The sequence below is a fragment of the Lucilia sericata genome, unplaced genomic scaffold, assembly GCF_015586225.1.
Source record: "Lucilia sericata isolate MDLA Ls3-8-SP2 unplaced genomic scaffold, ASM1558622v1 Contig001604F_arrow, whole genome shotgun sequence".
NCBI classification, from domain to species: Eukaryota; Metazoa; Arthropoda; class Insecta; order Diptera; family Calliphoridae; genus Lucilia; species Lucilia sericata.
The window spans coordinates 36,562-108,650 of NW_023995521.1; the positions used below are offsets into that span (position 1 = coordinate 36,562).

Here is a 72,089-nt window from a genome sequence, read left to right on the forward strand (position 1 = left end):
CACATGGTGAATTCTTCAACAAACCACTCAAAGTTATTAAAACTTATTTGTTAGTTATTAAACTAAACATAAATATTTTGCGGAAATATATACTTATAGCAAAAAATTTTCCCTAAAAACAAGCAGGGAGGGAGCATGAGTGCGTCATAATAAACTTTCAAACATAAAATTATGTTTTTAATGAGTGTTAATGATTGTATGAAAAGAAAGGCTATAAACTTGTCTATATGTACACTGTTCTATAGTCAAGACTATAGACTGTTCTATAGTCAAGAATAAAGACTGTTCTATTGTCAAGACTATAGACTGTTCTATAGTCAAGACTATAGACTGTTCTATAGTCAAGACTATAGACTGTTCTATAGTCAAGACTATAGACTGTTCTATAGTCACGACTATAGACTGTTCTATAGTCACGACTGTAGACTGTTCTATAGTAACGACTATAGACTGTTCTATAGTCACGACTACAAACTGTTCTATAGTCAAGACTATAGACTGTTCTATATTCAAGATTATACATAGTTTTTTAGTCAAGTCTATAGACTGTTCTATAGTCAAGTCTATAGACTGTTCTATAGTCAAGACTATAGACTATTCTATAGTCAAGACCAAAGACTCTTCTATAGTCAAGACTATAGACTGTTCTATAGTCAATACTATAGACTGTTCTATAGTCAATACTATAGACTGTTCTATAGTCAAGACTATAGACTGTTCTACAGTCAAGAATAAAGACAGTTCTATTATCAAGACTACAGACTGTTCTATAGTCAAGACTATAGACTGTTCTATAGCCAAGACTATAGACTGTTCTATAGTCAAGACTATAGACTGTTCTATAGTCGAGACTATAGACTGTTCTATAGTCAAGGCTATAGACAGTTCTATAGTCAAGAATAAAGACTGTTCTATTGTCAAGACTATAGACTGTTCTATAGTCAAGACTATAGACTGTTCTATAGTCAAGACTATATGCTGTTCTATAGTCACGACTATAGACTGTTCTATAGTCACGACTATAGACTGTTCTATAGTCAATACTATAGACTTTTTTATAGTCAAGACTAAAGCTAGTTCTATATTCAAGATTATAGATAGTTTTTTGGTCAAGTCTATAGACTGTTCTATAGTCAAGACTATAGACTGTTCTATAGTCAAGACCATAGACTGTTCTATAGTCAAGACTATAGACTGTTTTATAGTCAAGTCTATAGACTGTTCTACAGTCAATACTATAGACTGTTCTATAGTCAAGACTATAGAATGTTCTATGGTCAAGGCTATAGAATATTCTATGGTCAAGAGTAAAGACTGTTCTATAGTCAAGACTATAAACTGTTCTATAGTCAAGACTATAGACTGTTCTATAGTCAAGACTATAGACTGTTCTATAGTCAAGGCTATAGACAGTTCTATAGTCAAGAATAAAGACTGTTATATTGTCAAGACTATAGACTGTTCTATAGTCAAGACTGTAGACTGTTCTATAGTCAAGACTATAGACTGTTCTGTAGTCAAGACTATAGTCTGTTCTATATTCAAGATTATAGATAGTTTTTTAGTCAAGTCTATAGACTGTTCTATAGCCAAGACTATAGACTGTTCTATAGTCATGACTATAGACTGTTCTATAGTCAAGACTATAGACTGTTCTGTAGTCAAGACTATAGTCTGTTCTATACTCAATATTATAGATAGTTTTTTAGTCAAGTCTATATACTGTTCTATAGTCAAGACTGTAGACTGTTCTATAGTCAAGACTATAGACTGTTCTGTAGTCAAGACTATAGTCTGTTCTATATTCAAGATTATAGATAGTTTTTTAGTCAAGTCAATAGACTGTTCTATAGTCAAGACTATAAACTGTTCTATATTCAAGATTATAGATAGTTTTTTAGTCACAACTATAGACTGTTCTATAGTCACGACTATAGACTGTTCTATAGTCACGACTATAGACTGTCCTGTAGTCAAGACTATAGTCTGTTCTATATTCAAGATTATAGACTGTCTATATATAGTCTATGGTCTATAGACTGTTCTATAGCCAAGACTATAGACTGTTCTATAGTCAAGACTATAGACTGTTCTGTAGTCAAGACTATAGTCTGTTCTATATTCAAGATTATAGATAGTTTTTTAGTCAAGTCTATAGACTGTTCTATAGTCAAGTCTATAGACTGTTCTATAGTCAAGACTATAGACTGTTCTATAGTCACGACTATAGACTGTCCTGTAGTCAAGACTATAGTCTGTTCTATATTCAAGATTATAGACTGTCTATATATAGTCTATGGTCTATAGACTGTTCTATAGCCAAGACTATAGACTGTTCTATAGTCAAGACTATATGCTGTTCTATAGTCACGACTATAGACTGTTCTATAGTCACGACTATAGACTGTTCTATAGTCAATACTATAGACTTTTTTATAGTCAAGACTAAAGCTAGTTCTATATTCAAGATTATAGATAGTTTTTTGGTCAAGTCTATAGACTGTTCTATAGTCAAGACTATAGACTGTTCTATAGTCAAGACCATAGACTGTTCTATAGTCAAGACTATAGACTGTTCTATAGTCACGACTATAGACTGTTCTATAGTCAAGACTATAGACTGTTCTGTAGTCAAGACTATAGTCTGTTCTATACTCAATATTATAGATAGTTTTTTAGTCAAGTCTATATACTGTTCTATAGTCAAGACTGTAGACTGTTCTATAGTCAAGACTATAGACTGTTCTGTAGTCAAGACTATAGTCTGTTCTATATTCAAGATTATAGATAGTTTTTTAGTCAAGTCAATAGACTGTTCTATAGTCAAGACTATAAACTGTTCTATATTCAAGATTATAGATAGTTTTTTAGTCACAACTATAGACTGTTCTATAGTCACGACTATAGACTGTTCTATAGTCGCGACTATAGACTGTCCTGTAGTCAAGACTATAGTCTGTTCTATATTCAAGATTATAGACTGTCTATATATAGTCTATGGTCTATAGACTGTTCTATAGCCAAGACTATAGACTGTTCTATAGTCAAGACTATAGACTGTTCTATAGTCAAGACTATAGACTGTTCTATAGTCAAGACTATAGACTGTTCTATAGTCAAGACTATAGACTGTTCTATAGTCAAGACTATAGACTTTCTATAGTCTAGTCTATAGACTGTTCTATAGTCAAGACTATAGACTGTTCTATAGTCAAGACTATAGACAGTTCTATAGTCAACACTACAGACAGTTCTATAGTCAAGACTATAGACTGTAGACTGTTCTATAGTCAAGACTATAGACTGTTCTATAGTCAAGACTATAGACTGTTTTATAGTCAAGATTAAAGACTGTTATACTGTCAAGACTATAGACTGTTCTATAGTCAAGACTATAAACTGTTCTATAGTCAATACTATAGACTGTTCTATAGTAAAGACTATTGACTGTTCTATAGTCAAGAATAAAGACTGTTCTATTGTCAAGACTATAGACTTTTCTATAGTCAGGACTATAGACTGTTCTATAGTCAAGACTATAGACTGTTCTATAGTCAAGACTATAGACTGTTCTATAGTCAAGAATAAAGACTGTTCTATAGTCAAGAATAAAGACTGTTCTATTGTCAAGACTATAGACTGTTCTATAGTCAAGACTATAGACTGTTCTATAGTCAAGACTATATGCTGTTCTATAGTCAAGACTATAGACTGTTCTATAGTCAAGACTATAGACTGTTCTATAGTCAAGACTATAGACTATTCTATAGTCAAGACTATAGACTATTCTATAGTCAAGACTATAGACTATTCTGTAGTCAAGACTATAGACTGGTCTATAGTCACGACTATGGACTGTTCTATAGTCACGACTATAGACTGTTCTATAGTCAAGACTATAGCCTGTTCTATATTCAAGATTATAGATAGTTTTTTAGTCAAGTCTATAGACAGTTCTATAGTCAAGACTATAAATTGTTCTATAGTCAAGACTATAGACAGTTCTATAGTCAAGACTATAAATTGTTCTATGGTCAAGACTATAGACTGTTCTATAGTCAAAACTATAGACTGTTCTATAGTCAAGACCACTGTTATATAGTCAAGACTATCTATATTCAAGACTATAAACTAATCTATAGTCAAGACTATAGACTAATCTATAGTCAAGACACATACACGGGACCATGGTCAAAAAATAGACTATTTTCGTATAGTATTTATTCTGATGTAGCGTATTTTTCGTTCTATAAATACATATTTTTTGTTGTGGTCGTAGTCACACATTATTTCCATAGTTATTAAAAAGTTTCTAGAATTGTTTCAAAGTTTTTATTACTAATAATTTGTAACTTTTTATTAAAAAGATTCTCTATAAAGTGATCGAATTTTTTTTTTTTTTGTTTTTAGGAGTTGTGTTTGCTATTAAAGTAGTCGCTTTAAGTATAAAAAGCAACAGTTTACAAATACATATTTACCAATAAATTCTTCTTAAGTACTTATTTTGTAATGAAGAGCAAATAATTGTTTTAATAGGTATTATTAAGAAAATACATGTTTCATATTAAAAAATATTAAATTAAAAAAATTTGCAATTGGAAATTTTTTACATACATTGAAACCAAAAATTTATTTTCGAAAAAAATCATAAACCACCCCATTGTTCATAAATAAATATCATATCCTGTAAAGTATTGTAGCAAAAACGCCATTACAATTAACACAATTATATAAGTTTTTTTATAAAAAGCAAACACAAAAACTTCTAAACATATAATTCATTAATTACTCTTTCCTCTTTGGCAGCAACAATTATTGGAGAATCAGCAGCTACCAAATCCTACTCAAAACATTTAACCAAATTATTTTGGTTATTTAATCTATCGTTTCTTTATCTTTACAACGAAAAAGATATCAATCAATCAAATAAACAGTTAAATTTAGCTATTCTTTTTATTTATGTTGTAATAGTTGTTTTCTATTTTCAACCATTTAATAGCATTTCCTTCGGGGGATAAAGCTATCTGTCTGTCAAGTGTGTATGTTGTAGGCCCATGAACTGTAACGCCCCAAAAACTAAAGTATTTGATAAGTTGTAAAAATATATTTGAAAACTGTTTGTGATTTAATTTTTAATACACAAAACAAAGAAAACGATGTTGTTAATGCAAATTGTTATTGATGGATTAGCTTCCTACAAAAGAAGTTTAAATATATGTAAATCAGTCATGGGAACTAAAATTTAACTAGTTCAGGAACTGAAAAAGAACTGACCTAAAATGGAAATGGAACCGTACTAGAACTGAACTTGAACTGAACTAGAACTGAACTAGAACTGACTAGAACTGAACTAGAACTGAACTAGAACTGAACTAGAACTGAACTAGAACTGAACTAGAACTGAACTAGAACTGAACTAGAACTGAACTAGAACTGAACTAGAACTGAACTAGAACTGAACTAGAACTGAACTAGAACTGAACTAGAACTGAACTAGAACTGAAACTAGAACTGAACTAGAACTGAACTAGAACTGAACTAGAACTGAACTAGAACTGAACTAGAACTGAACTAGAACTGAACTAGAACTGAACTAGAACTGAACTAGAACTGAACTAGAACTGAACTAGAACTGAACTAGAACTGAACTAGAACTGAACTAGAACTGAACTAGAACTGAACTAGAACTGAACTAGAACTGAACTAGAACTGAACTAGAACTGAACTAGAACTGAACTAGAACTGAACTGAACTAGAACTGAACTAGAACTGAACTAGAACTGAACTAGAACTGAACTAGAACTGAACTAGAACTGAACTAGAACTGAACTAGAACTGAACTAGAACTGAACTAGAACTGAACTAGAACTGAACTAGAACTGAACTAGAACTGAACTAGAACTGAACTAGAACTGAACTAGAACTGAACTAGAACTGAACTAGAACTGAACTAGAACTGAACTAGAACTGAACTAGAACTGAACTAGAACTGAACTAGAACTGAACTAGAACTGAACTAGAACTGAACTAGAACTGAACTAGAACTGAACTATAGACTAGAACTGAACTAGAACTGAACTAGAACTGAACTAGAACTGAACTAGAACTGAACTAGAACTGAACTAGAACTGAAGAACTAGAACTGAACTAGAACTGAACTAGAACTGAACTAGAACTGAACTAGAACTGAACTAGAACTGAACTAGAACTGAACTAGAACTGAACTAGAACTGAACTAGAAATGAACTAGAACTGAACTAGAACTGAACTAGAACTGAACTAGAACTGAACTAGAACTGAACTAGAACTGAACTAGAACTGAACTAGAACTGAACTAGAACTGAACTAGAACTGAACTAGAACTGAAGAACTAGAACTGAACTAGAACTGAACTAGAACTGAACTAGAACTGAACTAGAACTGAACTAGAACTGAACTAGAACTGAACTAGAACTGAACTAGAACTGAACTAGAACTGAACTAGAACTGAACTAGAACTGAACTAGAACTGAACTAGAACTGAACTAGAACTGAACTAGAACTGAACTAGAACTGAACTAGAACTGAACTAGAACTGTACTAGAACTGAACTAGAACTGAACTAGAACTGAACTAGAACTGAACTAGAACTGAACTAGAACTGAACTAGAACTGAACTAGAACTGAACTAGAACAGAACTAGAACTGAACTAGAACTGAACTAGAACTGAACTAGAACTAAACTAGAACTGATCTAGAACTGAACTAGAACTGAACTAGAACTGATCTAGAACTGAACTAGAACTGAACTGAACTGAACTGAACTAGAACTGAACTAGAATTGAACTAGAACTGTACTAGAACTGAACTAGAACTGAACTAGAACTGAACTAGAACTGAACTAGAACTGAACTAGAACTGAACTAGAATTGAACTAGAACTGAACTAGAACTGAACTAGAACGAAACTAGAACTGAACTAGAACTGAACTAGAACTGAACTGAACTGAACTGAACTAGAACTGAACTAGAACTGAACTAGAACTGAACTAGAACTGAACTAGAACTGAACTAGAACTGAACTAGAACTGAACTAGAACTGAACTAGAACTGAACTAGAACTGAACTAGAACTGAACTAGAACTGAACTAGAACTGAACTAGAACTGAACTAGAATTGAACTAAAACTGAACTAGAACTGAACTAGAACTGAACTAGAACTGAACTAGAACTGAACTAGAACTGAACTAGAACTGAACTAGAACTGAACTAGAACTGAACTAGAACTGAACTAGAACTGAACTAGAACTGAACTAGAACTGAACTAGAACTGAACTAGAACTGAACTAGAACTGAACTAGAACTGAACTAGAACTGAACTAGAACTGAACTAGAACTGACCTAGAACTGAACTAGAACTGAACTAGAACTGAACTAGAACTGAACTAGAACTGAACTAGAACTGAACTAGAACTGAACTAGAACTGAACTAGAACTGAACTAGAACTGAACTAGAACTGAACTAGAACTGAACTAGAACTGAACTAGAACTGAACTAGAACTGAACTAGAACTGAACTAGAACTGAACTAGAACTGAACTAGAACTGAACTAGAACTGAACTAGAACTGAACTAGAACTGAACTAGAACTGAACTAGAACTGAACTAGAACTGAACTAGAACTGAACTAGAACTGAACGAAACTGAACTAGAACTGAACTAGAACTGAACTAGAACTGAACTAGAACTGAACTAGAACTGAACTAGAACTGAACTAGAACTGAACTAGAACTGAACTAGAACTGAACTAGAACTGAACTAGAACTGAACTAGAACTGAACTAGAACTGAACTAGAACTGAACTAGAACTGAACTAGAACTGAACTAGAACTGAACTAGAACTGAACTAGAACTGAACTAGAACTGAACTAGAACTGAACTAGAACTGAACTAGAACTGAACTAGAACTGAATTAGAACTGAACTAGAACTAAACTAGAAGTAGAACTGAACTAGAATTGAACTAGCACGAAAGTTTTTAGAACGAAACAAAAGGAAAACCAATTTTTCCCATCTATGGTGGTGAAGAATATAAAAATAATAAATCTTTGTAAAAAAGTAATAAGTTGTCTGTATTGCAAATTGTTTACCAATATTACGTATTCATCATTACCTCACATCTACATTCAACACAACTTCTCATGCCGGCAACATCTTAAAACTGCGTAATTTTTTTTTAATATTTTATAATTCTTTACTGATATTTTATGACGGTTTAATGTTGACACAAAAATATTAAAATGAAAACATAAAATTGTTTAATGTTTTTTGCAATAAAACACTACAAAGTTTCCGTTTCCCTTAAATTACACAACATGATTATTGTTACTTATTTAATTGAGAAAAAAATATAAAAACAAAAAAAGTTTAATTAAGATTTTTTAATGATTCAACATTTACAACTACAAGAAAAAAAAACAAATCTGTATACAAAATTAAAACTTTTCAAATATAAAAAAAAAACTTTTTAAATTTTTCCATTTATTTGAAATTTGAAAAAAATCTCTATTAGACACTTAATCTAACATGTGTTACATAAGTTAAGCTACGTTCAGACCTGTAAAATATTTGGTCCAAATATTTGTTATAAATATTTATAAAGTTGCGTCAAACAAACGCAATATTTATTTCATGTTCAGACTTGAACAAATATTTGATGGTATTGTTTTATCAAACAGTGCAAAAATAATTTGGTTCAAACACACACATGTTTTGCAGCCACAGTATATCGTATATTTTCATGCAAGAAAAAAACAATTTGGCAATTTGTTTTAATTTTAACTATTTTTATTAGGTTTAAAATTAAATTTTTATAATAAAAGTGTATAATATTAATATATAACACTATTGAAAAAACTTTGTTTGTCGAATCTGAACATAAAATATTTCATGTTAACAAATAGCAATGCGGATGATTTTCATAAAACAAATTGATTTGCTGGCAAATAAATATTTTCTCATTGTTTCATCAATGTGAACACCAAAAGTCAAATAATTTACGTCATTTTGGTAAAATAATTATTTGATCTTGCAAACCAAATGTAAGATCAAACAGCGTCAATGACAGCTGTTCTTTGTTTATTTTCTGAAATGAGTGTTATCACCTCATACAAATGTAAATAGTCGCTTATATGACTGGTTTTATTTTATTTTTTATAAAATATAAATCTGAGACAAAGTTGTGACATTTAATTGAAATTCAAGCAATTGCGTAAATTAATGATAATTATTATTTTTGTTGTTTGTTTTGTTATTTATTGGTTGGTAACAACATACTATATATAGTTATGTTACATAATATATGCATCTATAGTCTAGTTTGCAGGTCTAGTCCAACGGTTCCCAAATTACAATTAAATAAGAGATACTGTTATCTCGGAGTATGAAGTTAGGCCACATTTCATAATTCAAGGACAAGCTTATCACAGATTTAAGTTTGTCAAATTGTAAACAAAAGTGTTCTTGTTTGGAAGGACTAAAATAATATATTTCCGAAACAGAGGTGACTCTTTATTCGTTTTCAATACGTTAATCCAGGTAATTTTATATATAAATATTCCATTCCGACGTGATACACAGATTTTAACTTGATTTTGTTGACCAATATTATTAAATTAACATCAGAAAATGCGTAAATAGTCAAAACCATGCAGTAAAATTCACAGTACTTTCGCAAAGAGTTCAAGTCATATATTATGCGGATAACGCATTCCGCAACAATATCGAAGAAGTTCAACTTTCTTATATTATTTTCCCGAAAAATTAGCTAACATACTTAGTTCACCCGTCTGCAATCGCAAAAAATTTTTGCAACATGACTCTTTAAGCACATGTCGACGATATTTGATGAAGAAACCTTTTCGTTACTTTAAAGAAAAATGAACGTGAAAGATCTCACGATCATAAAATTAAACATCATGTTAACATTTCAACAATGAAGTCATTCTATCTTTAAAAACAGGCAATTGAAACTTCTCTGAAATATTAATTATTCTCAATGTACGGGAATATTTTATTACTCAATTTATTTAAACAATTATTTATTATATTAATGGATATAAAAATATATTAATAATAAACAATTCTCTATAATTTTAAATTTTATAGATATGTAATTTAATTAAAATTATTTATAATTTGGTTATTTCCGGGCTTATAGCGATTTTTTTGAAATCGCTATAAACCGTTCCAAACAACCAAGGTTTTTCGCTACATTGACTATACTAAATAGCAACAACATGACAGTAAAGATCCATTATCTATCTCTTTTCCACTTGCACAAGGTAATTGAAGTGTAACTTCAATACCTTGTGCAAGTCTATCTATGTCTTTTCCACTTGCACAAGGTATTGAAATGTAATTTCAATACCTTGTGCAAGTCCATCTATCTCTTTTCCACTTGCACAAGGTATTGAAATGTAATTTGTATTTTTTTGTTGTAAATTTTGATGAAAAACAATATTAAATGAAATTTTAGAATATATAGAAGTATTATTCAATGATATAGCTTTTTAGTAAATATAAACACATACATATATTTTTGGCTTTTGGTTTGGTTGCGCATTAGCTGTTCTTGTTGTTATGTTCCTCTTTGCCTGCAAACAAAATCTTGTTTTTTTACTGTTTTATCCGTCAATTGTTTTACGAAATTATTTGTTGTAATGTGAACACCGGGCAAACAAACTTTTACTATTTGTATTGAATTGTGTTTGGCTTTGTTTCTTCAAACAAAACGTCAAAATAGAAATACTCATTTTAAGCACATTATGAAATAAAAATGTATTTAATTTTTTGTTTTTAGGCAGAAAATTTCTATGAAATCGTAAAAATATTATTAAATAGTTTTTTTAACGTTTAACAAAAATGTTTCATGTTTGGTGTTCACATTGTGTTCACATAAGAAAATATTTGTAGGTTGACATATAAAAATGTTTCAAGAAAACAGCTGATATTTTGTTTGCTCTTCAAAAATATTTTGTGTTCACATTACAGCCAACAAATATTTGATAAAAAACGTCAAATATTGATAGGTGTGAACGTACCTTTAGTAAAGACAAGCTTTAGTAAATAAATGTCCCTTAAAAATTGATGTCTTTTGGAAATTGTAATCCGGTAAAAACAAAAAAAGTAAAACCACAACAATTTTAAGAAGTTTACAGGTGCTCACACTTGCAATGACTTGGGGGAAATAACTTTAAGGATGGAGAAATTGATACACATACAGAGAAAGGAATTAGGAAAAAACAAGCAAAACTTTTATTTTCGATTTGAGTTTTTTTTAATGTAATTTACATGGTTTGAAATTGTCGGTTGGTATCCTTGAAATATAGTATTACTAACAAAACAAACAAACATAGCTATATGTCTACATACATATGTATGCATGTATTTATTGTAGTAATGGTAAGGGTGCCATTACTAATGCTTTTAGTTTGTTATTTCTTTTTGGAATTTGATTTAAATACATACTTTTTTGCAAATTTTCTCTTTATCCTTTATTTACATGATTGTGTATATTGGCTTTTTTCCGCCTATCACTTAAAAGTAATCTGTTTTTCTGCAGATTTTTCAATTTGACAGAAAACATACCGAAAGTAGTGAGGGAACTACTTCTATGTATAATGTCCCAAATTTAATTTGCTTTCCATCAAGTTTTTGTTTGCAGTTATTTAAATAAGTCGAATACAATTCATGTGGAAAAAGGTGGAGTAAGTAAGAATGTAATATTACCTACCAATACCTTTTTTTTCTAAACCGTATAACATAACAATGTACTAGAACTGAACTAGACCTGAACTAGATCTGAACTAGAACTGAACTAGAACTGAAACTAGAACTGAACTAGAACTGAACTAGAACTGAACTAGAAATGAACTAGAACTGAACTAGAACTGAACTAGAACTGAACTAGAACTGAACTAGAACTGAACTAGAACTGAACTAGAACTGAACTAGAACTGAACTAGAACTGAACTAGAACTGAACTAGAACTGAACTAGAACTGAACTAGAACTGAACTGAACTAGAACTGAACTAGAACTGAACTCGAACTGAACTAGAACTGAACTAGAACTGAACTAGAACTGAACTAGAACTGAACTAGAACTGAACTAGAACTGAACTAGAACTGAACTAACTGAGAACTGAACTAGAACTGAACTAGAACTGAACTAGAACTGAACTAGAACTGAACTAGAACTGAACTAGAACTGAACTAGAACTGAACTAGAACTGAACTAGAACTGAACTAGATCTGAACTAGAACTGAACTAGAACTGAACTAGAACTGAACTAGAACTGAACTAGAACTGAACTAGAACTGAACTAGAACTGAACTAGAACTGAACTAGAACTGAACTAGAACTGAACTAGAACTGAACTAGAACTGAACGAGAACTGAACTAGAACTGAACTAGAACTGAACTAGAACTGAACTAGAACTGAACTAGAACTGAACTAGAACTGAACTAGAACTGAACTAGAACTGAACTAGAACTGAACTAGAACTGAACTAGAACTGAACTAGAACTGAACTAGAACTGAACTAGAACTGAACTAGAACTGAACTAGAACTGAACTAGAACTGAACTAGAACTGAACTAGAACTGAACTAGAACTGAACTAGAACTGAACTAGAACTGAACTAGAACTGAACTAGAACTGAACTAGAACTGAACTAGAACTGAACTAGAACTGAACTAGAACTGAACTAGAACTGAACTAGAACTGAACTAGAACTGAACTAGAACTGAACTAGAACTGAACTAGAACTGAACTGAGAACTGAACTAGAACTGAACTAGAACTGAACTAGAACTGAACTAGAACTGAACTAGAACTGAACTAGAACTGAACTAGAACTGAACTAGAACTGAACTAGAACTGAACTAATACTGAACTAGAACTGAACTAGAACTGAACTAGAACTGAACTAATACTGAACTAGAACTGAACTAGAACTGAACTAGAACTGAACTAATACTGAACTAGAACTGAACTAGAAGTGAACTAGAACTGAACTAGAACTGAACTAGAACTGAACTAGAACTGAACTAGAACTGAACTAAACTGAACTAGAACTGAACTAAACTGAACTAGAACTGAACTAGAACTGAACTAGAACTGAACTAGAACTGAACTAGAACTGAACTAGAACTGAACTAGAACTGAACTAGAACTGAACTAGAACTGAACTAGAACTGAACTAGAACTGAACTAGAACTGAACTAGAACTGAACTAGAACTGAACTAGAACTGAACTAGAACTGAACTAGAACTGAACTAGAACTGAACTAGAACTGAACTAACTAGAACTGAACTAGAACTGAACTAGAACTGAACTAGAACTGAACTAGAACTGAACTAGAACTGAACTAGAACTGAACTAGAACTGAACTAGAACTGAACTAGAACTGACTAGAACTGAACTAGAACTGAACTAGAACTGAACTAGAACTGAACTAGAACTGAACTAGAACTGAACTAGAACTGAACTAGAACTGAACTAGAACTGAACTAGAACTGAACTAGAACTGAACTAGAACTGAACTAGAACTGAACTAGAACTGAACTAGAACTGAACTAGAACTGAACTAGAACTGAACTAGAACTGAACTAGAACTGAACTAGAACTGAACTAGAACTGAACTAGAACTGAACTAGAACTGAACTAGAACTGAACTAGAACTGAACTAGAACTGAACTAGAACTGAACTAGAATTGAACTAGAACTGAACTAGACCTGAACTAGAACTGAACTAAAGCTGAACTAGAACTGATCTAGAACTAAACTAGAACTGAATTAGAATTGAGCTAGAACTAACCTAGAACTGAACTTGAACTGAACAAGATCTGAACTCCAACTATACTATAATTGAATTAGAACTGAACACCCTAATGTTTATATTAAAATTTCTAAACATTTTTGTGAACATTTCAAATAGTTTAACTTAACTAATGAACTGCAGCCTCTTGGCCAACTTCCAAATAACATACATACTATTTCATGTTATATTAAAAATTTTCCAAAACATTGTAATATTTCCATCAAGTTTCACCACAATAAAATTCTTTTAAAATTTACATTCTAAAACAACACTCAACATGTATGAACAACAAAATGTCACTTCCAACTATGTGAGGAATGAAACATTGCTGATCCAATCATCATCATACAAACAAATATTTGTTTTTTTTAATATTTTTTTCGCTTTTCAGTCATGTGCCCCTTTAAAAGGAGTTGATGGAATATTTGATGTACAAAATTGAAAATAAATATGCCGTGTTAAATCATGCGTTAAATTTAACTTGACTTTTCGCCTGATTATTTGTTGCTTTATGTATTGTGTGATAGAGGGAGAGAGAAGGTTTGTATCATCGTACCAGTGATTTAATACAGTCATCTGGGTAGCCGGTGGCTAGGGATAACCCTAAGTGGCAGGTTGAATATGGAAATTCGGGATCGTTCCGACAAACTGCTGGGTTGTTAGTTTTTGAAATAAAATATACAGACTTTGTATGTAAGAAATATTTTGGAAATTAACAAAAACGCTCGACAAACTGTTGCGAACTTCTTATAATAACCAACCCACGAAAATTTTATTCATATCGACTTTTCTGTTTGGAATTATATTTTTCTTTGTAATTTTTAAAATAATTTTATATCATAATATTTATATAGAATACAATCAATAATACTCCTACACAATATAATAAACAAAATAAACAACCAATAGGTGTGATTTGAACAGGCGAAAGTTGTATTTAACAATGAAAGGTCATAGGGAATTTTTTGCGATATTTTAAAATAGAAAACAATGCAAGTTGACAAGTACATATTTTCTTTTTGTATGTGTCAATCATAATACTGAGAGTACCTCTAAATGAATGATGAATTGAATTTGAAAGCATAGTAATACTATTTATTCAACTCAATAGCTACAGTTCCCCAAATTCTGAACGACCAACTTTAGTGTCAATATGAAAATATTGTGCAAAAAGGGGGCAACACGTAATAGTAGGCGTGTCATAGAAAGTTAATACAAAAATTCGTATATCTGGGAAACTATAGAGTGCTCATATGTTGTACGACCAACTTAAGCATCAATGAGAATAATTTTGACCAAAATTTTTGCACTAATAATAGTAGGCGTGGCACCGCCCATATAAGGAAAATATTAAATTATCATATCTTAGAATACATAACAGCTAGAGTCCTACTTTGATATCAATATGAATATTTAAATCAAATATGGGCGGACTAGAAACAGGTGCTACAATGGTTTACCCCTTTCCATCCCTCTTTACCTTTAAGTTATGAATATTCCAAAAACACCTCCACACTGGATCTAATTAACCAAAACTACATCTAATTAATTAAAATTAAATTGTTAAACAATACTGCTCCTGTTTTACTACATAAATTCTACAAAGAACATATTTTTAATTGTTTCCTTGGTATTTTTATTTACAGCGCTCTCGCATATAAAACAGGTGTTTAATGGTTGCATTCTCAAACATCCAATAAAAAAAGGGACAAGAATTCGTAAATGTGGGTGGTTTCTTGTGTCGTGATGAAAAGTGGAATTTTTCCATAAAACCTCAGCAAATTGTAACGATATATTGTGCAATATAGACCACACCACAAACACACTCATACATACAGATAGACGGACAGTCAGCCAGCCAAACTCATAAGAGTGAATAAATTGTCAAGAAACAGGCAAATAGAAATGTAGATTTGGAAATGATTTTATTTTTTATAATGTTGATAAGACAACAAACCACGTAGTAGATTTGCATTTGTATGCACGAACGAAGGTGAGTTGAAACCGTTTGTTAATGTTGCACAGTGGGGTGATTGATATAGCGAAGTTACAAAATAAAAGTGAAAAAGAACTTAATATAAAGAAAATACTATAGACTAGACTGCGATAGACTATAGAACTATAGATAGACTAGAATAGCTATAGACTAGCTATAGACTATAGACGACTATAGACTAGACTATAGACTAGACTAGACTATAGACTAGACTATAGACAGACTAGACTATAGACTAGACTATAGACTAGACTATAGACTAGACTATAGACTAGACTATAGACTAGACTATAGACTAGACTAGAGACTAGACTATAGACTAGACTATAGACTAGACTATAACTAGACTATAGACTAGACTATAGACTAGACTAAGACTAGACTATAGACTAGACTATAGACTAGACTATAGACTAGACTAGACTATAGACTAGACTATGGACTAGACTATAGACTAGACTATAGACTAGACTATAGACTAGACTATAGACTAGACTATAGACTAGACATAGACTAGACTATAGACTAGACTATAGACTAGACTATAGACTAGACTATAGACTAGACTATAGACTAGACTATAGACTAGACTATAGACTAGACTATAGACTAGACTATAGACTAGACTATAGACTAGACTATAGACTAGACTATAGACTAGACTATACACTAGACTATAGACTAGACTATAGACTAGACTATAGACTAGACTATAGACTAGACTATAGACTAGACTATAGACTAGACTATAGACTAGACTATAGACTAGACTAGACTATAGACTAGACTATAGACTAGACTATAGACTAGACTATAGACTAGACTATAGACTAGACTATAGACTAGACTATAGACTAGATTATAGACTATACTATAGACTAGAATATAGACTAGACTATAGACTAGACTATAGACTAGACTATAGACTAGACTATAGACTAGACTATAGACTAGACTATAGACTAGACTATAGACTAGACTATAAAATAGACTATAGACTAGCCTATAGACTAGACTATAAAATAGACTATAGACTAGATTATAGACTAGACTATAGACTAGACTATAGACTAGACTATAGACTGGACTATAGACTAGACTATAGACTAGACTATAGACTAGACTATAGACTAGACTATAGACTAGACTATAGACTAGACTATAGACTAGACTATAGACTAGACTATAGACTAGACTATAGACTAGACTATAGACTAGACTATAGACTAGACTATAGACTAGACTATAGACTAGACTATAGACTAGACTATAGACTAGACTATAGACTAGACTATAGACTAGACTATAGACTAGACTATAGACTAGACTATAGACTAGACTATAGATTAGACTATAGTCTAGTCTATAGTCTAGTCTACAGTCTATATATAGACTATAGACTAGACTATAGACTAGACTATAGACTAGACTATAGACTAGACTATAGACTAGACTATAGACTAGACTATAGACTAGACTATAGACTAGACTATAGACTAGACTATAGACTAGACTATAGACTAGACTATAGACTAGACTATAGACTAGACTATAGACTAGACTATAGACTAGACTATAGACTAGACTATAGACTAGACTATAGACTAGACTATAGACTAGACTATAGACTAGACTATAGACTAGACTATAGACTAGACTATAGACTAGACTATAGACTAGACTATAGACTAGACTATAGACTAGACTATAGACTAGACTATAGACTAGACTATAGACTAGACTATAGACTAGACTATAGACTAGACTATAGACTAGACTATAGAGACTATAGACTAGACTATAGACTAGACTATAGACTAGACTATAGACTAGACTATAGACTAGACTATAGACTAGACTATAGACTAGACTATAGACTAGACTATAGACTAGACTATAGACTAGACTATAGACTAGACTATAGACTAGACTATAGACTAGACTATAGACTAGACTATAGACTAGACTATAGACTAGACTATAGACTAGACTATAGACTAGACTATAGACTAGACTATAGACTAGACTATAGACTAGACTATAGACTTATAGACTAGACTATAGACTAGACTATAGACTAGACTATAGACTAGACTATAGACTAGACTATAGACTAGACTATAGACTAGACTATAGACTAGACTATAGACTAGACTATAGACTAGACTATAGACTAGACTATAGACTAGACTATAGACTAGACTATAGACTAGACTATAGACTAGACTATAGACTAGACTAGACTAGACTATAGACTAGACTATAGACTAGACTATAGACTAGACTATAGACTAGACTAAGACTAGACTATAGACTAGACTATAGACTAGACTATAGACTAGACTATAGACTAGACTATAGACTAGACTATAGACTAGACTATAGACTATAGACTAGACTATAGACTATAGACTAGACTATAGACTAGACTATAGACTAGACTATAGACTAGACTATAGACTAGACTATAGACTAGACTATAGACTAGACTATAGACTAGACTATAGACTAGACTATAGACTAGACTATAGACTAGACTATAGACTAGACTATAGACTAGACTATAGACTAGACTATAGACTAGACTATAGACTAGACTATAGACTAGACTATAGACTAGACTATAGACTAGACTATAGACTAGACTATAGACTAGACTATAGACTAGACTATAGACTAGACTATAGACTAGACTATAGATTAGACTATAGACTAGACTATAGACTAGACTATAGACTAGACTATAGACTAGACTATAGACTAGACTATAGACTAGACTATAGACTAGACTATAGACTAAAAACTGTTATACACAAAATTTTCTATAGAAAAAACAGTTATACACAAATTTTTCTATAGAAAGAACAATTATACACGAATTTTTCTATAGAAAAAACAGTTATACACGAATTTTCTATAGAAAAAACAGTTATACACGAATTTTTCTATAGAAAAAACAGTTACACACAAATTTTTCTATAGAAAAAACAGTTATACGCAAATTTTTCTATAGAAAAAACAGTTATACACAAATTTGTCTATAGAAAAAACAATTATACTTAAATTTGTCTATATTAAAAACAGTTATACACAAATTTTTCTATAGAAAAAACTATTATAGACAAGTTTTTTCTATAGAATCTTTTCTATATTTCATTTCATTTTATAGAAAAATATATATAATTTTTCCATAAAAAAAAACTGTTATAAACTAATCTTTTTTGAAAAATATTCCAAGAAATATTTTTTTATTATTTTTCTGTTGCCCTGCTCCACTGTATCTCACAAGTGCTTTCTGATGGTATAGTTTCTATGCAAAAACCTTTCTCTTTATACAAATTTGCTTCTTTCTTTTCAACATTTTGTTTGTAGTGGTAGAATTGTGTTTATGTGTGATTTGCATTTCAATTTTAAATAAAATTTACAGTTATTGCTCATATAACCTTGAATAAATTCACAATTGGATTTTGCGTTCAATTTAGTTTAAACTTTATTTTGTTTTTTTTTTTTTGTTGTTATTGTTGCTTAGTTTTCCCTCTTAATTAACAGGTTATTTATGCGGAAATTTGTCGATTGTTTTATAATTTTCTTTCTTCTTATTTTATCCTGCATATGGAGGGTTAAAACATTAATTTTTTTTCGAATAATGTTTTTCTGTTGAAAATGCAAGAAAGAAAGAAAATTAATTGTTATTCATTTAAAATTCAAATTTTTAGGTATTTATAAATACATTTCATACAACTCATTAAAACAAGGCTGTTTTATAATGCAATAAAAATAAAATAATGAATATTTGAAAGTTAATTTTTTATGTGGGTTTAAGATATTTAACATGCCATTAAATTTATTGTTTGTGTGTAATTTTACAACTTTTAAAATCATTTAAAAATAACATTTTGTTAAATAAAATTCAGCAAATAAACCTTGATAACAAATGTGTAAAAACAAAAACAGGTTTTTAATTCCTAATGACCTAGTTTTGTTATAATTGTGTTTGTATATGAGAACTTCCGGTAAATGTTAGTTTATGATTTGAATATTTACTTTTTGTTATTTTTGAAAATATGAATACTAAGCGAAGTGTATAGAGATAAAGTTTGTCTTTATTTTGTATAGAAATTTGTTAATTATATGTTTTTATGTAGTTTCCTAGAATTTTTAAATTGTGGTTAGAGAAAATACATATTTGAATTTCCAAACAAATATACACAAATAAATCCGAACTTTTCTATAGAAAAACTGTTATAAAGAAATTTCTATATAGAAAAAATATGTATGTACATATTTGTTTAAAGAGAAACTGTTATGAACAAATTTTCTATAGAAAAAATATTATACATAAATGTTTCTATACTAGACCACAATAAAAAAGAGTTTTTTATAAAAACTGTTATACACAATTTTTCTATAGAAAAACTATAACTGTAATATATGTATGTATATTATTTCTATGGCAAAACGTTTATGTAAAAATTGTTATATACAATATTTTCTCTGGAAAATTCTGTTATACGTCGCCAATTTTTTCTTAAAAACATCAGTTATACACAAAATTTTCTATAGAAAAAACTGTTATACACTAACATTTTTATTGAATGAAAATACTATTACGCCACAAATTTTCTTTGGAAGAAACCTATTTGCACAATTGTTCTAATCTTTCTATAGAAACAATTTTTACACCGATTTACCTTTTAGAAGATATTAAATTTTTTGTAGAAAAATCTGTTATACACAAAATGTTCTGAAGAAAAAACTTATATAAAGAAAATTTTCTATAGAAAATACTGTTACATATAACGTTTTCCATCGACATATCGGTTATACAGACATTTTTATATAGAAAGAGTTAGTTAGTTAGTAGTTAGTTAGTTAGTTAGTTAGTTAAGTTAGTTAGTTAGTAGTTAGTTAGTTAGTTAGTAGTTAGTTAGTTGTTAGTTAGTTAGTTAGTAGTTAGTTAGTTAGTTAGTTAGGTAGTTCGTAGTTAGGTAGTTAGTATGTTAGTTAGTAGTTTAGTTAGTTAGTTAGTAGTAGTAGTTAGTTAGTTAGTTAGTTAGTTAGTTAGTAGTTAGTTAGTTAGTTAGTTAGTTAGTTAGTTAGTTAGTTAGTAGTTAGTAGTTAGTTAGTTAGTTAGTTAGTTAGTTAGCTTAGTTAGTTAGTTAGTTAGTTAGTTAGTTAGTAGTTAGTTAGTTAGTTTAGTTAGTTAGTTAGTTAGTTAGTTAGTTAGTTAGTAGTTAGTAGTTAGTAGTTAGTTAGTTAGTTAGTTTAGTTAGTTAGTTAGTTAGTTAGTTAGTTAGTTAGTTAGTTAGTTAGTTAGTTAGTAGTTAGTTAGTTAGTTAGTAGTTAGTTAGTTAGTTAGTTAGTTAGTTAGTTAGTTAGTTAGTTAGTTAGTTAGTTAGTTAGTTAGTTAGTTAGTTAGTTAGTTAGTTAGTTAGTTAGTTAGTTAGTTAGTTAGTTAGTAGTTAGTTAGTTAGTTAGTTAGTAGTTAGTTAGTTAGTTAGTTAGGTTAGTTAGTTAGTTAGTTAGTTAGTTAGTTAGTAGTTAGTTAGTTAGTTAGTTAGTTAGTTAGTTAGTTAGTTAGTTAGTTAGTTAGTTAGTAGTTAGTTAGTTAGTTAGTTAGTTAGTTAGTTAGTTAGTTAGTTAGTAGTTAGTTAGTTAGTTAGTTAGTTAGTTAGTTAGTTAGTTAGTTAGTTAGTTAGTTAGTTAGTTAGTTAGTTAGTTAGTTAGTTAGTTAGTTAGTTAGTTAGTTAGTTAGTTAGTTAGTTAGTTAGTAGTTTAGTTAGTTAGTTAGTTAGTAGTTAGTTAGTTAGTTAGTTAGTTAGTAGTTAGTAGTTAGTTAGTTAGTTAGTTAGTTAGTAGTTAGTTAGTTAGTTAGTTAGTTAGTTAGTAGTAGTTAGTAGTTAGTTAGTTAGTTAGTTAGTTAGTAGTTAGTTAGTTTAGTTAGTTAGTTAGTTAGTTAGTTAGTTAGTAGTTAGTTAGTTAGTTAGTAGTTAGTTAGTTAGTTATTAGTTAGTTAGTCTTAGTTAGTTAGTTAGTTAGTAGTAGTTAGTTAGTTAGTTAGTTAGTTAGTTAGTTAGTTAGTTAGTTAGTTAGTTAGTAGTAGTTAGTTAGTTAGTTAGTTAGTTAGTAGTTAGTTAGTTAGTTAGTTAGTAGTTAGTTAGTTAGTTAGTAGTTAGTTAGTTAGTTAGTTAGTTAGTTAGTTAGTTAGTTAGTTAGTTAGTTAGTTAGTTAGTTAGTTAGTAGTTAGTTAGTGTAGTTAGTAGTTAGTTAGTTAGTTAGTTAGTTAGTTAGTTAGTTAGTTAGTTAGTTAGTTAGTTAGTTAGTTAGTTAGTTAGTTAGTTAGTTAGTAGTTAGTTAGTTAGTTAGTTAGTTAGTTAGTTAGTTAGTTAGTAGTTAGTTAGTTAGTTAGTAGTTAGTTAGTTAGTTAGTTAGTTAGTTAGTTAGTTAGTTAGTTAGTTAGTTAGTTAGTTAGTTAGTTAGTAGTTAGTTAGTAGTTAGTTAGTAGTTAGTTAGTTAGTTAGTAGTTAGTTAGTTAGTTAGTTAGTTAGTTAGTTCGTTAGTTAGTTAGTTAGTAGTAGTTAGTAGTTAGTTAGTTAGTTAGTTAGTTAGTTAGTTAGATAGTTAGTTAGTTAGTTAGTTAGTAGTTAGTTAGTTAGTCGTTAAATTAGTAGTTAGTTAGTTAGTTAGTTAGTTAGTTAGTTAGTTAGTTAGTTAGTTAGTTAGTTAGTAGTTAGTTAGTTATTCAGTTAGTTAGTTAGTTAGTAGTTAGTTAGTTATGAAAAAACTGTTTGCAATTAACTTTTCATCGTTTAGTTCGTGTTTCAGTTTCGTTATTTTCCCCCAAAAACGTAAAAATTAAATATGTATAAATATACTAGGACAACATATTAAAAAAGGCTTAAGTTAATAAACAAATTAAAGTTAATGCTGTATAGACCACTTCACACATAAAATAAATGTCAAGTGAATGATTTCTATTAACGAGTAAAATTAATCTACTATTGAAATCACTGTATGTACTCAGTACATCTTCTCCCTGCTTACACTATATAAAAAATATTTTTATTTACATTACTTTTAAAATATTTTCAATACAAAATAAAAAAAAAATATTTATAAAAATGTGAAGTGTTTCATAAAAAAGTGGGGTTAATATTAAATTAAATGTTAATATTTATCAAACCTTATACATACAACCCAACCGCCCACTTCATTTTTTTCAAACGTATGAGTCTTTCGTTAAACTTGGTTAACAAATCAAATATTAAATGTAAATAATTTATCACATATACTAGTTGTAAATAATAAAAGAATTTAAGGATGTATTCATACAAACCCTACACTCTTAGGGGTGATCACTTCCAAACGACAATTAGTTTCCTCAAAATGTCACTAGTTCGTATTGAAATTACTTACAAGACCTATTGGGCATTTGTACAGGGTTCACACTTCATCAAATTTTCATACAATATTTATAAAAAATGTATAAATGTACAAAGTAATATTTTATCATTGTTATGTAAATATTATAGTAAATATCAGTACATGTTCATACAAAAGCAAATAGAGTAACCATTTATTATTATTGTATTTTGTTATAAAATTTCTAATATTTTTTTATTTTATTTATTATTTTAATATTCAAGGTTCTACTTGAAATTTGTACCTGTCTTCCCATAGCAAAAAAGTATTTGATAAGCTGATGTCATGTGTGAATGAATATTTAACAAAGGATTTTAAGTAAACTCCAATACATATACTATGTGTATTAGTAAAGATAATTTCATACCGAAATGTATTCTCGAAAGGAAACTTATGAAGTCTAGTCTATAGTCTAGTCTATAGTCTAGTCTATAGTCTAGTCTATAGTCTAGTCTATAGTCTAGTCTATAGTCTAGTCTATAGTCTAGTCTATAGTCTAGTCTATAGTCTAGTCTATAGTCTAGTCTATAGTCTAGTCTATAGTCTAGTCTATAGTCTAGTCTATAGTCTAGTCTATAGTCTAGTCTATAGTCTAGTCTATAGTCTAGTCTATAGTCTAGTCTATAGTCTAGTCTATAGTCTAGTCTATAGTCTAGTCTATAGTCTAGTCTATAGTCTAGTCTATAGTCTAGTCTATAGTCTAGTCTATAGTCTATCTCTAGTCTAGTCTATAGTCTAGTCTATAGTCTAGTCTATAGTCTAGTCTATAGTCTAGTCTATAGTCTAGTCTATAGTCTAGTCTATAGTCTAGTCTATAGTCTAGTCTATAGTCTAGTCTATAGTCTAGTCTATAGTCTAGTCTATAGTCTAAGTCTTAGTCTAGGTCATAGTCTAGTCTATAGTCTAGTCTATAGTCTAGTCTATAGTCTAGTCTATAGTCTAGTCTATGAGTCTAGGTCTATAGTCTAGTCTATAGTCTAGTCTATAGTCTAGTCTATAGTCTAGTCTATAGTCTAGTCTATAGTCTAGTCTATAGTCTAGTCTATAGTCTAGTCTATAGTCTCGTCTATAGTCTAGTCTATAGTCTAGTATAGTCTAGTCTAGTCTAGTCCTATAGTCTATAGTCTAGTCTATAGTCTAGTCTATAGTCATAGTCTAGTCTATAGTCTATCTATAGTCTAGTCTAGTAGTCTAGTCTAGTCTAGTCTATAGTCTAGTCTATAGTCTAGTCTATAGTCTAGTCTATAGTCTAGTCTATAGTCTAGTCTATAGTCTAGTCTATAGTCTAGTCTATAGTCTAGTCTATAGTCTAGTCTATAGTCTAGTCTATAGTCTAGTCTATAGTCTAGTCTATAGTCTAGTCTATAGTCTAGTCTATAGTCTAGTCTATAGTCTAGTCTATAGTCTAGTCTATAGTCTAGTCTATAGTCTAGTCTATAGTCTAGTCTATAGTCTAGTCTATAGTCTAGTCTATAGTCTAGTCTATAGTCTAGTCTATAGTCTAGTCTATAGTCTAGTCTATAGTCTAGTCTATAGTCTAGTCTATATTCTAGTCTATAGTCTAGTCTATAGTCTAGTCTATAGTCTAGTCTATAGTCTAGTCTATAGTCTAGTTATAGTCTAGTCTATAGTCTAGTCTATAGTCTAGTCTATAGTCTAGTCTATAGTCTAGTCTATAGTCTAGTCTATAGTCTAGTCTATAGTCTAGTCTATAGTCTATAGTCTAGTCTATAGTGTAGTCTATAGTCTAGTCTATAGTCTAATCTATTGTTTAGTCTGTAGTTTAGTCTATAGTCTAGCCTAGACTCTAGTCTGGTGTAAATTCTATAAGTCTATAGTCTAGTTTTTATTCTCGTATATAGTCTGATTTCTTGTCTAGTTTACTGTCTAGTCTATGGTCTACTCTATATTTGTTAAAAAGGCATTTACATATAGAAATCTGCTTAAATAGGACACTTTTCTAGAAATTCATCACTCTGATTTGATTGTCAGCCATCTTTGAAAAATTCAAATATTTTATGTGAAAATTCACAACCCAACTAATAATATTATTGCGTTTTTCTAACATTAATATTTAACCACATAATTTATGACTGATATAAAACTTCATTAAATGAAAATGCAACTTCAATCAATAAAATAAATTATTGCTATTACGTTGAATTACTACCGCTGATGAATTTACCAAAAGGCAAAATAAATAAATTTTAATCATTATTAAACAGCATTTTTTTGTTAAGTGTAATATTTACCAAGAGTTATAATATATAAATATTTGCGACATACATACATAGAACTTAATTAGGTTTAATTTATTACCACCTGGATATGTTTTTGTTCCTTTTTTTGTTTTCTTTTCAGTTTTTTTTTTTCGATTTACATAAACAAACGTCTGCTTATCTTATCTGTTCGTTTTTCCAATTTTTTGTTCACCTTTTTTTCATAATTCAAACGACATGACACGTAGTTCATATAAAAATTATATATTTTGTAGAGAACACATTCACACATGCTTCAAAAGATACACGAGAACAGAAAATTATTGCAGGTCTTTGTAAAAAACCCACCAGTGGGATTTGTTTTAAGTTATGGCTATAACTCTAAATAACTTAAGTAGGAAATAGTAATTTTAAAATACCTTTCAAATTAATAACTGAATTATATCCAATTAAAGAAATTTTTACTTAATTTGCAGCTTTATTAGAAGCTTTAGCAAAATTTTTCTAGACCTTAAAAAAATTTAAATTAACTTAAGTGAACATAAGTTATTTAACAAAATTAACACCATTTACTATTTGTACAGGTGATGTCAAGTGCTGGTTGGGTTAGGGGTGTGAAATTTTGTACATTATTTCAAAATTTTTACTTTGCTGGTATTCAAAACAGTTTTTGCTTTAATGTTGATAAGAAAATTTTCCAAAAACAATGTGAACAACAACAAAAAAGAGGAAGGAAACATATTTTTGTACAGAGATAGAATATTAACCAAAAAAAGAAAATGCGACAACATTGTTAGGAAAAGCAATATTATTTCGTTGATTACATAGTTCGTCAATTTTTTTGGAATATGAAAACAAACCGTCATAACTTCATGCATGAGTATGTGTTCGTTTGAGAATGTGTGGGAATTGTTTTTCTATAATGAAGGTGTGGGAATGTGTGTGTTTTTTAGTAAGTGCGTTATGTTGTTTATTTTCCCCCACCTTCCCCCTATATTTAAATAATATCTTGTTGTATCCAACGTAATGGAAATGGGGTCGTAGAAAGCGATTTTAGTTGCCAAATGAGAAGACTCCGGATCAAATTTCATGGCCATGTGAAACTTTGGAAGATTATGTTTTACAGACTAACTAACTAACTAACTAACTAACTAACTAACTAACTAACTAACTAACTAACTAACTAACTAACTAACTAACTAACTAAACTAACTAACTAACTAACTAACTAACTAACTAACTAACTAACTACTAACTAACTAACTAACTAACTAACTAACTAACTAACTAACTAACTAACTAACTAACTAACTAACTAACTAACTAACTAACTAACTAACTAACTAACTAACTAACTAACTAACTAACTAACTAACTACTAACTAACTAACTAACTAACTAACTAACTACTAACTAACTAACTAACTACTAACTAACTAACTAACTAACTAACTAACTAACTACTAACTAACTAACTAACTAACTAACTAACTAACTACTAACTAACTAACTAACTAACTAACTAACTAACTAACTAACTAACTAACTAACTAACTAACTAACTACTAACTAACTAACTAACTAACTAACTAACTAACTAACTAACTAACTAACTAACTAACTAACTAACTAACTAACTAACTAACTAACTAACTAACTAACTAACTAACTAACTAACTAACTAACTAACTAACTAACTAACTAACTAACTAACTAACTAACTAACTAACTAACTAACTAACTAACTAACTAACTAACTAACTAACTAACTAACTAACTAACTAACTAACTAACTAACTAACTACTAACTAACTAACTAACTAACTACTAACTAACTAACTAACTAACTAACTAACTAACTACTAACTAACTAACTAACTAACTAACTACTAACTAACTAACTAACTAACTAACTAACTAACTAACTAACTAACTAACTAACTAACTAACTAACTAACTAACTAACTAACTAACTAACTAACTAACTAACTAACTAACTAACTAACTACTAACTAACTAACTAACTAACTAACTAACTAACTAACTAACTAACTAACTAACTAACTAACTAACTAACTAACTAACTAACTAACTAAACTAACTAACTAACTAACTAACTAACTACTAACTAACTAACTAACTAACTAACTAACTAACTAACTAACTAACTAACTACTAACTAACTAACTAACTACTAACTAACTAACTAACTAACTAACTACTAACTAACTAACTAACTAACTAACTAACTAACTAACTAACTAACTACTAACTAACTACTAACTAACGAACTAACTAACTAACTACTAACTAACTAACTAACTAACTAACTAACTAACTAACTACTAACTAACTAACTAACTAACTAACTAACTAACTAACTAACTAACTACTACTAACTAACTAACTAACTAACTAACTAACTAACTAACTACTAACTACTAACTAACTAACTACTAACTAACTACTAACTAACTAACTAACTAACTAACTAACTAACTAACTAACTAACTAACTAACTAACTAACTAACTAACTAACTAACTAACTAACTAACTAACTAACTAACTACTAACTAACTAACTAACTACTAACTAACTAACTAACTACTAACTAACTAACTACTAACTAACTAACTACTAACTAACTAACTAACTAACTAACTAACTAACTAACAAACTAACAATTTAGACAAGCTTCACTTTATTTCGAAAGACTTATAGAAGTCTATCCTATTAAGATACTTTTATATAGAAATGAATGTTATAAGAATTCGAAAGGCACTTCAATTTAAAAAATTATTTCGAATATAACTTTTGTAATTTTGTTCTCTATTAATAAAGTTTTAGAGAAATATTATAAACATTTTTGTCCACTTTCCCACTGTGCGCTGATGTTATTGTCACACCTTGTTTATACATAAGGATATTTATTTTTGTCACACTTTATTATCCTTGACAATGGTGTGTTGATGTTATCATTAAAATATTTTTTCTATTATACTTTGTATAGCACACAAAAAAAGAAAATACCTGTTGATTTCATATAAGTTGTTAACCTGAGGTTTCCACGGAATATTTTTCATCAAGCAGCAATATAAGTTCTCTTGATATGAGTATAAGTGTTGAAATTTTTGAATTTGAAGCTAAAAAATTGAGATATTAACAAAACTTGTTTATGTAATTAAGGAAATCCCACAAAGGTACTTTTTTTAATAATTTCAAATTAAAATTCTTGAATTTGCTCTAATTTAAATATTTCGTAAATTATATTTTTTTTATTTTCTAATAATATAATATTTCCACTTTAAAACAAGTTTTAACCGCCTCTCAATTTAAAAGAAATTCATCGTTTTTATATGTAGAAAAAAAAAATATTCTTTTGAAGTTTATTGGCAATTAATCTTAGATAAACAAATCCATAACAAAACTTTACCTATTAAGAAGTTCTTAACCTTTAGCACTCAAAAGTTGTTTGTGTAATTTTTGGCAAATAAATTAATGTGGAATATAAATTAATGAAAAAAAGACATCTCGCACTCATACGCCACGTTGTACAGTGGGATTGTAAAAATAAATAGATATACATAACTCTGCAGTTTCTAAGCGGTTTGTGCGATTTCAGTTCTAGTTCAGTGCTAGTTCAGTTCTAGTTCAGTTCTAGTTCAGTTCTAGTTCAGTTCTAGTTCAGTTCTAGTTCAGTTCTAGTTCAGTTCTAGTTCAGTTCTAGTTCAGTTCTAGTTCAGTTCTAGTTCAGTTCTAGTTCAGTTCTAGTTCAGTTCTAGTTCAGTTCTAGTTCAGTTCTAGTTCAGTTCTAGTTCAGTTCTAGTTCAGTTCTAGTTCAGTTCTAGTTCAGTTCTAGTTCAGTTCTAGTTCAGTTCTAGTTCAGTTCTAGTTCAGTTCTAGTTCAGTTCTAGTTCAGTTCTAGTTCAGTTCTAGTTCAGTTCTAGTTCAGTTCTAGTTCTTGTTGCGCTTCAACTCTAGTTCTAGTTCAGAAAATTAACAAATTTCCGTTATTTTTCATGACTATCCCACTGTGCGGTCTATGGCACACAATAAATTTTCTAACACTTGTTGCCATGAAAATAAAATAAAATATTTTGTGGCGAAAAAAAAACAGAACAAACAAATTAACTTGTATTGTGATTTATTTATATTAAACACATAAATTTACATTAAATAGTTAATTTAACTTTAGATAAAAATATTTTACATTAGCAAATCATTAAATATACTACGCAAATATTTAAGTGAAAAAAACTAATAAATTAAACATATTCCAACTCCAAACAAAACTACAGTGTATTAAAATTTATTATTTTAGTAATAAATTTTAAAATAAACGGAAATGGAATAAAATAAGAGTCTTAATATTAAAATTTTAAAATCATGTACACCGAACAATATTGAATCCCAAAGATTCAAAACATTTTGAAGATATTATGTAAATAAAATATGTTTCAAAAATATTACTTCTTTAATATTAAAACTTAAAAACAATTGAATTTCCCATATATAAATTTAGTTCTCAATATTTATTCACACAAAACAAGTTTAACACCTGTGTAAACACTTAAAATGTTTGGAAAAAACCAAATTACTCAAAGTCATTTATGTATATAGGACTATAAAAATATAATACAAAAGCCCACCCTACTGAATGGGAAAATCTTCCAAAGTGTAAATAATAAAAAGTAAATTCTGACAGGTATTCTTTAACTCATGTGCACTCATACATTGATGTTGACTTTTTCAATTTACCATAATCATTGAATACAAATACTCACACTAACGAAGAAAAACATTTGCAACAGAGACTGCGAATAACTTGTTCCTAAGTGTTAGGTTAAAAACATTTATTTCCGGTTAAAATTATATATTTCAGTTTTGATTTGCTCAAAAATATAAATCATAAACGAAACATTCAAAAAATTATCACCTGTTTTTAATGATTTTTTATTACTAGTAATAACTGATCGCAAATAAGTGTACAACTTATTTTTGATATCTGTTGTAAACAAATACATGCATGAATTGATTTGGTTTTTATGACTGCACACACAAACATGCCACAATATGTATCACACTCATTACCAACTACAAGACTCTTGGCTTGAACCATCAATACATATAAATTAGGGTGGCACCAAAGTTATCTATCAAACAGAGTATTGATCAATAATCGGGACAGTTAACGTCTCTGTAGTCAATACTATATAATGATCTATTCGTAAGACCAAAGGTTAGACCAAAGACTGATGAAATCTATAACTTTATAGTCAAGATTATAGAATATTCTACAGTCAAGACTATAGATTGATCTATAATCAAGACTATAAACTGATCTCTCGTCAAGTCTATGAAATGACCCATAGTCAAAACTATAAACTGATCTATAGTCTATAGGATGATCTATACTCCAGATTAAAGACTTTAATTTATTTATGGTAAAGACTATAGACTGATCTATAGTCCAGACTATAGACTACTCCATAGTCTACACGATAGATTGATTGATAATTTTGACCATAGACTGTTCTATAGTCCATACTATACACTGATTTGTAGTTCAGACTATAAAGTGATCTACAGTCCAGACTAAAGTTTTATAGTTTAGACTACAAACTGATCCATAGTTCAGACTATAGACTAATTGATCTATAATACAGACTATAGACTTATCTGTAGAACTGGCTATAGACTGATCAATAGCACATGCTATAGACTGATCTATAGTACAGAATATGGACTGATCTATATTACAGACTATAGACTAATCTATGATACAGACTATGGACGGATATAGTCATATTATTGACTGGTCCATATCCCAAACTATTGACGGTCTATAACCCATACTATTGGTTGGTTGGCCGATACTACAGACTGATCTGTAGACTAGACTTTAGACTGATATATAGTCAATAATGATCTATCATCAGGACTGATCTACAGACTGGTCTACATCTCAGGATATAGACTGGTCTATAGTCCATACTACAGACTGATCTATACATCAACTTTCATAACCATCCTAATACATTCTGGGCACACTACAAAACTACAGTGTTCGTAAAACATTGTAGTTGTTTGTCTATTATGTTCGTTTTATAAGTATAAATCCATCCATCTTTTATTAATTTTTATCAGGAAATTTTTGACACTTTTGAATTATTCGTGAGGGTATAGTTTTTTCTCTTTTATTCTGTTGTTTTGTGTAAATAAAACTGATTAGTTACTCGTATTTAGTTGTTTTTTTTCTTTTTTTTCTTTGTACAAATATAGTTTTTTGTGACGCCTACAATACCTCCAATCTAGTCAGCTAGTGAGTGCATGTACGGAAAGAAAAGATAGATCACAAAAAACATGACAATATTTGGGAAATACCCATTGTACGATTACAGTTCCTTTTGTGGGAAAAGATTACATTAACAAGTACAATAACAAAAGGTACAGGTAGTTTTTTGAAATTAATTATTAAAATTATTATTGCTTTGTAGAATAGTCTATACTCTGAACTATGGAGTAATGTAGAGCCTAGAATATAGAAGAGTTTGGACTACAGAATAGTCTATAGTCTGTACTATAGAATGGTCTATAGCCTGGACTATAGAATATTCTATAGTCCAGTCTATAGTCTGGACTATGGAATAGTCTGTAGTCTGGACTATAGAATAGTCTATAATCTGGACTATAGAATAGTCTACAGTCTGAACTATAGAATAGTTTATAGTCTGAACTATAGAATAGTCTACAGTCTGAACTATAGAATAGTCTATAGTCTGGACTATAGAATAGTCTATAGTCTAAACTATAGAATAGTCTATAGTCTGGACTATAGAATAGTCTATAGTCTGGACTATAGAATAGTCTATAGTCTGGGCTATAGAATAGTCTATAGTCTGGACTATAGAATAGTCTATATATTCGCTATAGAATAGTCTATAGTCTGGACTATAGAATAGTCTATAGTCTGGACTATAGAATAGTCTATAGTCTGGGCTATAGAATAGTCTATAGTCTGGACTATAGAATAGTCTATAGTCTGGACTAAAGAATTTTCTATAGTCTAGACTATAGAATAGTCTATAGTCTGGACTATAGAATAGTCTATAGTCTGGACTATAGAATAGTCTATAGTCTGGACTATAGAATAGTCTATAGTCTGGACTATAGAATAGTCTATAGTCTGGACTATAGAATAGTCTATAGTCTGGACTATAGAATAGTCTATAGTCTGGACTATAGAATAGTCTATAGTCTGGACTATAGAATAGTCTATAGTCTGGACTATAGAATAGTCTATAGTCTGGACTATAGAATAGTCTATAGTCTGGACTATAGAATAGTCTATAGTCTGGACTATAGAATAGTCTATAGCCTGGACTATAGAATAGTCTATGGCCTGGACTATAGAATAGTGTATAGTCTGGTATATAGAATAGTGTATAGTCTGGACTATAGAACAGTCTATAGTCTGGACTATAGAACAGTCTATAGTCTGGACTATAGAATAGTCTATACTCTGGACTATAGAATAGTCTATACTCTGGACTATAGAATAGTCTATACTCTGGACTATAGAATAGTCTATACTCTGGACTATAGAATAGTCTATAGTCTGGACTATAGAATAGTCTATAGTCTGGACTATAGAATAGTCTATAGTCTGGACTATAGAATAGTCTATAGTCTGGACTATAGAATAGTCTATAGTCTGGACTATAGAATAGTCTATAGTCTGGACTATAGAATAGTCTATAGTCTGGACTATAGAATAGTCTATAGTCTGGACTATAGAATAGTCTATAGTCTGGACTATAGAATAGTCTATAGTCTGGACTATAGAATAGTCTATAGTCTGGACTATAGAATAGTCTATAGTCTGAACTATAGGATAGTCTATAGTCTGGACTATAGAATAGTCTGGAGTAATGTAGAGCCTAGAATATAGCAGAGTTTGGACTACAGAATAGTCTATAGTCTGTTCTATAGAATAGTCTATAGTCTGGACTAAAGAATAGTCTATAGTCTGCACTATAGAATAGTCAAATGTCCAGACTATAGAATAGTCTATAGTCTAGACTATAGAATAGTTTATAGTCTGGACTATAGGATAGTCTATAGTCTGGACTATAGAATAGTCTATGGTCTGGACTAAAGAATAGTCTATAGTCTATAGTCTGGATTATAGAATAGTCTATTGTCTAAACTATGAAATAGTCTACAGTCTGGACTATAGAATAGTCCATAGTCTGGACTATAGAATAGTCAAATGTCCAGACTATAAAATAGTGTATAGTCTGGACTATAGAATAGTTTATAGTCTGGACTATAGGATAGTCTATAGTCTGGACTATAGAATAGTTTATAGTCTGTACTATAGAATAGTCTATAGTCTGTACTATAGAATAGTCTACAGTCTGGACTGTAGAATAGTCTTGAGCATGGACTGTGTATAAGTATAATTTTGGAATCTCTGAATACTTTAGTTTTGATGTTATAATAATTGTTGTTGTTATGTAACTGACAGTCTGATAGACTGACTATTTACTCTTCACATACCTACACATCATATTTCATTGTCTATTGTATTTACGCACATACATACATAAATACTTGTATGTGGATGATGTCAATAAATATCAACATATCAAATTTTACATTATTCAACATGAATGAACTGAAGCAAATAAATAAAGAATATATTTAAAAAGACCTATCTTTGGCACCCAACACAAACTGAAACGGTATGCTAATGTGGAGGAAATGTATAACTTCTTCTTTTACTATGTTGGGTTACAAAATTCATTAAAAATTTTAAGTAGTGGCGTATACTTAATATTTAATATCTTTCAAATAGAAAGTATACGCAGTTTTTTCATTTATACATACATATGTATAGTTTTATATTAAATATGAAAAATAATTAAAATTTTTAATGCAAAAAGCATGGTTACAATGTCTAAAGACAAAAAAAAAAATTATTTGAACAAATTTTAAAAACTAAGTTGTTGTTCTTGTTGCTCATAATTTTCAAGTGTTTTTTTGATTTTTATTAAATGTGTAAATAAATACCTTATTTATTTATGTATGTGTTATAATCTCATACTCATTTTCAACATACACCAACATACTTAAACACTTTTTCTTCACCTTTCTTTTCTCTCTTATACTATTAAACTTAAAGGTATATTTATATGGCGTTTGTTTAGTTGTTTCTGTTGCATGTACTTGTAACTGTTGTTGTTATTATTATTTTACTTTCTTTTCAAACTTCGACCATTAAGTACTCATTCACTCGCTCATTGTCTCCTAAGATAATATATAAAATTTTTAAAACCAACAACAAGGATGTTTTGTTGGTAAAGCCCAAGATTTCTCTAATCGAGTGGAGTATTAAATAAATATTGTGTAAAAAGGAAAACAAGTGTAAAGAAGCCGACAAATTGACCACAATGTAAAGTTTTTATATAAATTCTTGTTAATTTAATAGTATTATTAAGTTTGCTGTTTATTATATTCTTGTAAAATTACATTTTAAATACTTTTTACAAGATTTTTATTCAACATGTCATGCTAGTGTTATAGATTTAGTTAAATTTTTGAACCAGTAGGCAAACAATACACTATAATGTGAGAAAGTTATGTTAAAAAATGGATTTTTTTTATAAAATTTGTCTGGGAAACATATTTAGTATTATTCAGGTTTAAGAGATGTAAATTACATTTTCAGTTACAATTAATTTAGAAGTAATTGTAATTGAAATCCTCTCTAATTAAAATTACTCTAAATGAAATCACTGCGTATACTTCATATGTATTAAAAGGAACTAAATATTAAGTATACGCCACTATCTTTTTTATACTCTTCATCTTCGTAAGAATTCATCGTATTTAGTCGATTCCACGATACTCCAAAGGAGAATTCGGACACTCTCTTACAAGATCAAAGGCAAAGATGATCAGGTCTACCGAGGAGTTGACAACTGAAAGTAAACCGAAGAAGAAGAGCTCTCCGTTTACTCAAAGGAAGCACAAGTCAGATTCCTGCGAGTAAGGGTGATAACGCCAAGCTAGCTATTCCCAAGACGAAAACGTCGGCAAAATCAACCTCGAAGGTAAGGGTATCTCAAAAGAAGCCCCAAAAAAACGAGGTAGGAAAAGCTAGACGGTGGAAAAGGAATAGAGCCGACATCTTACTCCAAAGTTGCCAGAAGAAGACACTGGGACGATCCCTGCTATACAGTTTACGATGCCGGTAATCCGACAGACAAAACTCCAATAGACCAGCAGAGTAAGGTAGAAGATCTGGTCAACGATTAGATAGTGGATTACGCAATCGCTTCAAAGGGCAAACAATCAATAGAGAGCATGAAGAAAGTGCAGCTACCCTTTCCAAAATTGGGAAGGCGCCGATTGAAAGGGCTGTCAAAACCGGCCGCGGCAAGGACTCTAAAACACCTAAGACGGTTCTCAAAGCATCTTTAGCAAGTACTGGTAATGTTGAGAAGATTCTTCAGTTCTTTTTAGGTGTAAACAAGTGAAAACTGTATTTTGGTACTTTTTAGGGTCTCATCATATCATACCTTATTGAAAAATTACAAATATAAGTTTGGTACTTTTGGGATATTCAGACGTTTAAGGGGTAGAAATCGTAAAAAAAATTGCAGCTCTAGTTAGAGAAAAAGGTACTAAAAGAGGGACTAAAAGGAGCATTTTAAATTAATTCAAAATCATTAAATCAATTTTGATTAAATTTTACAAATTGATAGATTTAGTTATACCAAATTGTGTGCTTTTTGGAGTTCGAATTCCAAGCCCTACTTTAGACCAAATTCGCATGAGATTCGGAAGAGACGAATATATGGCTCATAGTTGTTATACCCACCATCAAAAAAGATTGATTTTGTCATTCCGTTTGTAACACATCGAAATATTGGTCATAGACCCACAAAAGTATATATATTCTGGGTCCTTATTAAATTCTAAGACGATCTAGCCATGTCCGTCTGTCCGTCCGTCTGTCTGTCTGTTGAAAGCACGATAGAGTCCGAACGGAACTAGATAGAGGATTGAAATTTTCCAAAAATATTCTCTATAGGTAAGGTTTGTTTGGTATTGAAAATGGGCAATATCGATCTACGTTTTCGGATAGCCCCCATACAAGTGGACCCCCGGAAAAACAGCTTTATTGGGCATATCTGTTTCAAAAGTACGAGTATAGCGATGAAATTCGACATAAATAAGTTTCATATGATCCAAAATCTCCCTACCAAATTTTATGAGGATCAGTCCATAATTGACCCTACCCCCCATATAAGGCCCCCTTCAGAAAATTACTTTAACGCTCATTACTGGCTTAAAAATACTAGTATAGTGATAAAATTCGACACACATAAGTTTAAATGTGGCCAAAATCTCTATATCAAGTTTTATGTGGATCGGTCCATAGTTGACCGTTTCCCTCATATAAGGTCTCCTTCAAAAAATTAGTTTAACACTCGTTACAGGCTTAAAAATACTAGTATAACAATGAAATTTGACATAAGTAAGTCTCTTATGATCCAAAACCTCTCTACCAAACTTTGTGTGGATCGGTCCATAATTGACCCTACCCCCCATATAAGGTCCTCTTCAGAAAATGACTTTAAAGCTCATTAATGGCTTAAAAATACGAGTATTGTGATGAAATTCGACACTCATAAGTTTCAATGTAGCCGAAATCTCTCTATCAAACTTTATGTGGATCGGTCCATAACTGACCCTACTCCCCATATAAGGTGTCCTTCAAAAAATTACTTAAACGATGAAATTCGACACACATTTGTTTTATACGAGTTAAAATCTTTCTACCAAATGTATTGAGGATCGGCCCATAAGAAAATTACTTTAACGATCTTTGCTGACTTAAAAATAAGTGAACAGTTATGAAATTTTATATAAGAAACATTTATAGGAACGTAATTTTCGAATTTCATGCGGAAAGTGTCGGGAAGTGATATTCGATGTAAAAACGTTTTGTATGAACCAAATTTTATGAAAAGCGGTCAATTATTAACCCTATCTCTCATATGAGGTCCTCTTCAGTTAATTTGATGAGTAATATCTCCCTGATGTTTATAGGGGAGCATTTCTTTTAAAGCATACGATTTGATTGTGGGTATATGAGATTCGCACAGCCAAATATAACACTCTCACTTGTTTAAATCCTATAGTTCCCCCGCAAGACCTTGTTAACGAGCCGCGGGCAGTTTCTTCAAGACAAATTAATATTAATTTTTAGGTTCGAATAGAAAAAAAAGTATATTTCCTTTTCATAACAATTTCCATAGAAAATTAATTTAAGCCCAAAATGTTCCCAGCAAAAACTTTCCTTCAAAAGTAATGAGTTAAAAAGCTAAAATAAACGCCTTTCACTAGTTCTTGAAACTCAAAATAATGAATATACTTACAGGTGATTATATGTAAGTCATTATTAGAGTACTTAAAAGTAATGCAAGTCATGTAATGAGTTAAAAAGCTAAAAAAGTCACCTTTCACTACTTCTTTAAAATCCAAGTAAAGTATATAAATAACTGATTTTATGTCATTAATTATTAGAGTACTTAAAAGTAATGCAGATGGTAGTTAGGGTTCCATTCATTACCAAGTTGTTGTTGTGTTATTGGTTTTTTCCATTCCACCTTAAAATGTTGATTTCCTATTATTGTTTGTGTTATTTTCAATTCCCTATAATTTCCAGCATACAATCTCTTATTAACAATTTAAAAAATTTATTTGAAGTTAACAATTTATTGCCACCCTGAGGTATTAACAGGATTTTTCTTCCTGTTTCCATTTAAATTTAACGTTTTTTTTAAACATACCTTTGTTACTGACACTTTTAAATCCATGGTATCCAAGAGAAGAAATAACATTCCACAAAGAAGATGATGTTGTTGTTTTTTTGTTTCGGTGTTCTTAATACAACAAAAGAAAATCAATCAAAACAAATGTGAAGAGTGAAAAACCTTCAAGGAAGGAAATTGTCAACTTGGTGAGGTTCTTTAAATGAGTCTTTAGAAGTTGTAAAATTTATTTTTTAAAAAAATTTTGTTTTATTTTTATACTTTTTTCATTATTTTATTCTGTTTTAATATTTTTAAAATTTTTATATATAATTATTTTATATTAGAATTTTTAATGTAATTTAAACAAACACTCTGCTTTTTTATATATTTTTTTTTATTTTAAAACACTTGTATATAATTATGTCATTTAAATGCAAATGATAATAATAATGATTATTTTATTCTTAGACTTAGTTATATTCTATTTTTTTTATACTTCTTCTATTCATTTCACCAAATAATTTTATTCGTTTTGCAAATGCACCATAAAAATTTAAATTTTACATTATTTTACAGCTGCTTAGTTTTAGCAAATAAAAAACAAAGGATAAAATAAAGATGGCGCGTTTTAAGCACAATTTAAAACATATGCAAAGTTTTAATGAGATCTTTCATTCTTATTCAAATGCTCAAATTAATTAATTTTTCAAAAATTTTTTTTTTAAATTTTAAACACACAAACTCTGTTTACATATAACTTTTTTATAATATTTATTTTTTATCCTTTTTGTAATTTTTTTCAAATTCACTTTTGTTTATTTAACGCCTTAACATACTGATACACTCATTGCAATAACAAAGTCAACGTCAAAAAGTTACATACAACAAATCTTTATATTTTATATACAATATTCTCTATGTATTAAATATATTTCCGTTAATAGGTTCGTTGTCATTCCCGGTTTAGAACATAATGATTGTACTATTCCTCTACTGGCAACAAAATATTCAATGTTTGAAGCCTGCAGCTAATGGTTCTATCTATACTTTCACACACACACACACACATTCCCACAAATGTATCTAAATATTCCCCTTGTAGTTGCTGTTTAGTGTTTCCCAACAAAGCATCCAACTTTGTTAAACAAACGCACGAACCCCAACAACACATACGACCACAAGAACATCGTAATAACAGCGTTATCGTTGGTTCGTTTGTATAATGTTCGTTACGTTCGTATACGAGCTTTAAATAGAAGTGTTATATCTCTCTAGGGATGTTTGGTGTTTCACATCGAGAAACAAACACAACAATAAAATCTATTCATTCATCCATTCATGTATACATTTACTCAGTCATTCATGTATCACAACAAGATGTCTACTTTATAACTGGTGATATTTTAAAACAACAAACATCATATATCAGGAATAGTATAAAGGGCACAAGTGTACAATTATTGGTACCATGGGAAACAGGATTTCTATTTTATAATCTAGCCTATGGTTTAAACTATGGAATAGTCTATGATCTAGTCTAAAGTCTAGTCTATAGTCTTGTCTATAGCCTAGTCTATAGTCTAGTCTATAGCCTAGTCTATAGTCTAGTCTACAGTCTAGTCTATAGTCTAGTCTATGGTCTAGTCTATAGTATAGTCTATAGTCTAGTCTATGGTCTAGTCTATAGTATAGTCTATAGTCTAGTCTATAGTCTAGTCTATAGTCTATAGTCTAGTCTATAGTCTAGTCTATAGTCTAGTCTATAGTCTAGTCTATAGTCTAGTCTATAGTCTAGTCTATAGTCTAGTCTATAGTCTAGTCTATAGTCTAGTCTATAGTCTAGTCTATAGTCTAGTCTAGACTATAGTCTAGTCTATAGTCTAGTCTATAGTCTAGTCTATAGTCTAGTCTATAGTCTAGTCTATAGTCTAGTCTATAGTCTAGTCTATAGTCTAGTCTATAGTCAGTCTATAGTCTAGTCTATAGTCTAGTCTATAGTCTAGTCTATAGTCTAGTCTATAGTCTAGTCTATAGTCTAGTCTATAGTCTAGTCTATAGTATAGTCTATAGTCTTGTCTATAGTCTAGTCTATAGTCTAGTCTATAGTATAGTCTATAGTCTTGTCTATAGTCTAGTCTATAGTCTAGTCTAGTCTATAGTCTAGTCTATAGTCTATTCTATAGTCTAGTCTATAGTCTAGTCTATAGTCTAGTCTATAGTCTAGTCTATATGTCTAGTCTATAGTCTAGTCTATAGTCTATTCTATAGTCTAGTCTATAGTCTAGTCTATAGTCTAGTCTATAGTCTATTCTATAGTCTAGTCTATAGTCTAGTCCTATAGTCTAGTCTATAGTCCAGTCTATAGTCTAGTCTATAGTCTAGTCTATAGTCTAGTCTATAGTCTAGTCTATAGTCTAGTCTATAGTCTAGTCTATAGTCTAGTCTATAGTCTAGTCTATAGTCTAGTCTATAGTCTAGTCTATAGTCTAGTCTATAGTCTAGTCTATAGTCTAGTCTATAGTCTAGTCTATAGTCTAGTCTATAGTCTAGTCTATAGTCTAGTCTATAGTCTAGTCTATAGTCTAGTCTATAGTCTAGTCTATAGTCTAGTCTATAGTCTAGTCTATAGTCTAGTCTATAGTCTAGTCTATAGTCTAGTCTATAGTCTAGTCTATAGTCTAGTCTATAGTCTAGTCTATAGTCTAGTCTATAGTCTAGTCTATAGTCTAGTCTATAGTCTAGTCTATAGTCTAGTCTATAGTCTAGTCTATAGTCTAGTCTATACTAGTCTAGGTCTATAGTCTAGTCTATAGTCTAGTCTATAGTCTAGTCTATAGTCTAGTCTATAGTCTAGTCTATAGTCTAGTCTATAGTCTAGTCTATAGTCTAGTCTATAGTCTAGTCTATAGTCTAGTCTATAGTCTAGTCTATAGTCTAGTCTATAGTCTAGTCTATAGTCTAGTCTATAGTCTAGTCTATAGTCTAGTCTATAGTCTAGTCTATAGTCTAGTCTATAGTCTAGTCTATAGTCTAGTCTATAGTCTAGTCTATAGTCTAGTCTATAGTCTAGTCTATAGTCTAGTCTATAGTCTAGTCTATAGTCTAGTCTATAGTCTAGTCTATAGTCTAGTCTATAGTCTAGTCTATAGTCTAGTCTATAGTCTAGTCTATAGTCTAGTCTATAGTCTAGTCTATAGTCTAGTCTATAGTCTAGTCTATAGTCTAGTCTATAGTCTAGTCTATAGTCTAGTCTATAGTCTAGTCTATAGTCTAGTCTATAGTCTAGTCTATAGTCTAGTCTATAGTCTAGTCTATAGTCTAGTCTATAGTCTAGTCTATAGTCTAGTCTATAGTCTAGTCTATAGTCTAGTCTATAGTCTAGTCTATAGTCTAGTCTATAGTCTAGTCTATAGTCTAGTCTATAGTCTAGTCTATAGTCTAGTCCATAGTCTAGTCTATAGTCTAGTCCATAGTCTAATATATAGACTTATCTATAGTCTATAGTCTAGTCCATAGTCTAGTCTATGGTCTACAGTCTATAGTCTAGTCTAAAATCTAGTCTATAGTGTAGTCTATAGTCTAGTTTAGTCTATAGTCTAGTTTAGTCTATAGTATAGTCTAGTCTATGGTCTACAGTCTATAGTCTAGTCTATAGTCTAGTCTATAGTCTAGTCTATAGTCTAGTCTATAGTCTAGTCTATAGTCTAGTCTATAGTCTAGTCTATAGTCTAGTCTATAGTCTAGTCTATAGTCTAGTCTATAGTCTAGTCTATAGTCTAGTCTATAGTCTAGTCTATAGTCTAGTCTATAGTCTAGTCTATAGTCTATTCTATAGTCTAGTCTAGTCTATAGTCTAGTGTATGTCTTGAAACATGTTGTTTATACAAATACTGCCAATAGTGAAGAAACAACATTTCCTTTTCATGGGTACAATTTCAACATTTAGATTTTGCATCCCTTCAAATTCATCTCCTTTAAAAGCTTTGCTCCAGCAACACAAAATGAGAGTGAAAGTCTTGAACAAGAAAAAAAAAGCTCTTTTTCCTCTTACATAGTATTCTTCAAATGTGGGGGTTCAAGTGCACAACTGTCTATCACTGTGCCTTAGTGTGAGTGTACAAATAACTGTTCGAGGTAAAATTTATTACAGTATGTACGTAAAAGCCGGAAATCGAAAACCTGTTGCATGTTCATTACAATTCTTCATATGAAGGTTATGGCCAATGTTACTACCAACTGCATACGATTATATGTATGCATACGCGTATCTACGTTAGACGTTTAAGACACCAAACACATTCGAAACAACAACAAAAGTCGTAATGTAAACAAGAAGTACAATTTAATTAATTACATTTACATTATGGGAATTTAAATACTTTTTCTTTAAGACAATTTCGCAATTAAGAAATAATACTATAGTATGGCAATGATTTTCTTTTATCTTTGAAGAGTATTTAATATAAGTGCTTTAAAGCTAATATTGAGCTGGATGAGAGTTTAATTGGGCATTTATACATTTAAAGACTAATTTTGCCTTTAAGATAATAGAATATATTTAATTCTGCGAATTAAAATTGCTATAGACTATAGAATGGTCCACAATAGGGAATGGTCTATAGTCAATACTAAAGACTGATTTTAGTCCAGATTGAAGATTGAACTATAATCAAGACTGGACTACAGTCAATACTAAATAGTCAAGACTATAGACTTAATTATAGTTAAGAATATAGACTGAACTATAGTCAAAACTATAGACTGAGCTGTAGTCAAGAATATAGACTGAGCTATAGTCAAGACTGTAGACTATCATATAGTCAAGACTATAGACCGATCTATAGTAAAGACTATAGACTGATCTATAGACAAGAATATAAACTGATCTATAGTCAAGACTATAGACTGAATTAGACTATAGTCTGAACTATTGCCAAGAGTATAGACTGAACTGTACTCAAGACTATAGACTGAACTATAATCAAGACTATAGATTGCTCTATAGTCAAGACTATAGACTACACTCTATTGTCAAGATTATTCTCTATAGTCAAGACTATACTGTATAGTCAAGACTATAGTCTATAGTAAAAACCATATATTGATCTATATTAAACATTATAGAATGCTCTATAGTCAAGACTATAGACTGAGCTATAGTCAAGACCATAGACTGCTATATATTTAAGACTACAGACTAATCTATAGTCAAGACTATAGACTGCTTAATAGTCAATACTAGAGACTTATCTATAGTAAAGTCTATAGACTGCTCTATAGTCATATAGGCAAGACTGTAGACTGCTCTATAGTCAAGACTATAAACTGATCTATATCAAGACTGTAGACTTATCTATAATCAAGACTATAGACTGATCTATAGAAAATACTGTAGACTAATCTATAGTCTTGACTATAGACTGATCTATAGTAAAGAGTATAGGCAGATCTATAGACAAGACTATATATAGACTGCTTTATAGCCAAGACTATAGAATGCTCTATGATCAAGACTATATACTGATCTATAGTCAATACTATGTATTGATCTATAGAAAAGACTGCTAAGACTATAGTCTGATTTATAGTAAAGAGTATAGACTGCTCTATAGTCAATACTATAGAGTCTATAGTATAGACCGATCTATAGTCAAGACTATAGACTTATCTATAGTAAAGAGTATAGGCAGATCTATAGACAAGACTTTATATAGACTGCTGTATAGTCAAGACTATATACTGATCTATAGTCAAAACTATGTACTGATCTATAGAAAAGACTGCTCTATATTCAAGACTGTAGATTGATCTGTAGTCAGGACTATAGACTGATTTATAGTAAAGGCTATAGACTGCTCTATAGTCAATACTATAGAGTCTATAGTATAGACAGATCTATCAAGACTATAGGCTGATCTAGGTTGGAGACTATATAGCCTAGACTATAGAGTGAACTATATAATAGACTATAGACTAATCTATAGTCAGGACTATAGACTAATATATAATCATGGCTATAGACTGGTATACCATCAAGACTATAGACTGATCTATAGTCAAGACAGTCTTTTTTCAAGAGGATTTAAAAAAATCCTGTATTTACCAGCCTAGTAATCAACTTTAGCAAACGTCTAAATGAACTCAGTACAAAATAATTCTTTCATACCAAACATTTTAAACAAAATGTTAAAAAACCTTACCTCTTCAACCTCTAACTAATTAAACAAAAATTATTTAAGACATGCACATAATTATTTTCTTACTTTAATCAAAAAGCTGTAGCTTGTTAAAACAAATCAGTAACAAGAAACAATAAACTAGTGGTCAGTTTCTTTGGAGGCATGTTTTTAATAAAAACCTTAAAACACAGTCATGAAATTACAAAAAACACAAGCATTTCTTTTAAATTTTTCTTTTCATTTCTGTAGAAAAATTAATGAACCACTCAAGCAAAAGGCCAAGAACACAGCAGCTCCGTAAAAATTGAAAAAGTAACAAATAAAATGACACAAATGAGTGCAATGAATCCTTAAATGATCCCATGAGACTTTTCCAAAAAAAAAAAAAAAAAAAAAAAAAAACGAAAAAGAAAAAGAAAATGTTGTTTTTTTCCTTGTTCAAACAAATAAATTCAGAGGCTGGTGGCAGTACAAAATTTATTATGGTTTGATTAAAGCTATAAAATGGAATGAAAACAGATTGTTGGTTGTTCGGTCGGTCGGTGATTGGTTGGTTTATAATTTTTTTGCAGTGCATTAATTTAGATATTGAAGTGTTTGTACTCTTTTTAATCGCCCATTGTTGTTGTGGAACATCAAAATTATTTCTAAATTAATGATTAACATTAATAGGGCAACCACACGAACAATGAGTGCTCATGCCACTGTTATACGTTTGCAACTACATACTCTTTTGGGTTAAAACATTGTCAAACAATTATATATGTTTTTCTCTTTTGCCCATCAACAATAAGTCTGGAGGTATATTAATTTTGTTATACTGTGTGCAACACATCGAAATATTTCTCATAAATTTCCTAAACTAATTGAATATTAGATCTAATATAAAGCTATGAATATTCCACTAGACTGATATGTAGTCATGTCCAAAGACTGGTCTATTATGTAGATTGTAAACTATTTTATAGTAAAAACTAAATACTGGTCCATAGTCAGTATTAAAGATTGGTTCATTGTCAAGACTATGGTCCATAGACCATATATATATAGACTGGTCTATAGTCCAAAATAGACTGGTCTATAATCAAGGCTATAAACTGATCTATAATCAAGACTATAAACTGATCTATAGTCAAGACTATAGACTTCTTTATAGTCAACACTATAGAATGTTTTGCTAGGATCATAGATCTTATACCGAATAATCGGTACATTGTTGATTATTGTATTCCGGTACCGTCTCTAGTGAGAAAGTTCCATTATTATATCTCTTAGGAGTCTGAAGAATCTCTCCTTCCGCCAAATAATTGCTTCCGAGTGTATACAGACGGATCCAAGAGGACGAAAAGAGTTGGTGGTGGCATTTTTATTGAGGAATTTGGAACGAAAATCTCCTTCCGACTTAATGATGAATGTAGTGTCCTTCAGGCTAAAATATCGGTGATAAGGAGGGCGATAAATTGGCTAAGGTACTATCGGATATCTAACAGGGATATCAGAATTTATACCGATAGTCAAGCTGCTATTAAATCCCTAACTGGTGTGTTCTCCACATCCAAAATTGTCCATGAATGCCGGACGTCTCTCAATGCGATGGCGAGACATTCGAACATCACCCTAATTTGGGTAAAGGGACATGGGATTTCGTATAACAATGGTATTGCTGATACCTTGGCAAGAGCTGGCACTATGCTTAGCAGACTGGATATAGATCAGTTCTGCGGTATACCACTGTTTGCAATAAAGAGGCAGATCACTGAAAACTGCCTCTGCATTGCTCGCGACAACACACGTACTCAATATGTAGAGTACTGTGGCCACAAATGGATCCACACAGGTGTAAATATCTTCTTGGTCTCCAAAGACCGCAGTTAAGTAGGCTGATATCGATTATCACTGGCCACTGTAAATTTGGTAACCATGCTAGACGCATTGGTCTCCCGTTCAACGATTACTGTAGGAGTTGTCAAAACGAGGATGAAGAAGAGACTATTACTCATTCAAACATTCAATTAGAACGTCTTCTAGAGTTCATTAATTTGTCAAAATGGGTGTGAATCCTATTACTCACACTATTCGTCCACGGCAGCTGCCCCGGGTTTCTTATTTCTCATCCTCTCCTTCTCTTTGCTACTGTCTCTGTTCTTCCACTCTTCCCTATCTCTCCTTCTCTTTTCTTTTTCTTACAGGTATTTTTACAAAGGGATCAACATGGACCCAAGTAAAGCCGAAATCGGCTACCTGTGAAAACCTAACCTAACCTAACCTATAGACTGTTTTATAGTCATGACTTTAGACCGCTTTATAGTCAAGTTTATATGTTGACTGTTGAAGTCTATAGACTGGTGTGAAGTCAAGTCTATAGCCCGGTCTATATATTTCTGAATATGGGCCTCATATTTTTTAATAAATTAAAGAACAATTGAGAGATTTTCATATACGATTTTAAAAGTTATATTTCGTTCTTGTCTCTCTATAGGCACACTTAATATTAGTTTAATACAAAAGACATTATAAAAGTGAGAAGTCATTTAGAAAATGTTAGAGAACTCGTTAGAGAAAGGATTTTCAATGGTATATAACCACATATTTTTAAACACCCTCATTATTTAGAGAACATTTCATATCTGTATTTATATGACTAAAGCATTGATATTGGTGGCAATAAATATATTTTATTGTCCGTCTTTTAGTCTACTACTGATAACTTAACTTTCAACTGTCAATTGAAAATTATACTATTGATATCTGTACATCCTCTCTGCGCCTAGCAACAAAACAGTAGGGGGTTAGATAAATTTAACAATCTAACAGCAGCAGCAACAGCAACAAAATTATCTAAATTACTATCATTTCAATGTTTGTAATTTAACTCAATTATAATAAAGTGTCGGTCGGGTGTCGGTCTGTTCCAATGTGCTTGTATATGGATAACTAAAAATACATAAGTGCCTTTGAGGCTAATGCTCAATTAAACAAGAACTGAACTAAAACTGAACTAGAACAGAACTAGAACTGAACTAGAACTGAACTAGAACTGAACTAGAACTGAACTAGAACTGAACTAGAACTGAACTAGAACTGAACTAGAACTGAACTAGAACTGAACTAGAACTGAACTAGAACTGAACTAGAACTGAACTAGAACTGAACTAGAACTGAACTAGAACTGAACTAGAACTGAACTAGAACTGAACTAGAACTGAACTAGAACTGAACTAGAACTGAACTAGAACTGAACTAGAACTGAACTAGAACTGAACTAGAACTGAACTAGAACTGAACTAGAACTGAACTAGAACTGAACTAGAACTGAACTAGAACTGAACTAGAACTGAACTAGAACTGAACTAGAACTGAACTAGAACTGAACTAGAACTGAACTAGAACTGAACTAGAACTGAACTAGAACTGAACTAGAACTGAACTAGAACTGAACTAGAACTGAACTAGAACTGAACTAGAACTGAACTAGAACTGAACTAGAACTGAACTAGAACTGAACTAGAACTGAACTAGAACTGAACTAGAACTGAACTAGAACTGAACTAGAACTGAACTGAGAACTAGAACTGACTAGAACTGAACTAGAACTGAACTAGAACCTGAACTAGAACTGAACTAGAACTGAACTAGAACTGAACTAGAATAGAACTGAACTAGAACTAGAACTGAACTAGAACTGAACTAGAACTGAACTAGATCTTTTTTTTTTTTTTTTTTTTTTCTAGAACTGAACTAGAACTGAACTAGAACTGAACTAGAACTGAACTAGAACTGAAATAGAACTGAACTAGAACTGAACTAGAACTGAACTAGAACTGAACTAGAACTGAACTAGAACTGAACTAGAACTGAACTAGAACTGAACTAGAACTGAACTAGAACTGAACTAGAACTGAACTAGAACTGAACTAGAACTGAACTAGAACTGAACTAGAACTGAACTAGAACTGAACTAGAACTGAACTAGAACTAGAACTAGAACTAGAACTGAACTAGAACTGAACTAGAACTGAACTAGAAATGAACTAGAACTGAACTAGATCTTTTTTTTTTTTTTTTTTTTTTCTAGAACTGAACTAGAACTGAACTAGAACTGAACTAGAACTGAACTAGAACTGAACTAGAACTGAACTAGAACTGAACTAGAACTGAACTAGAACTAGAACTAGAACTAGAACTGAACTAGAACTGAACTAGAATTACAACTAAACTGGAACAGAACTAGTCCTTTTTGATTGTATTCAGTCCTTTTCAATTTAATATATTCTTTAAATAAGTTTGTTTATAAAACATTAGGTATTAATTAATTAAGTGCTCTTTCTTTTCCCAAACATGCATCCATCCAGCTATCCAACCTTTTTCTCTATTGTTGTTGTTTTTCTTCTTCATCAACCGGAACATTTTTTTACCAAATCGCTTTGTTTTTTTTTCGACAAATTTATCGTTCGTCATGGTTTTGCGATGTTAAAGACATAAAATTGAAAATGTAAATGATACATTTTTATTGTTTTTTTATTTTTTATTTTTTTCCTTTATATTCACTTATTTTATAGTTACTTAAGGTCAATAATATTTGGTTGTCCTTTTTTTGGTGCAAGCTGAACAGTGGGCTAAACTTTAGTCAAATTTTAGCAAAATCATCATGATCTTAATAGCGCTTAATATGGTAGCATAAAAATTAAAATTTAATAATATTAACTTTTGTCTATGATAATTTAACAATTTTAGGGCGTGTCTATATTTCGTTACGCTTTAAACTCAATTCGAATATTTAAGTGCTGCTGAATTTACATTTGTCATATTTCATCCCTTTGACATTATTTATTAATACAAACATACATACAGATGTGTATATTAAATTAATCATAGCAAATTTACAGCTATTTACATACTATTTAATCAATCACGCCCACTGTTGATTGAAATTTACGTAAAAACGTTTGCGTGTGCATGCTATTCGAATTGTCTCTAAAGTATAATTTCTATGTTTATTATTTTAATTTAATAACACTAATCATTTAATGGGTTTGGAGAAAGACAACACACTTGCTGCAAAATAGTCACAACACCAAGTTCTTAAAAGCATAATTGTCTAAGATAATATTTTTCAAATATTTATTTCAATAAGTTTTACTTGAGGTATCTCCTTCTAATTTGTATTTTATTATAATAAATATAGAAATTGCTTAAATTTTTTTGAGTTATGACGTTTTTGCATTGTGCAATAAATTCATTTAATTAAAATAAATTTGTATAACGTAGAATATTTAAATTTATTTACTTGGGAATATAAACATACCAAAATACAAACACGCAATTTTCTGGTTTATTGATACATTCTGAGAACTTTTGGCATGACATGCAACAGTTTTTAAGCATAATTGCATCGTTAATTGTAAAATTGCTGGAATTAAGCAAACACCATATGTATATAAGAATGTACCCACTATAGACTATAGTTATGGACTAGTACAACCTCTATTAACTTTTATAATCTGTATCAGTAATAGTCTATAGTCCAGACTATAGCCTAGTTCAGTTCTATTTCAGTTCTAGTTCAGTTCTAGTTCAGTTCTAGTTCAGTTCTTAGTCAGTTCTAGTTCAGTTCTAGTTCAGTTCTAGTTCAGTTTCTTAGTTTCAGTTTCTAGTTCAGCTTAGTTTTCCAGTTCTAGTTCTAGTTCAGTTCTAGTTCAGTTCTAGTTCAGTTCTAGTTCAGTTCTTAGTTCAGTTCTAGTTCCGGTTCTAGTGCATTTTCTAGTTCAGTTAGTTCTAGTTCAAGTTCTAGTTCAGTTTCTAGTTCCGTTTCTAGTTCAGTTCAGTTCTAGTTCAGTTATAGTTCAGTTCTATCAGTTCTAGTTCAGTTCTAGTTTCAGTTCTAGTCATTCTAGTTCAGTTCTAGTTCAGTTCTAGTTCAGTTCTAGTTTCAGTTCTAGTTCAGTCTAGTTCAGTTTCTAGTTCAGTTCTAGTTCAGTTCTAAGTTCAGTTCTAGTTCAGTTTAGTTCAGTTCTAGTTCAGTTCTAATGTTCAGTTCTAGTTCAGTTCAGTTCAGTTCTAGTTCAGTTTCTAGTTCAGTTCTAGTTCAGTTCTAGTTCGTATAGTTCAGTTCTTAGTTCAAGTTCTAGTTCAGTTCTAGTTCAGTTCTAGTTCAGTTCTAGTTCAGTTCTAGTTCAGTTCTAGTTCAGTTTAGTTCTAGTTCAGTTCTAGTTCAGTTCTAGTTCAGTTCTAGTTCAGTTCTAGTTCAGTTCTAGTTCAGTTCTAGTTCAGTTCTAGTTCAGTTCTAGTTCAGTTCTAGTTCAGTTCTAGTTCAGTTCTAGTTCAGTTCTAGTTCAGTTCTAGTTCAGTTCTAGTCAGTTCTAGTTCAGTTCTAGTTCAGTTCTAGTTCAGTTCTAGTTCAGTTCTAGTTCAGTTCTAGTTCAGTTCTAGTTCAGTTCTAGTTCAGTTCTAGTTCAGTTCTAGTTCAGTTCTAGTTCAGTTCTAGTTCAGTTCTAGTTCAGTTCTAGTTCAGTTCTAGTTCAGTTCTAGTTCAGTTCTAGTTCAGTTCTAGTTCAGTTCTAGTTCAGTTCTAGTTCAGTTCTAGTTCAGTTCTAGTTCAGTTCTAGTTCAGTTCTAGTTCAGTTCTAGTTCAGTTCTAGTTCAGTTCTAGTTCAGTTCTATTTTCAGTTCTAGTTCGTCTAGTTCAGTTCTAGGTCAGTTCTAGTCAGTTCTAGTTTCAGTTCTAGCTTCAGTTTCTAGTCAGTTCTAGTTCAGTTCTAGTTCAGTCGTCAGTTCTAGTTCAGTTTCTAGTTCAGTTCTAGTTCCAGTTCCAGTTCAGTTATAGTCAGTTCTAGTTAGTATAGTTCAGTTCTAGTTCAGTTCTAGTTCAGTTCTAGTTCAGTTCTATTTCATTCTAGTTCAGTTTCTAGTTCAGTTCTAGTTCAGTTCTAGTTCAGTTCTAGTTCAGTTCTTAGTTCAGTCTAGTTTCAGTTCTAGTATCAGTTCTAGTTCAGTTCTAGTTCAGTTCTAGTTTCAGTTCTAGTTCAGTTCATAGTTCAGTTCTAGTTCAGTTCTAGTTCAGTTCTAGTTCAGTTCTAGTTCAGTTCTAGTTCAGTTCTAGTTTCAGTTCTAGTCAGTTCTAGTTTCAGGTCTAGTTCAGTTTCTAGTTCAGTTTCTAGTTCAGTTCTAGTTCAGTTCTAGTCAGTTCTAGTTCAGTTCGAGTTCAGTTCTAGTTTCGTTCTAGCTCAGTTCTAGTTCAGTTCTAGTTCAGCTCTAGTTCAGTCTCTAGTTCAGTTCTAGTTCAGTTCTAGTTCAGTTCTAGTTCAGTTCTAGTTCAGTTCTAGTTCAGTTTAGTTCAGTTCTAGTTCAGTTCTAGTTCAGTAGTTCAGTTCTAGTTCAGTTCTAGTTCAGTTCTAGTTCAGTTCTAGTTCAGTTCTAGTTCAGTTCTAGTTCAGTTCTAGTTCAGTTCTAGTTCAGTTCTAGTTCAGTTCTAGTTCAGTTCTAGTTCAGTTCTAGTTCAGTTCTAGTTCAGTTCTAGTTCAGTTCTAGTTCAGTTCTAGTTCAGTTCTAGTTCAGTTCTAGTTCAGTTCTAGTTCAGTTCTAGTTCAGTTCTAGTTCAGTTCTAGTTCAGTTCTAGTTCAGTTATATAGTTCAGTTATATAGTTCAGTTCTAGTTCAGTTCTAGTTCTCTAGTTCAGTTCTAGTTCAGTTCTAGTTCAGTTCTAGTTCAGTTCTAGTTCAGTTCTAGTTCAGTTCTAGTTCAGTTCTAGTTCAGTTCTAGTTCAGTTCTAGTTCAGTTCTAGTTCAGTTCTAGTTCAGTTCTAGTTCAGTTCTAGTTCAGTTCTAGTCAGTTCTAGTCAGTTCTAGTTCAGTTTCTTCAGTTCTAGTTCTAGTCAGTTCTAGTTCAGTTTCTAGTTCAGTAGTCAGTTCAGTTCAGTTCAGTTCAAGTTCTAGTTCAGTTCTAGGTTCAGTTCTAGTTCAGTTCTAGTTCAGTTCTAGTTCAGTTCTAGTTCAGTTCTAGTTCAGGTTCTAGTTCAGTTCTAGTCAGTTCTAGTTCAGTTCTAGCTCAGTTCTAGTTCAGTTTCTAGTTCAGTTCAGCTCTAGTTCAGCTCTAGTTCAGTTCTAGTTCAGTTCTAGTTCAGCTCTAGTTCAGCTCTAGTGCGTTCTAGTTCAGTTCTAGTTCAGTTCTAGCACAGTTCTAGTTCAGTTCTAGTTCAGTTCTAGTTCAGTTCTAGTTCAGCTCTAGTTCAGCTCTAGTGCGTTCTTGTTCAGTTCTAGTTCAGTTCTAGCACAGTTCTAGCTCAGTTCTTATTCAGTTCTAGTCTGGCTGAACTTTAGACTATATAATATTGTCTCGACTATAAACTATATTCTGGACTATGGACAATACTCTGGACTATAGCCTATAGCCTCGACTATAGTCTATAAGCCTGACTGCAGTTTATTGTTCCGTGTCCCCTCTATTAGTCTATTGCAGCAATTTGTTTATTTTATGAAATTATCATAATATAACAATAATAGTTGTATAATGAGAAATTGTTAGATTTAGTCATATAAATAATCATTTATTTTATTTTCTGCTGAAATTCATATATAATCATAATAATTATTATTTTAAAATAAATAGAATACAATTAAATATTTAAGGTTATTATAAATAAAATATTTACTAATTTAATAACTAAACAGCTAAAATTAGTTTTTAATAGATAAGATATTTTTAGTATAATATACTTATTAATTTATGTTTTGAAAATACTACCACAAAATTAGATGTGTATGTCTTTATTAAAAACATATTGCTTGATTGTTTTAGAAGAATTTGTGCATTGTATACAAGGAATTATTAATTAATTAATTTACTTTAATTTATTTTATTTGTGAGGACCTTAAACGAGCTCTCTCTTATAAAAGTTATAATTACTGCATTTCTTTTTTTTTTTACTTTTTCCTAATAGACTTTAAATGTTGTTGCAGTTGTTCGCAACGTTGACACTCCTTTGTTAATTGCTTAACAGCAGCCGCATATTGTCGCTGCAATTCTAGAAGACCTTGTAATTCTTCATTAAGCATATCACGTCGTCTTTTCTCCTCGTTGTATTTAGTTTTAACTTTTTGTTCCGTTTGCTTGACCCCATTAACTATCTGTTCGAATTGTTGTATAAACTCCTCACGGCCATGTGTTGTCATCATACCCTCATTGTAGGCTTCACAAATGGAATTTAACAGCGAGAGTTCTTTTTCCATATAACGTTTCTGATCGTTAAGGGTATTGTAGAGGGTGTAGTATTGTTTCGTTTCTAAATGCTTTGAACTCACTGGAAAGGATAAAAAAGATTTTAATATGTTTCTAAATAAAATAATTTTAGAACTTACTTTCGTTGTATAATTCATGGAATCGTCTTTGATATTGCGCCAGTTCTGTGCGATCTGGTGTATTGTCCAATTGTCGTTGTATAGCCATTATGCCTCTATTACGTTTAGCGAGCTGTAGTTTAAGTAATTGTATGCGTTCTTTTTCCTTCGATACCGCCTGTTCACGTTCTTCGGGATCTTGGGCATTAAATATTTCGAGTTCTCTGCGGATGCAATCGTTTTTTAAAGATATTATTTTATAAAATTTAAAGAAGATTACTTACTCAATTTGCTGTTGTAGATCAGACAAGTCCTTACGACAGTGTTCCTTAAATTCAGATTCTTCCTTTTTTAATTCATCGTGCAGTTTAAGAAGATTTTGTACTTTTTCCAAAAGACTGAAAGAATATGGAAAAATAAAAGAATTTCGAAAGAACTTTTCAATATTGAACATTTTTCTACAGAAAATTTTTGATATAGAACACTTTTCTATAGAAAATGTCTGATATTGAACATTTTTCTATAGAAATTGTCTGATATTAAACATTTTTCTATAGAAAATGATTGATATTGAACATTTTTCTATAGAAAATTTTCGATATTGAAAAATTTTTCTATAGAAAATTTTCGATACTAAAAATTTTTCTATAGAAAATTTTCGATACTAAAAATTTTTCTATAGAAAATTTTCGATACTAAAAATTTTTCTATAGAAAATTTTCGATACTAAAAATTTTTCTATAGAAAATTTTCGATACTAAAAATTTTTCTATAGAAAATTTTCGATACTAAACATTTAGAAATTCTTTGGTATTGAGCACTTTTCTATAGAAACTTTTCGATATTGAATATTTTCCCTTAGAAAATTTTCAATATTGAACATATTTCTATAGAAAATTTTCAATATTAAACATTTTTCTATAGAAAGTTATCAATATTGAACATATTTCTATAGAAAGTTATCAATATTGATTTATCTATGGAAAATCTTTTTAAAATTCAAAATTTTTTATAGAAAATGGAAAATTTTTATAGAAAATTCTTAAAATATTTATAAAAACTATAATCATAAGATTTTTTACCCTCTTACCTTGCATCCACACTTTGTTCGACTTTCCTATATTCCTCGATTTCTTTTACCAACTGATCATGTTGTGACATTTCATTTTCGTACAATTCCTCCTGTTGTTGCAGTAAATCCAGAACTTCTTTGGTCTCATTTTGATTACGTTCCAATTTTCGTTGTAAGGCCTGTTTTGCCGATTCTAGAGATTTCAATTGATTTTGTTCGGTCAATTCTTTGGCGTCAGTTGCCATTTCCTGTATAAATTCTTGATAATGTTGTTTCAAAGCCATACGAGTGGCTGTGTCAAGTTTATGAGGTGAGGCTGAAGCGTCCTGTTGTGAATAAATTAATGAAAGTAATTAATATTATAAATAAAAGCTCTGAAGATAAATAAAAGACGTTATATTATTACCTCATTGGTAAGAACAAGATTTTTAAGTAACTTTTCAACATCAAGCTGCGCAAACAAAAAGTGTGTGAAGGCAAAACATAGCAGAACAAAATTAAAAGAATTAGCATTAAAAAATTTTTAAAAATATGCATTAACAAGCTTTGGCAAACAAAAACATTTATATTCTCAATAATACGCTAAAACCTACTTCAGTATTTCCATCTTCTTTCGAAGATTCTTCATCATTTTGTAAAGGATCACTCTGACTAGTGCTAGTTGCTGTCATAACATCACCATATTCCAATAACGTCAAATGTACTCTAGTCTTTTCATCTTCATCAGTTAAATCTTTACGTTGATATTGTCGTACTGGATTATAGAGCTCCTTAAAAAGAGATATTTAATTTTTACAACTCTCGTATTTTCTTATCATTTCAAACTCACTTGTATTCTTTTGATATGACTGGAAGCATTACGTATTTTCTCCAAATTTTGTTTATCACTTTTATACTGATAGTGATTGTGAAATTGACCAATAGCAAAACGTTTCAAACGTAAATTACGTTCAGCTCTATTCTCCACCTTGTTTAAAAGAAAATGTTAAAAATTCTTGTTTTTTTTTAGGTTAAGCTTTTAAATATTTACCGATTTTTTGACCAGCCATTGGATTACTGGATGTATACTTAAAAATTCCAAACCTTGGATTTGATGTGGTTCTATGCGAAAGGGACATTTCATTTGTGGTAAGACGGCCACAATTTTTTCCACTAAGGCTCTAAAAATAAGTTTAGTTTTTTAACTTAAGCTTATTTCTTCTCAACAACATAAAAACCTTTTTCATCAACTAAATACTTACATTTTCTGACCAATTGTTAAATTTTCATGAAACAATAAATCAACATCGACATCATAATCACAACATTCTATGCACCAGGTCATGCCACCAACAATTTTATCAAACGCCGACAAACCCTTAATACAGGCACGATAGTATCCAGCTTTAATAAGCATATCAAATGTTTCCTGTTCCTTAGCGGTGGCATCAACATCCTCGCGTCGTTCCACCTAAGGTCGCACGAAATAAAATATTTTTATTTCCTTAATATTTCTTTGATTACTCACTTGAACTTCACGCCCCTCAGCATCGTAGCGGGTGGCTAATTTAACATTGGATTTTATATGCTTCGAGAATATCTCCTTGTTAGCCATGTCTTTGAGACTTTGGTTTTCAAATTTAAATACAATTAACTAATAAATTATTATTAATAATTGAATTTTACTAGAAAATTGCACTAAATTTCACTATTTGCAATTTTGTTGTGTTGTTTTTTCTCCATCAGCTGGTTTTTGTTGACATCGCATATAATGTGTTGTTGTTTATGCCGGGATTTAGGGTTGCCATGTCTAAGGTGCAAAAAATATTGCCGGTCTATGAATTTTTAAAATGTTTTTATTGAATTTGGAGTTAGTTAGCTAGAGTTAGTTAGTTAGTTAGTTAGTTAGTTAGTTAGTTAGTTAGTTAGTTAGTTAGTTAGTTAGTTAGTTAGTTAGTTAGTTAGTTAGTTAGTTAGTTAGTTAGTTAGTTAGTTAGTTAGTTAGTTAGTAGTTAGTTAGTTAGTAGTTAGTTAGTTAGTTAGTTAGTTAGTTAGTTAGTTAGTTAGTTAGTTAGTTAGTTAGTTAGTTAGTTAGTAGTTAGTTAGTTAGTTAGTTAGTTAGTTAGTTAGTTAGTTAGTAGTTAGTTAGTTAGTTAGTTAGTTAGTTAGTTAGTTAGTTAGTTAGTTAGTAGTTAGTTAGTTAGTTAGTTAGTTAGTTAGTTAGTTAGTTAGTTAGTTAGTTAGTTAGTTAGTTAGTTAGTTAGTAGTTAGTTAGTTAGTTAGTTAGTTAGTTAGTTAGTAGTTAGTTAGTTAGTTAGTAGTTAGTTAGTTAGTTAGTTAGTTAGTTAGTTAGTTAGTTAGTTAGTTAGTTAGTTAGTTAGTTAGTTAGTTAGTTAGTTAGTTAGTTAGTTAGTAGTTAGTTAGTTAGTTAGTTTGTTAGTTTGTTTGTTTGTTTGTTGTTTGTTGTTTGTTTGTTTGTGTTTGTTGTTTGTTTGTGTTTGTTGTCTGTTGTTTGTTGTTTGGTTTTGTTTGTTTGTTCTGTTTGTTTGTTGTTTGTTTGTTTGTTTGTTTGTTTGTTTTGTTTGGTTCTGTTTGTTTGTCTGTTTGTTGTTTGTTGTTTTTGGTTTGTTTGTTTGTTTGTTTGTTTGTCTGTTTGTTGTTTGTTTGTTTGTTTGTTTGTTTGTTTTGTTTGTTTTGTTTGTTGTTAGTTTGTTTGTTTGTTTGTTTGTTTGTTTGTTTGTTTGTTGTTTGTTTGTTTGTTTGTTTGTTTTGTTTGTTTGTTTGTTTGTTTGTTTTGTTTGTTTGTTTGTTTTGTTGGTTTGTTTGTTTGTTTGTTTGTTGTTTGTTTTGTTGTTTGTTTGTTTGTTGTTGTTTGTTTGTTTGTTTGTTTGTGTTTGTTTTGTTGCGTTTTGTTTGTTGTTTGTTTGTTGTTTTGTTGTTTTGTTTGTTTTTGTTTTTTTGTCTGTTTGTTGTTTGTTTGTTGTTTGTTTGTTTGTTTGTTTGTTGTTTGTGTTTGTGTTGTTGTTTCGTTTGTCTTGTTTGTTTGTTTTGTTTGTTTGTTCTGTTTGTTTGTTTGTTGTTTGTTGTTTGTTTGTTTGTTTGTTTAGTTTGTTTGTTGTTGTTTGAGTTTGTTGTTTGTTTGTTGTTGTTTGTTGTTTGTTGTTTGTTTGTTGTTTGTGTTGTTTGTTGTTTGTTTGTTTGTTTGTTTGTTTGTCTGTTGTTTGTTTGTTGTTGTTGTTTGTTTGTTTGTTTGTTTGTTTGTTTGTTTGTTTGTTGTTTGTTGTTTGTTTTGTTGTGTTTGTGTCTTGTTTGTTTGTTTGTTTGTTTGTTGTTGTTGTTTGTTTGTTTGTTTGTTTGTTTGTTTGTTTGTTTGTTTGTTGTTGTTCGTTTGTTTGTTTTGTTGTTTGTTTTGTTTGTTGTTTGTTTGTTTGTTTGTTTGTTGTTTGTTGTTTGTTTGTTTTTTGTTTGTTTGTTTGTTGTTGTTTGTTCTGTTTGTGTGGGTTTGTTTGTTTGTTTGTTTGGTTTTGTTTGTTTGTGTTGTTGTTTGTTTGTTTGTTGTTTGTTCTGTTTGTTTGTTTGTTTGTTGTTGTTTGTTGTGTTTGTTGTTGTTTGTTTGTTGTTGGTTTGTTTTGTTTGTTTGTTGTTTGTTTGTTTGTTTGTCTGTTTGTTTGTTTGTTTGTTTGTTTGTTGTTGTTTGTTTGTTTGTTTGGTTTGTTTGTTTGTTGTTTGTTGTTTGTTTGTTTGTTGTTTGTTTGTTGGTTTGTTGTTTGTTTGTTTGGTTGTTTGTTTAGTTAGTTTCGTAATATATTAGTTTAGTTAGTGAGTTAGTTAGTTAGTTAAGTAAGTTAGTTAGTTAGGTTAGTTAGTTAGTTAGTCGATTAGTTAGTTAGTTAGTTAGTTAGTTAGTTAGTTAGTTAGTTAGTTAGTAGTTAGTTAGTTAGTTAGTTAGTTAGTTAGTTAGTTAGTTAGTTAGTTATGTTAGTTAGTAGTTAGTTAGTTTAGTTAGTTAGTTAGTTAGTTAGTTAGTTAGTTAGTTAGTTAGTAGTAGTTAGTTAGTTAGTTAGTTAGTTAGTTAGTTAGTTAGTTAGTTAGTTATTTAGGTTAGTTAGTTAGTTAGTTAGTTAGTTAGTTAGTTAGTTAGTTAGTTAGTTAGTTAGTTAGTTAGTTAGTTAGTTAGTTAGTTAGTTAGTTAGTTAGTTAGTTAGTTAGTTAGTTAGTTAGTTAGTTAGTTAGTTAGTTAGTTAGTTAGTTAGTTAGTTAGTTAGTTAGTTAGTTAGTTAGTTAGTTAGTTAGTTAGTTAGTTAGTTAGTTAGTTAGTTAGTTAGTTAGTTAGTTAGTTAGTTAGTTAGTTAGTTAGTTAGTTAGTTAGTTAGTTAGTTAGTTAGTTAGTTAGTTAGTAGTTAGTTAGTTAGTTAGTTAGTTAGTTAGTTAGTTAGTTAGTTAGTTAGTAGTTAGTTAGTTAGTTAGTTAGTTAGTTAGTTAGTTAGTTAGTTAGTTAGTTAGTTAGTTAGTTAGTTAGTTAGTAGTTAGTTAGTTAGTTAGTTAGTTAGTTAGTTAGTTAGTTAGTTAGTTAGTAGTTAGTTAGTTAGTTAGTTAGTAGTTAGTTAGTTAGTTAGTTAGTTAGTTAGTTAGTTAGTTAGTTAGTTAGTTAGTTAGTAGTTAGTTAGTTAGTTAGTTAGTTAGTTAGTTAGTTAGTAGTTAGTTAGTTAGTTAGTTAGTTAGTTAGTTAGTTAGTTAGTTAGTTAGTTAGTTAGTTAGTTAGTAGTTAGTTAGTTAGTTAGTTAGTTAGTTAGTTAGTTAGTTAGTTAGTAGTTAGTTAGTTAGTTAGTTAGTTAGTTAGTTAGTTAGTTAGTTAGTTAGTTAGTTAGTTAGTTAGTTAGTTAGTTAGTTAGTTAGTTAGTTAGTAGTAGTTAGTTAGTTAGTTAGTTAGTTAGTTAGTAGTTAGTTAGTTAGTTAGTTAGTTAGTTAGTTAGTTAGTTAGTTAGTAGTTAGTTAGTTAGTTAGTTAGTTAGTTAGTTAGTTAGTTAGTTAGTTAGTTAGTTAGTTAGTTAGTTAGTTAGTTAGTTAGTTAGTTAGTTAGTTAGTTAGTTAGTTAGTTAGTTAGTTAGTTAGTAGTTAGTTAGTTAGTTAGTAGTTAGTTAGTAGTTAGTTAGTTAGTAGTTAGTTAGTTAGTAGTTAGTAGTTAGTTAGTTAGTAGTTAGTTAGTTAGTTAGTTAGTTAGTTAGTTAGTTAGTTAGTTAGTTAGTTAGTTAGTTAGTTAGTTAGTTAGTTAGTTAGTAGTTAGTTAGTTAGTTAGTTAGTTAGTTAGTTAGTTAGTTAGTTAGTTAGTTAGTTAGTTAGTTAGTTAGTTAGTTAGTTAGTTAGTTAGTAGTTAGTTAGTTAGTTAGTTAGTTAGTTAGTTAGTTAGTTAGTTAGTTAGTTAGTTAGTTAGTTAGTTAGTTAGTTAGTTAGTTAGTTAGTTAGTTAGTTAGTTAGTTAGTTAGTTAGTTAGTTAGTTAGTTAGTTAGTTAGTTAGTTAGTTAGTTAGTTAGTTAGTTAGTTAGTTAGTTAGTTAGTTAGTTAGTTAGTTAGTTAGTTAGTTAATATATTACATTAATTATTAAATAATTTGCATATTTATTTATTACTTAACGGATTATTAAATATTTTTCATTTGTGCTATTTTTTAAGCACCTGCTAAAAATTATACGAAAAACCGCTTAATATTCCAGCTGTAGACATCTATATGACAACACTGTTGCCGTTGACATTTCAATTTTTACCGGTTGTGTTGTTGTTGCATTTACTTTAATTCATACAAAAAAATCAGCGTCTTCTTGGGAAAAAGCAACGTGCTTGTATACTGTTTTAAATAAATAATAATTAATTATTTCCAGTTTTTGCACTTACCTCATTAATAATAACAATGCCTTACATATGTCTACTACAAGAGGGCATTTCCAACTTGCCCAGTCAAATTGAAAAGGCCCATCGTAATAATTATTCCGTGATAGCAGTACCTCTGAATTGTGTGGACATGCCTATGGAATTTCAACGTGAACCCATGAAAGAAAAGCAAACTAATTTTACTTATTCGGATCTAGTGCTGACGGCCGATCAATGGAATGGCAAAATAATAACTTTACTCTCGGACACCATTGATTGTGATTCGGATGATGAGGAAGTGCGTAAAAATTCGGTGGAAATTCTAAAACGTGATATATCCTGGACTGAGCATTTGCAATATGGTGGTTATACTATGATGAAATTAAAGAAAAGAAATAATTTCAATTTGTCTACGGTTTTAACAAATAAATCGAAGGGTAAGTTGGAGCAAGTTTTTCAGTCATGGACTACGCTGACTAAATAATTTTTACTGTATTATATTAATACACACCTTTTGATTATAATCCTTTAGGCATTATGCTTTTACAAGTTCCTTTATTCAATAGAGCCATTGCTCAGTCCACCTGTCGTCGTGATTTATCCGAAGATGATGTCTTAGCTTTAGAAGCCGAAGACAGCTGGCATTGGTGGAATCATTTTCGCCGTGCCGCTGATTTTAATCCTAAACTAAAAGTTGTACTTGAATTTAACGAAGGAGAACGTCCTGATATAAATGTTATTTGTCGCTGGTTGGGTGAGCCAGTCGAAGCTATTGTCTTGCCTTCCACTATGTTCATAAGAAATCGTCATAATTATCCCGTACTGCCAAAGGCCTGGCAAGAAGTGCTTAAACTATTCATACAAGCTCATGTCAATATGATTGTCTCCACCGATACCGATGATCCCAGCCTTAAGTTGTACACTGATTATTTGATTAATTTCCGAGAAACTTTTAAAGATTCTCACAGTTTACAAAGGTTAGAGAGATTATAAAAAGTTTTGGAAGTACATTATTCTGATTGTAATTTATTGTTTTAGCTATGAAGATGTTTTGGAGATTCCCTTACAACCTTTATATGATAATTTGGACTGTTATACTTATGAGATATTTGAAAAAGATCCTGTGAAATATAAATTATATCAAGATGCTATAGAAGCTGCTTTAAAAGATCGTGTTAAGGAAGATGAAATTGAAGAGAAATTGGTAAGCAGACTATAGAATAGACTATTGACCAGACTATAGACTTCATTAGACGAGACTAAAGACTAGACTATAGTCCAAAATGTAGACTAGACTCTAGACTAGTCTGTAGACCAGGCTATAGGCTAGACTATAGTACAGACTACAGATTAGACTATAGTCCAGACTATTAACTAAACCATAGTCCAGATTATAGACTAAACTAATCCAGATTATAGAATAAACTAATCCAGATTATAGACTAAACTTTAGTCCAGACTTTAAACTAGATTATAGTCTGAACTGTAGTACTATATGCTAGACTATAGTCCAGACTATAAGCTAGACTATAGACTAGACTATATATATATAGTTTAGTCTATAGTCAAGTTATTAGACTAGACTGCAAAATTAAGAAAGTTTATTTTTCTTTCTTTTTTAGACCATCATTATGGTTTTGGGTGCTGGTCGTGGTCCTTTAGTTAGATCGGCCTTAAACGCAGCTAAAAACACCAATCGTAAAGTTAGAGTTTATATTATAGAGAAAAATCCTAATGCCATACGTACTCTAACCGCTATAGCCAAGAAGTTATGGCATAATAATGGTAAATATTTAATTTTCCAATTTCCAACGCTTTTAATCTAAATTACGATACGCCCTCTTTTCAGATGTACACATTTTCTCTAAAGATATGCGCGAATTTTCACCACCCGAACAGGCGGACATATTAGTTTCAGAACTTTTAGGTTCTTTCGGTGACAATGAACTCTCACCCGAGTGTTTAGATTGTGCTCAAAAGTTATTAAAACCCGATGGCATAAGTATACCCTGTAAATCGGTATCATTTATAAATCCCATAATGTCTTCGAAACTCTATAATGCTGTGCGTCAAGTGGCGCGTCATGAGGCATTTGCACGTGAAAAACAATCCACTTATCATACACATGCCGAAAGTGGTTTTGTGGTATTACTTAAGAATATTTACAATATCGATAAGACTAAAGCATTATTCGAATTTGTTCATCCAAATCGTGAGGCTGTTATTGACAATAGTCGTTATAAGGTTTTAAAATTTAAAGTAGAATTAGATTGTGTTTTGACCGGTATAGCGGGCTATTTTGAATGTGTTCTTTACAATGATATAATAATGAGTATTAATCCTCCCACTCATACTAAGGGAATGCCATCTTGGTTTCCCATGTATTTTCCATTTACGGTAAGTTTTAAATTGAATCTAATGTAGCGAAAAGTATAATAACTGTATATGTTTCTTTTCTAGGAACCCATGGATGTTAAAAAGGGTCAAACTATTGAAATACATTTCTGGCGTTGTGTTTCTAAGCAAAAAATTTGGTATGAATGGTGTTTAGCCTCACCCTTTACTACACATATACATAATTTGGGCGGCCGTTCTAGCCCCATTTATTGTACATAAGTTAAGCTAGTAAATCTTAAGTTTTTACCCAGTAAATATAGTTAAAGCTTTATAGTTTTTAGTTTATTTTTTACTTATACTTCTCTTTATTCTTAAGTAATTTAGTTAACTGAAAACAAACATATTATTAGACATCTGTTGTTTGCTTATTAGCAATGATTTTGTATTGACCACATTTTACTTAAAAGATTTAACTAAAATTTGCTTGTATTTTATAAAACAAAAACTATGCTATTCTATGCACATTATACTAAGTTTTTTTTATTGACTTTATTTTTTTTTTATTATTAATTAGTTATTTAGGAAATTTTTAACGGCCACGATTTTTATAAAAAAAATGGAATTTATAAAGAACTATAGCCAAAAAATTTTAAACGCAAATTTAAATCGTTGCCGTTGAAAAATGTTCTACACTAAAATAAATTCATTAATTTTAAGTTTATTTCTTGAATTCGTCCTTTTTACACAAATTAATTATTTTAAAGTATTTTGGAATTTTCTGTTTTTTCTGTGATTTTTTTAAATTTTTTAAAAACAAGGGACGCATGATCTTGCTTTGGGCTAAGATCTTTATATTACTCCTCACAACTGGTTCGACAATTCTACTTTACTCTTTCTAATGGATTTATGAGCTAATGTGCAAGAAGTTGTACAATTTTTAGTCTTGGTGCTTAATACTGACTTACGGATTAGAAAATTATATAAAAACCGTGTAAAACTGAATCAATGTATCGGACGGTGGTAAGTTTATTTTAAACTTTTGTATAAAAACACTCAAAATACATTGGATTTTTACCAATATACTTCTAAAAAAGTTCTAATTTAAATAATTTTAATATCACAATCGCTGAGTGCAGCCTAACAAAAAAATTATTAAAGTTTGCTTATCTATAACCTCAAAATATGAAATATTTAGAAAAACAGCAACAAAAGCTTTTAGAAAAAGTCCTAATAGAAACAAAAAATGTACCAGCAGCAGTCTAGTGGATACATATTCATAACTCAACTTTGAGGATCGTCACAGTCTGTCTGTCAAATAACCTCAAAATACTCTCAACGGACATTTAGAATCGAATATTCTAATTCCGCTGATAAAACCTAATAGACTGCAAGGGTTAAGTCAAGCAATTTTCCCCCGTTCGTCATGGAACCTACTTCCGAGGAATTTCAACCTGATATTCAGTGGCAAATTATCTACTCGACCGTCTCTAGTTCCTCTGCATCTTCGCATAAATAGTTCATTATATTACTGTCCCATTTACTGACAAAGGACCTAATTGAGTAATTGAGCTTCCGTTTCAGCATCCTTAGATTGCATCTATCCAGTCCTATGAGTATCTTGGTAGCCCTCACATCAAGTTTGATATTTTGCAATCCAATCTACTATTCCAGGACTGGTTGTCCGTTATACTACTGACCCATTTATTGGTAAAGATCCTAATTGAGAAATACCCCGTTAGCATCCCTATCAGAATCCTTTAACTGCATCTATCCAGTCCTATAAGTATCTTGGTAGCCCTTACGTCAAGTTTCTACTATTCCTGGACCGGTTAACCGGCATTCTCTCGAATATAAACCTATAATAGTGACAAATGGGAGCTTTCTTCACCCTTTCCATGTCATCTATATCAAGGTTCGAACCTAATATAGCTAATTCTCCCATAACCTCATTACCATGCACATCCCAGTGCATCGGCACCCAACACAATCTATTGGTAAACAGGCTCTTAATGTCCCTAAAGGCATTTTTACAATCTACAACCTGAGCTCGATTTTACTGTATGATCGTTAGAATCTCTGCTTGGAAGACACTACGTTCGTTAGAAAGTCTGAAGGATATTTTTATATCGTTATCAGCAATGTAGACACCTGCACCCGTGCTGGTATACGTCTTGTACCGTCAGTGAAAACTGCAAATCCATCCACTTCACAGTCTGCCGTTAAAATAATCTCTAAATACTATTTACGAGCATTTTGATTTAATCAATAATAAACATTCGCTATGTGAACCCAGTGGAGAAATATTTAAAGCATTTGCCTATGAAATTACCTTAAAACATTACTCAAGGCAATAAGTTGACTTGAATCCTATTCAATTTGGGCACATTTTTAGAACAAAATTAGGTTATGATCCATAGAGCACCACTGCATTGTCAAAAGCTGAAATATCATTGGATCAGGCTTAACACCTACTGGACCTCCATAGACCGTATCTTCCCCAATGAATGTCAAGCTTGTAATCAGGGTGCCCATGATAAACACCATTTAATAAACTGCTTAATCAATCCTACTTTATCCAATGTATTTCTGAATACATCCTGTTAAAGTAGTACAATTTTTAGGCCTTGACATCGATGTTGAACTATCTTACTAGATATTTTATAGTTTTAGCTGTTACAACAACGTATTATTGGAATTAAACCAAGACATGTCAGGAAAGACTTTCGTATAAAAATTTGGGATTTGTGTTCCTGAAGAAAGACGAGTGTTGCGTATAAATGTGCGAATATTGGGAAGAATATACCTATTGCGACAGTGCTAAAGAGAGTCAATAGAGTGGATACCCCCTCTCCTGTAGGCGTTCGAGTAAAACTAAAATAGATTTTAAAGCAATGACCCACATATGAATGTTGTATTACATTTTGATCGGGTCGGGTTTATATACTAAGAAAATCAGATAGGATTCTTACAACGTTAAAAAAAACCGATACACTTGAAAAATGTGTGTTATGTCCAGTGGACATTATTGTGTTTAAGGTGAACATTATTGTGTTTAAGGGGGTAGTGATTGCTTGTCCAGCTGCTGGATCGACCATTCACACGACCCCATTCAGAGATTTATTGTAGGTCTTCATTGAGCGAATCATTCATGTTTTACCTTATTGTCCCAATCTCAAAAGGTTTGACCTGTACATTAATGTTTAAGAATGGTATATGTTGCTGCATCTTTACTTATTAAGTTCGTACTATCACAAAACTATCCAGATGTCTGGATAGTAGGGTGGCCTTGGAGCAAATAGTCTAGTCTATAGTCTAGTCTACAGTCTAGTCTATAGTCTGGTCTATAATAGTCTAGTCTATAGTCTAGTCTATAATAGTCTAGTTATAATAGTCTAGTCTATAATAGTCTAGTCTATAATAGTCTAGTCTATAGTCTAGTCTAGTCTATAATAGTCAAGTCTATAGTCTACTCTATAATAGTCTAGTCTATAGTCTAGTCTATAATATTCTAGTCTATAGTATAGTCTAGTCTATAGTATAGCCTATAGTCTAGTCTATAGTCTAGTCTATAGTCTAGTCTACAGTCTAGTCTATAGTCTAGTCTATATTCTAGTCTATAGTCTAGTCTACAGTCTAGTCTATAGTCTAGTCTATAGTCTTGTCTATAGTCTAGTCTATAGTCTAGTCTATAGTCCATTCTATAGTCTAGTCTATAGTCTAGTCTATAGTCTAGTCTATAGTCTAGTCTATAGTCTAGTCTATAGTCTAGTCTATAGTCTAGTCTATAGTCTAGTCTATAGTCTAGTCTATAGTCTAGTCTATAGTCTAGTCTATAGTCTAGTCTATAGTCTAGTCTATAGTCTAGTCTATAGTCTAGTCTATAGTCTAGTCTATAGTCTAGTCTATAGTCTAGTCTATAGTCTAGTCTATAGTCTAGTCTATAGTCTAGTCTATAGTCTAGTCTATAGTCTAGTCTATAGTCTAGTCTATAGTCTAGTTTATAGTCTAGTCTATAGTCTTGTCTATAGTCTATTCTATAGTCTAGTCTATAGTCTAGTCTATAATCTAGTCTATAGTCTAGTCTATAGTCTAGTCTAGTTTATAGTCTAGTCTATAGTCTAGTCTATAGTTTAGTCTATAGTTTAGTCTATAGTTTAGTCTATAGTCTAGTCTATAGTCTAGTCTAGTCTATAGTCTAGTCTATAGTCTAGTCCATAGTCTAGTCTATAGAATAGTCTATAGTCTAGTCTATAGTCTAGTCTATAGTCTAGTCTATAGTCTAGTCTATAGTCTAGTCTATAGTCTAGTCTATAGTCTAGTCTATAGTCTAGTCTATAGTCTAGTCTATAGTCTAGTCTATAGTCTAGTCTATAGTCTGGTCTATAGCCTAATCTCTAATCAAGCCATTTTTGAATATAGTGTCTCGATATTTAAAAAAAAACGTATTGAAATAAAACATCGATTTTTTTAATTATTTTTATATAGTTTTCTTTTCTTTATTTTATCAATTCGATTTTATATTATTCACTTACTTAGTTGTTTCATTTTATTCTTACAATGAAAGAATTTGTAATTATTTAAGTTAATTCTTTTGTTTTTAAATATTTAATTTTTGAATATAATTTTCTTTTGTATTTAGTGTAAAATAAGCATTTTGTTTGTAAGTTTTAATTATTATTAATTTTTTTTTAAGTTGTCTTTATTATTAATTTGCATTTAAGTAGAATATAGCTGAAATACATATAAGTTGTTTTTTTTTTATTTTTAATAAATATAATTTTATTATTATTATTTTGTTTAAATATATTTTGTTTTATTATTCACAAATAAAGCGCTCGCTGGTGTTTTTTTTTTTTTTTTGTAATTATTCGTTCAAATTTTTTTCTTTTGAATACCAAGTGGTGTGCTGACATACATACTATTATTTGAATTTATTAGTTGTAAATATGGTTTTTATTTTTATTTTTTCTTATTTATGGAAAATAATTTGAAGCAAATAAAATCTAAATGCTGTTCGAAATACTACTACATATTTTTAAATAAAATATGGTTTTGGTTTTTATTATTATTTTTTTTTTAATTAAAAATTAATATTTCTATATATATAATACACATTACGTTTTTTTTTTTTTTTTTTTCTTTTCAACTTGTTTTTTATTTTAAAAAATACTGGTGGAATTATTTATCTGTTATTAATAATAAATTCTTCCATTTTCAATAATTTTTTATTTGAAGTTATTAAGTTTGTTTAGTTGGTAATTGAAAATGTTGTTTATAGTTTATAAAACCTTTGAGGAGGCATAAAAATTTTTAAATTTTTTAAAAGTTTTTTAAAAAAAATTTTTTTCAACATTTTCTTTTGCAAACCTTAAATAAATTTAAAAATTATTTATGCTTTAAGGGATTATTATTTAATGGTCTTTTTGTTTGGTTTATTTCAAATATATTATTGGTATTTTTTTTATTTTAGACGTGTTTTAATCACATTTTTTTTCATACGTTATCTATCCCTATAGAATTTAATTTAGGGATTCATTTAATTTAAGCCCGAATTTTGTATTTTTAACCAATTCCATAAATCGAATCGAAGTTTTTTTTTATTATCGAATTTATACTGTTTAGAAATAATTTTATTTTAATTTTAATTTAGCTTTAAGCATATTTTATTTAACAGCAGAAACACATAATAATTAAGCGTTAACTGATAGATTAGTTTTTATAAAAGCCTATAGTTTAGATTAAGCATAGTACAACTTTAAGTTTAAAATAGTAGAATTTTGAAAAATTTAAATGCTGTAATTTAAAAAACAAATTAAAAAAAGTTCTTAGATATCTGTGTATGTGATCAAGAGTTTCGAATTTTATGTCTGAATTAAGAGTTTGGTTTTTAATGAAATTAAATTTGAATAAAAGCTTTTGTTTCGACAAAGCAGGAGCCGATAATAAACAGACTAGCTAATAAATAGACTACTCAATATACTGGAGTATACATTAGTCCAGAGACTAGTTAACAGAAACGTCTATAAACTAGTCAACAGAGTTTACAGTCCAGAACAGCTAACAGATACATCCATCGACTAGCTTACAGCATATTCTAGTAAAAAGACTCGTCCATAGACTAGTCAACACACTAGTTAATCGAATAGTCAATAGATTAGTCCATAGGTTAGTCAACATACTCGTCCATAGAATAGTCAACAGCCTTGTCCATATACTAGTCAATAGACTCGTCTTAATACTATTCAACAGACTCTTCCAGAGAATAGTCAACAGACTAGACAACAGAATAGACCATATGCTATTTAACAAACTAGTTCAGAAACCAGTGCATAGGCTAGTCCATAGACCTGTTAACCAACTAGTCCATGGACTAATATATAGACTAGATAGCGCACAAGTCTAGAGACTAGTATATAGATTAGACAGACTAGTTCATAGACTAGTCAGCAGATTCGTCCATACAATAGTCTTCAGATTGGTCTAAAGACCAGGCAATAGGCTAGTCCAGATTCGTTCGAAGACTAGCCAATAGACTTATCTATAGTCTAGTCAACAGATTGGTCCATAGACTAGTCAACAGACTAGTCCATAGACAAGTCAACACACTAGTCAATAGAATAGTAAACAGACTAGTCCATAAACTATTCAACTGACTATTCCATAGAGTAGACAACATTTTAGTCAATAGACAAGTCAACACACTAGTATATAGACTTGTCAACAGGCTCGTCCCAAGACTAGTCAACAGTCTCGTCTATAGACTACTTAAGGGACTAGTCCATAGACTAATCAATAACTAGTCATCAGACTAACCAACAGACTAGTCCGGTTGATACAGCTGTTGCTGAGTTGAGAATCTTTGGCCGATTGAGAATCGGGTCGTTCCGGAGCGGAGATCCAATTATCGTGAGAACGTTCCAGCTTCCAATAACATCTCATGACACCAATAATAATTAATATTATTTAATATTTTGAAGGAAGAACATCCAGTCACAGCCAATCTGTTACAACAACAACAGATTAGTCCATAGGCTTATTAATAAGACAGTTCATGAACTAGTCAACAGATTAGTCCATGGACTAGTCAACAGATTAGTTCACAGTCACGTCCATAGACTAGTCAACAGGCTAGTCCATAGAGTAGTCAACATTCTCGTCAATAGACTCGTCCGTAGACTAGTCAACATAGTAGTCCATAGAGTAGTCAACAGATTAGTCCATAGTCTAGTCAATAGACAAATCCATAGCATAGTCAATAGACTAATCGATAGAATAGTCAATAGACTAATCCATAGTCTATTCAACAGACTCGTCCAGGTAACCGGTAAGTCCATTGACTAGTCTATAGAGTAATCAGCTGACTACTCCATAGACTAGTCAACAGTTTAGACAACAGACTCGTTCATAGACTAGTCAACAGTCAACATGGTAGTCCATTGACTAGTTAACCGATCAGTCCATAGTGTAGTCAACAGACCAATATATAGACTAGTCGATGGACTAGTTTTTAAAAAATGCAATATTTCGGCCCCAGATTTTGAGCTGGTTTTTGTAATTTCAAATATTTTCAGTTTTATATCGAGTTTAACTATAGCTCCTTAGATATGTAATCGCAATCGATCGTTTAGAAGATCGATGGATTTCAGATATAATTTTTTAAACCAATAACTTGTTACTTTCTTTAAAATATATTTTCTTAGAAGAATGTGATAAAATTTATGAAAATATATACTATTTTTATTCCTACCTTTAAAGGTTAATCAAATGATTTTCCTAATAGCGACCTGTAGTTTAAATACAAGATCAGATGGACGTTAAATGTTATTGTAAGTTGTGGTTACAGTTGCCAATAGTTATTTTCTGGCAAGAACTTTCTATTGATAAAGCTCTCGCTGAGTTAAAAATCAGTGGTAAAAAATGACACGGACCGTTTGGGAGTTAAGATAATATAGTTAAGATTCTGAACTGTATTACATATTTTGTTTACAAATGTTTATACGTTTATAGAGTCAATGTGCAAAGACATAATAACCCTGCTTTCCACGGTACTGTAGGGTATACAAACTTTGGACTTTTTTGAAAAATTGTTGTGGGAGTTTACGTTATTTTATGTATGTACGTCTATGTGAGAGATCATTAAACGGAAATCAGAGATTGGCAATTAATTAATTTGAAACATAATCCAAAAAAGCGATATTGGAAAACTGAGAGATTCCCATATAATATAACAGAAATCCCTACTTGTACCGAAATAAGGCTATTTAAATATTTAATCTGTAAACAAACTTTAATATATCTTTAATAAATTTAAAAATTGTTTATAAATAAAACTGAATGAAATGTTTTAAATCAAATTTTTAATGCTAATTTTGAAAATATTAAATTTGTTTAAATTCTTTATTTTTTTAAAAATATTTGAATATTTTTATTCAAAATTAGAGCTCTGTTAGTTAAAACAAAAGTATAAATCATAAACAAATTTAATTAAAAAGATAAATTATTTACAAAACTTTTTTCTTAATTTTTTTTTGTTTTTTACATAAATATAAACAATTTGAGCAGTTTATTTTTAAAGTTATATATTTTTTATACTTTTAAATATAAATACATTTATTTTGTGTGAGTGTGTGTGGGTGTGTGAAAAGGCACAGTTTTTTATTTATTAAAGTTTTGTAAATATTTAATTTAAAATAAGTGCTCTTAAACACATACATTTATAGAGATACATATAAGTAAATAATAATAATAATAAATTTATTTCGAACAACAACAAAAAACACTTTATATTTTACACTTGATAAAATATAAGGTTTTTGTTAGAAATAAAATAACTAAAGATTTAATTAAAAAAGGCATACTTACTAAAGCATGACGCAAAGTTTGCAGTGTATAACATTTGAAAGTGAAGTCAATGAACAGCAGTAAACAGTAATTGTTTGTTGCAGTGTAGAGACCAACCTGGAATTTGTTTGTGTCTTTCTTTAGGTGTTTTCT

At 30.4% G+C, this 72,089-nt stretch overlaps 2 protein-coding genes across 2 annotated transcripts; one reads left to right on the plus strand and one right to left on the minus strand.

The window, feature by feature from the left end:
• Positions 1-53,142: 53,142 nt before the first annotated feature.
• On the minus strand, positions 53,143-56,698 carry LOC119612111 (coiled-coil domain-containing protein 93). Its single transcript, XM_037967843.1, has 10 exons — positions 56,422-56,698; positions 56,156-56,364; positions 55,945-56,074; positions 55,744-55,881; positions 55,508-55,684; positions 55,321-55,365; positions 54,933-55,240; positions 54,127-54,240; positions 53,864-54,066; positions 53,143-53,805 (listed from the first exon to the last, which is right to left on the minus strand). The coding sequence occupies exons 1-10, from the start codon at positions 56,506-56,508 to the stop codon at positions 53,429-53,431; spliced, it is 1,788 nt and encodes a 595-aa protein (XP_037823771.1). The 5' UTR covers positions 56,509-56,698; the 3' UTR covers positions 53,143-53,428.
• A 3,947-nt stretch (positions 56,699-60,645) lies between these two features.
• On the plus strand, positions 60,646-63,934 carry LOC119612110 (protein arginine N-methyltransferase 5). The gene is made up of 6 exons (XM_037967841.1): positions 60,646-61,195; positions 61,291-61,735; positions 61,797-61,962; positions 62,381-62,543; positions 62,608-63,155; positions 63,219-63,934. The coding sequence occupies exons 1-6, from the start codon at positions 60,799-60,801 to the stop codon at positions 63,372-63,374; spliced, it is 1,875 nt and encodes a 624-aa protein (XP_037823769.1). The 5' UTR covers positions 60,646-60,798; the 3' UTR covers positions 63,375-63,934.
• Positions 63,935-72,089: the final 8,155 nt, after the last annotated feature.

Bases quoted from the DNA above. Each gene is read 5' to 3' on its own strand.
- LOC119612111 (XM_037967843.1), bottom strand. From the start codon at position 56,508: ATGGCTAACAAGGAGATATTCTCGAAGCATATAAAATCCAATGTTAAA. The intron at 54,067-54,126 runs GTAAGTAATCTT...TTGCATCCGCAG, and splicing joins GATCTACAACAGCAAATTGA to AGAACTCGAAATATTTAATG. The intron at 53,806-53,863 runs GTAAGTTCTAAA...TATCCTTTCCAG, and splicing joins CCATGAATTATACAACGAAA to TGAGTTCAAAGCATTTAGAA.
- LOC119612110 (XM_037967841.1), top strand. From the start codon at position 60,799: ATGCCTTACATATGTCTACTACAAGAGGGCATTTCCAACTTGCCCAGT. The intron at 62,544-62,607 runs GTAAATATTTAA...CCCTCTTTTCAG, and splicing joins GAAGTTATGGCATAATAATG to ATGTACACATTTTCTCTAAA. The intron at 63,156-63,218 runs GTAAGTTTTAAA...TTTCTTTTCTAG, and splicing joins CCATGTATTTTCCATTTACG to GAACCCATGGATGTTAAAAA.